The sequence below is a fragment of the Pyrus communis genome, chromosome 13 (genome assembly GCF_041283825.1).
Source record: "Pyrus communis isolate YQ-2024b chromosome 13, ASM4128382v1, whole genome shotgun sequence".
NCBI classification, from domain to species: domain Eukaryota; kingdom Viridiplantae; phylum Streptophyta; class Magnoliopsida; order Rosales; family Rosaceae; genus Pyrus; species Pyrus communis.
In genome coordinates, this window is record NC_142577.1 from 23492870 (window position 1) to 23564596 (window position 71727).

At 37.3% G+C, this 71727-nt stretch overlaps 4 protein-coding genes and 2 pseudogenes across 14 annotated transcripts; 3 read left to right on the plus strand and 3 right to left on the minus strand.

Annotated features, from left to right (window-relative positions):
• Positions 1-10115: 10115 nt before the first annotated feature.
• LOC148691967 (uncharacterized) lies at positions 10116-13275 on the minus strand (annotated as a pseudogene). The gene is made up of 4 exons (XR_015955263.1): positions 13251-13275; positions 11588-11787; positions 11078-11470; positions 10116-10642 (listed from the first exon to the last, which is right to left on the minus strand). The product of XR_015955263.1 is annotated as an uncharacterized LOC148691967 (transcript).
• A 3460-nt stretch (positions 13276-16735) lies between these two features.
• On the minus strand, positions 16736-20249 carry LOC137737890 (uncharacterized). Of its 3 annotated transcripts, none has more exons than XM_088683588.1 (5): positions 20011-20249; positions 19015-19501; positions 17980-18096; positions 17465-17862; positions 16736-17335 (listed from the first exon to the last, which is right to left on the minus strand). In XM_088683588.1, the coding sequence occupies exons 2-5, from the start codon at positions 19402-19404 to the stop codon at positions 16957-16959; spliced, it is 1284 nt and encodes a 427-aa protein (XP_088539714.1). In that variant the 5' UTR covers positions 19405-19501; positions 20011-20249; the 3' UTR covers positions 16736-16956. The 3 variants fall into 3 exon arrangements, with proteins under 3 accessions (XP_088539714.1, XP_068333566.2, XP_068333567.2); XM_068477465.2 differs by having other exon boundaries at positions 19015-19522; XM_068477466.2 differs by having other exon boundaries at positions 19015-19531.
• Positions 20250-26745: 6496 nt separating this feature from the next.
• Positions 26746-30155, plus strand: LOC137736744 (OVARIAN TUMOR DOMAIN-containing deubiquitinating enzyme 1). Of its 2 annotated transcripts, none has more exons than XM_068475994.2 (9): positions 26746-27029; positions 27380-27541; positions 27626-27691; positions 27784-27867; positions 27985-28107; positions 28854-28906; positions 29023-29072; positions 29151-29251; positions 29619-30155. In XM_068475994.2, the coding sequence occupies exons 2-9, from the start codon at positions 27383-27385 to the stop codon at positions 29880-29882; spliced, it is 900 nt and encodes a 299-aa protein (XP_068332095.2). In that variant the 5' UTR covers positions 26746-27029; positions 27380-27382; the 3' UTR covers positions 29883-30155. The 2 variants fall into 2 exon arrangements, with proteins under 2 accessions (XP_068332095.2, XP_088538756.1); XM_088682630.1 differs by having other exon boundaries at positions 26885-27025; positions 27377-27541.
• Positions 30156-30428: 273 nt separating this feature from the next.
• Positions 30429-37137, minus strand: LOC137736743 (protein MEI2-like 4). Of its 4 annotated transcripts, XM_088682629.1 has the most exons (15): positions 36991-37137; positions 36412-36513; positions 36095-36124; positions 34857-35167; positions 34108-34535; positions 33851-34009; positions 33571-33687; positions 33334-33485; positions 33113-33210; positions 32621-33037; positions 31853-32525; positions 31669-31753; positions 31498-31566; positions 31241-31420; positions 30429-31099 (listed from the first exon to the last, which is right to left on the minus strand). In XM_088682629.1, exons 2-15 carry the CDS (start codon positions 36498-36500, stop codon positions 30935-30937), a joined length of 2973 nt encoding a protein of 990 aa, XP_088538755.1. In that variant the 5' UTR covers positions 36501-36513; positions 36991-37137; the 3' UTR covers positions 30429-30934. The 4 variants fall into 4 exon arrangements, with proteins under 4 accessions (XP_088538755.1, XP_088538754.1, XP_068332094.2 ...); XM_088682628.1 differs by lacking the exon at positions 36095-36124 and having other exon boundaries at positions 32624-33025; positions 34857-35171; positions 36441-36513; positions 36991-37058; XM_068475993.2 differs by lacking the exon at positions 36095-36124 and having other exon boundaries at positions 32621-33025; positions 34857-35171; positions 36441-36513; positions 36991-37058.
• An 18276-nt stretch (positions 37138-55413) lies between these two features.
• On the plus strand, positions 55414-57512 carry LOC148691968 (uncharacterized; annotated as a pseudogene).
• A 4155-nt stretch (positions 57513-61667) lies between these two features.
• Positions 61668-67233, plus strand: LOC137738355 (histone-lysine N-methyltransferase, H3 lysine-9 specific SUVH4). 4 transcript variants are annotated; one of them, XM_068477992.2, is made up of 17 exons: positions 61668-61828; positions 61919-62340; positions 62796-62825; positions 63042-63122; positions 63239-63295; positions 63755-63809; positions 63975-64081; positions 64425-64604; positions 64824-64922; positions 65098-65196; positions 65385-65434; positions 65526-65614; positions 65715-65874; positions 66010-66115; positions 66197-66379; positions 66493-66726; positions 66821-67233. In XM_068477992.2, exons 2-17 carry the CDS (start codon positions 61945-61947, stop codon positions 66932-66934), a joined length of 2040 nt encoding a protein of 679 aa, XP_068334093.2. In that variant the 5' UTR covers positions 61668-61828; positions 61919-61944; the 3' UTR covers positions 66935-67233. The 4 variants fall into 4 exon arrangements, with proteins under 4 accessions (XP_068334093.2, XP_088539733.1, XP_088539734.1 ...); XM_088683607.1 differs by having other exon boundaries at positions 61692-61828; positions 63024-63122; positions 63975-64084; XM_088683608.1 differs by having other exon boundaries at positions 61692-61828; positions 63024-63122.
• Positions 67234-71727: the final 4494 nt, after the last annotated feature.

Genomic DNA, 71727 nt, shown 5'->3' on the forward strand with positions numbered 1-71727 from the left:
TTTTTCATACTTGTATGTATGTCCTATTAGTTCTTGCCTATACAAATACTATACTAATTTATTTTAATTTTGAACAACATGTTAAGTAAAATTTATCCTAGTAGTAGTGATAATAAGGAACTCTCATAATAAAAATAAATAATGACTAAAACTTCTTTTTTTTTAACTTATATAGAAGAATAATACAAAACTATATATTTAATATAGAATATATTGTATATATTAATATGGCTATCATATTTTATAATAAATCTTTTAGTAATTAAACTTTAAAATTATCAAAATATTTTTTTTCTTAACGGGTTGAAACGGATTACCCGCGTGTTACGTCGCGTGTATACCCGTTAATGACCAGATTAGTTATCGTGTTGACCAGAAACCCATTATTTTCGTGTCGTGTCAAAAACTACCGGGTCTATTTATAATCTACATATGCTAACATATATAAACTATTACTTACCCATGAAGAAGATTGACACCACTACTATTTACTTGTAACCGAAACATAATAATGAAGAAGAATTAAGTACCTACCACATAGGTTGCACTAGATAAAAATATAAGACGAATGCTTGACATATATATTGTTAGAAGATAAGCCTCATTAACTCGAACCAAGTTACAAAAACAAAAAAGGGGTTTTTTGAAATAGGTCCAAAGTAACTAAAAATTGGACCTATTTCAAAAGTCAAAAGTCACTAAAAATTGGACCTATTTCAAAAGGTAGTCTATAAAATTAGACCTATTTCAAATTTTCCCAACAAAAAAATGTAAATACACATAAACCCATGTCACATTTACAAGAAAAAAAACATGAAGAATAAGAGAAGCAGAACAACAAAGAAAAAGGAAAAAGGAGTGGAAGGGGAGAAGCAGAACGAAGAAGAAGAAAAAGAAAAAAGGAGAGAGCGGGTTGAAGAAAAGGAGGAATAGATTAAAAACATGGAACTATAAATATCGTCTGACTTAAACATATTCATTATCCTGAGCTTATTCTGAAGCTTCTTCACTCCGTAGTTTATGTTTGTGTGCTCTTGGTGAAGACTCTACATTCTTCGACTTTCGTGCTTTTGCTCTCATTTATTTTTATTATGTTTTCTTCTAATTAACCAAAAAAATATGTTTTACAGTAGTATTGTTATGAAACAAAAACCTTATATCAACTAGCCTTCCTTACTTGTTTACCATTTTGCATGACATAATGTTGTTTACATTGAAACCATGCATATATGGAATAGAGGAAGAATTTATCTTGAAAGAAAATTTTCATAACTGCAGTTTAGAGCCATAATTATTAATTTTTTGTTCAACTTCAATGTAAGAACTTATAAAGAAGTTCGATGCTTATGATATAACTATCTCCACGTTAATTTTTTTTTTTTTTTTTTTTGTGACTCCATTACCGTCTTTTGATTAAAAAATTTCGTTCAAATACCCAAAAAAAAAAAAAAAAAGAACAACCTTCAAAATTTCTCCTATTAGTTATATATATATATATATATATATATATATATATATATATATATATTTTTTTTTTTTTTTTGTCAAAATTTTTGCATATGCCTTATAGGCATTTCCTAGCCTTGATTTATGGCTTTGCCACTGATCATTATGGTAAGTTTGCTGACATAGCAAGCTGATCAAATGGTTTAATTGACAATATATAACTTTTGGGTTTTCACTAAAATACACCAACATAATTGGGCGAAATTTCAAATTTTTTCTGATGAATTAATCATCAAACTTACCTACGTGTGTCTGACTGATTGTAGCACAACTTATTATTTTATCGTGTGCATGTTTCTTTGCTTGTGTACATAAATATTCCTTTTTATTTTTAAAAAGAGACAAGCTGGTGGTTTTGCCATTACAGTTCACCTTTTTCAAGACCACAATATTCCACCCTTTTCAAGGCCTAGAAAACTGACAGAGACTTTTAAGCCTCTCCTAATGATTATCGTGTGATGCACTAACATCAGAAATCGAACTCAGAACGTGTCGTAATACTACTGTAGATGAGGCCGCAGGCACACGTACGAGTGTGCCTCAGCCTGCCATGTTATCACTTGTCAAAGCTTAAACGTGACAGCGCTTACACTACATAATTTAGTCAAACAAATTGATTTAGGCCGAAAGTTTTATTAAAATTTATACACAAATACCACACCTGTATTAATTTGTAGAGCAAAGTTGGTAAGCGTGTGACCTTTGAAACCGGCCTCCCGCTGGGACTTATGGGTCCATGTAATCCATCCATTAATATAATACAATATAAAATGGTTTAAGTCGTGAGATGCCTTAAGAGGAAACTCTAAAATAGGAGAAATCTTTAGCTGTGATAGGAATACGGATGGTACATCATGTGTTTTTATGTAAATGATGAAATTTTTTAATTTTTAAGTTATTAATCTTTTAACACACCCACTATTTATATAAGGACACGTGATGTACCACATCGTGTGATGATCATATTGAAAAATCTCTCGTAAAATAGCAACAGCTTACTAGGTTTAAGCATGCAAATTTCAACTACCAACAAAATGTGTGGAAAGAGATGGAGAAATACCAAAAAACAAAAAAAAGGTAAGTTCGGTAAGCTTGCCAGTGCCAGTTGAAGTGTTGAATTATCAACTAGGTCAGTCATGGGCGACTGCAAAAATTAAAAAAAGTGTTTTGGCCAGCAGGACCAGCCAAAACCTAAACCAGCAATAGCCCTATAGCAGGTAACGACGGTTTGGGTGGATCATCATGATTCATGACACTAGAGGCAAGATTGTGTGGGCCAAACTGCATGCGCAATCTAGTTTTGTGAACCAAATGTCTTACTTACATATAACTCCAAGGACGTGAAGAGTTGTTCCACATCTAAAAGTTATATAATGATACATAATTTATAAGTTAATCTACTTTGCAGTTACTAATGAATTGATTTTGGGATTAGAGCTTCAACTTTTTTCGTGGTATTAGAACTTTAATTCCTTCAAAGACCTCGTATTGATGCTACTCATCATTCGTTATAAGCAATTCCATCCAATATGTTTGTAGAAGAAAGAAACCATTTAATCTTAGGTTGGTGCTATCCATAGTCTTTTTTTTTATAACAGTGCACAGAGAATCAAAGAAAACCAGAAAAACTTAGAGATAGAGAGAAAGAGAATTGTAGAGATAGAACAAAGGAAATGAATTTCTATGTATTGCTTCGAATGAATTACTACAAGATTCTAGCTCAATGCTACCTTATCTCTTAAGCTTTTGATGCTAATAGCTCTAACTAACTAACTAACTGCCTTACTTAACTGTTTGCCACATCATCACCATTTTAATCCTTTGGACCATACTACCTTTCTTATGTTAGTCAATATCCCCCCTCAATCTTAACTTGGGTTACCAAGTTTAAGATTGTCACAATGCTTAACAAATGACGGACCATGTAATCCCTTAGTTAAGATATCGGCAGATTGATCTTCAGTAGGAATGTAGGAGACTTCCAAATCACTTTGTTGCACCTTCTCCCGAACGAAGTGGTAATCCGTATCTAGGTGCTTGATTCTGGAATGAAACACTAGATTTGCATTTAATGAAATCACAGACATGTTATCACAGTGTATAACTGGTGGTGTTGGCAAAAACAACTCCAAATCCTTCAAGACTGCCCTTATCTAAGCTAGATTAGCTGCAGTGTGAGCCAAGGCTTTGTATTCCGCTTCAGTAGAGCTTCTGGATACAGAACTTTGCTTCTTTGACTGCCACGAAATTGGATTATTCCATGGAAGACGATAAAGCCAGTCACTGACCTTCAAGTGTTTAAATCAGTAGCCCAATCCGAGTATGAGAAAGCATTGAGACTTGGTTCTGTAGTTGTTAAATACACAATACCATACTGCAATGTACCTTTAAGATACCTCAAAATTATTTTCACAGCTCCAACATGAACATCAGATGGTGATTTCATAAATTGACACACATAGTTAACTGCAAAAGCAATATCTAGCCTATTAAAGGTCAGATATTGTAGAGAACCTACAATACTTCTGTAAAGTGTAGGATCATTCAATGACACTCCTTGTGTGATGAGTAATGAGTTGTGTGGCTTACATGGTGTTGTGGCTAGCTTACAAGAGTCTATTCCAGCTTTATGGATCAAGTCTGTTATATACTTCGATTGGTTTACAAATATATCACCATTTGGTTGATATGAAGTCTGTAGACCCAAGAAATAACTGAGTTTTCCCAAATCTTTTAAGTCAAACACTTCTGATAATTCATGAATAACCTGTTGAACTTGTATAGAACTAGAACCTATCAAAATTATATCATCCACATGGAAAAGGAGTATGATGACATCAACACCATTTTTCTTTACAAACAAACTTGTGTCAAACAATGAAGCATGAAATCTCATAGCACACAGATAGCTGGTAAATTTAGAGTTACATGCCCTTAGTGCTTATTTAAGTTCGTACAATGATTTGACAAGTTTACAGACATGAGTGGGACAAATAGGATCAATAAAACCTTGAGGTTGTTTCATATAAACCTCCTCTTGTAACTCGCCATGCAAAAATGCATTTTTAATGTCTAACTGTTTCAACTCCCATTAATTTATTGCAGCCATAACAAGGATGATCCTTACTGTTGTGTTTCTAACAGGACCAAAAGTATCTGAATAATCAATTCCATGCTCATGTGAAAAACCTTGAGCAACCAATTGAGCTTTGATCTTGATACACTGCCATCAGAATTCTTTTTCACCTTGTAATCACATTTACTACCAACAACAGATCTGTTACAACGAAGTGGAACTAACTGCCAGGTACCTTGGGCCCTAAGGGAATCATATTCTTCTTGCATAGCTTTCTGCCAATATGGAATACTGGCAGCTTTTCGAAAAATGGATGGTTCTGTAGTATTAGTTATCTCAGTCACAAATGAATACCCACCAGAAAACACCTCATCTTCTATAATTTGTAATGACTTTAATTCTGGAAAATATGCTAAGTATGCAGCATAATTCTGTCTTTGTATAGTCTCACTCTTCAATCTTGTAACCATGGGATGATTAGATAATGCATCTGTTGATATTGGATGATGTTTAGAATTTTCACTCAGTTGTGGAGAAATAAGAAGTAATACCTCTAGTTAAGAGCTGTGATGGACATGCATCAAGGGTGATTTATTGATTGCTGAATTGGAGTGATGATGATGGGAAGTTGATGTTGGAGAAAACTGTGACATACTTGAATTATTGACAGACTGACCAGATGCTGAAACACTTTCTATATTAGAACTTGAATGCACATTTGAAGCTCGCTGCTGAAAGACAGTCTCTAAAATGAATCTGCTTGTAATTCATGAATAAACACACCACTTGATACTGGTAATGGACTATTAAATGCAGGAATAGGCATTTGAACCACAATCATATCATCTCTTATCCTTTTGGACTGCTCAAAATGACTATACTCTCGAGACAATTTAGTTTTATATGGAAACACTTCTTCATTATGTATTACATACCTTGACAAGGTCAACTTTCTATTGTTCAAACCATAGAATATTGCTCCTTTGTACCCCAAGGCATAGCAAAAAAAAAAAACACACAGTGAAGATCGAGCTTGAAGCTTGTTGACAGTATATGGTCTCATTTAGGGATAAATGACAGTTCCAATGTAAGATCTCATGTCGACCAACGGAGATGGGGTGATGTGCTTTATATGTGCATGCTCCCCTTCTTATAACACAAGGCATTTTGGGAACTCACTGGCTCCGGATCCCATAAGAACTCCAAAGTTAAGCGAGTTTGGGCGAGAGCAGTCCTAGGATGAGTGACTTCCTTAGGAAGTTCTCGTGCTGAAACCCAAAAACAAAACCATGAGGGAATGGTAAGCCCAAAGCGGACAATATTGTGTTATGGCGGAGTTGAGCTGGGATGTGGCAATTTGGTATCAAAGCCACTCTGCCATTCGGTGCGGATGTGCCGGCGAGGACGCCAAGTTCCCCTTAAGTGGGGTGGATTATAAGATCCCACATCAACCAACAGAGAGGGGGTGATGTGCCTTATATGTACATGTTCCCCTCCCTATAGCTCGCAGCCTTTTGGGAACTCACTGGCTCCGGATCCTATAAGAACTTCGAAGTTAAGCGAGTTTGAGTGAGAGCAGTCCTAGAATGGGTAACCCCCTGGGAAGTTCTCGTGTCGAAACCCAAAAACAAAATCGTGAGGTAATGGTAAGCACAAAGCGGACAATATCGTTCTATGGTGGAGTCGAGTCTGAGATGTGACAATTTGGTATCAGAGCCACTCTGTCGTTCGGTGCGAATGTGCCAGCGAAGACACCGGGTTCCCCTTAAGTGGGGTGGATTGTAAGATGCCACATCAACCAACAGAGAGGGGGTGATGTGCCTTATATGTACATGTTCCCCTCCCTATAGCACGAGGCCTTTTGGGAACTCACTGGCTTTGAATCCCATAAGAACTATGAAGTTAAGTGAGTTTGGGCGAGAGCAGTCTTAGGATGGGTGACCCTCATGGGAATTTCTCGTGCCGAAACCCAAAAGCAAAATCGTGAGGGAATGGTAAGCCCAGAGCGGACAATATCGTTCTACGGCGGAGTCGAGCTGGGATGTGAAATCCAAATACCTTAAAATTATGGATCTCTGGAACTTTCCCAAACAGAAGATGATGTGGAGACTTAAACTCTAAGTTCTTAGATGGCATTCTGTTAATTAATAAGATTGCATGAGAACAAGTATAATACCAAAATATTTGTGGTAAATTTGCTTCTGTCATTAAAGTGATGGCAGTTTCCACTACATGATGATGTCTCATTTTAGCAATATCATTCTGCTGATGGGTGTATGGACAAGAAATCATGTGTGAAATACCCTTGTTTGCTAAAAACTCTTTAAACCCTTTACTCATATATTCAACTCTTCCATCAAATTGAAAACATTTAATTGAGGCATTAAACTGATTAAACACAAAAGCAGTGAACTTCACAGAAATTGAACAAGCTTCTGATTTATTGATCATAGGAAATATCCACATGAATCTGGAAAATTCATCTACAAAGATTATGTAATACTTATACCCTTCTACTGATTGTATTGGAGATGGTCCCCATACATCTAAATGAACTTTCTCAAACATACACTTAACTCTATCTTGTCTAATTGAAAATACTTGTCTACACATTTTTCTTTTTACACAAGAAGAACACATAGTTGGACAAGAATCTTTACTAGTAGTAATATCAGCAGCCTTCAACATTGTAGCCAAAACCTCCTCAAATGGATGTCCTAGCCTTTGATGCCAAATTGGAGTCCTTACTTTCTGTCCCAAGAATGCAGCACATCTACTTAACCTTGTAGCAAATGAATTATCAAACACATTCACTGGAATCTCGAAGAGTTCCTCACCATCACTTATTCATTGGTACAAAATCACCTTTGAGGCCTTGTCCTATATAAAGAAATTCACATCATCACAAATAAACCAACATTCATTATCTTTGCATAATTTCTAAACAAAAAGAAGATTGACAGTTATTTGAGGCACATGCAAAATTAAAGCATTAGTAGGAGTCATAATTGTTAAAGAACCAATATTCTTGACTGCCAAACCTTCACCATTTCCAATTGTTATTTTCTTTTCTCTAGTGTAAAGATTGACTTGAGAGAGAGCATTGACATTATGAATCATATGGTGTGTAGCACCAGTGTCTAAGATCCAAGTATCTCCATTTGAAAACCCATGTCCATTGTTCTGTGGTGCATTATGTCCAATATTAGCTTGTGCAGTCATTGTAGTTAGTGAGGGAGGTAATGGATTACCCTGATAAGAAAAATTATTTCGATGATAACACTCCAGTGCAATGTGTCATCTTTTCCCGCAAATCTGGCAAGCAATGAAACCTGTATTACCAGTGTCAATTATGTGATAGCAATTAGCTGTTGTGTGTCCTCTCCTAGAACATATTTGATACTCAGGTGAAATACCAAATCTGTAAGTTGTATTGCCATTCCAAGTATTGTTCTTCTGAAAACCACTACCAGAAAAACTGTTTCCATTCTGTGATTGAAAATTTCTGCCATTGCCAGAAAAACTGCCATTGTTACTTCTGTGACCAAATTGATTTCCATTACCAGAAAAATTTCTAGAACTATTGTTATAGGTGCCATTATATTTTATATTTCCCCCCCAGAAAAGTTGCTCTTCTGCACAGACTTGTTGCCATTCCCCACAAAACCAGAACCTCCATGAAAACCAGACTGAAAAGCATTAGACTGTTCTCCATCATATCCCCCTTGATACCTCTGAGAATTTGAACTTTCACCAACTTCAAAACTGTTATGACCACTCTAGAACTCATTGGAACCAGATCCTTCACCTTGAACATACATTGCTGCCATGGATGTACCCAAAGACTTTATTCTTGATTCAATGCTAGCCTCTGCACCAAGAAGTTGAGCCCTCAGATCTTTATAGGATATAGGAGAATCCCGAGCCAATATCACAATCTTTATCATTTCAAACTCAAGTGGTAATCTAGATAACATAGCTATAAGGAAATCATTCTTAGTTATCCTTTCTCCAGCAGACATTAGTTGATCTTTAATTGCTTTAACTCATAAAAGGAACCTATCCAAGGATTCCCCACCTTTTTGAATAGTGTAAAATTTACTTTTCAGTTGATTAATTATGACCATGGAGACAGATGCAAATCGTTCTTGTAGACAAGTCTAGGCCTCACATGCAATCTTACAACCAATAATGTGCTCTATAACATCATCAAACAATGTAGCAATGAGAAGACTAAGTAATGCTAGATCTCTCTTCACCAAATCTTTATACACCACAATGACTTCTTTAGTAACTCCTGCCTCTGTATCAATAACAAATCTCGGAGGACATAGAGCTTTACTCGTGAAATGATCGAATAGATCATATCCCCTAAGAATAGACTGAAATTGAAAACTCCATTTGACAAAATTATCATCCTAAAGCTTCACCGTGAGCATACCAAGTAACGCTTCAATCTTGATAGTAGATTCTTCCATTTGAACCTAAAAACAGACAAACAAGATTTGTTCTTGAACACCAAATATACTACCCTTGATTCGTTCCTTTTGGCTATCGGCCTTTTTCCAATGAATCAGCTTACTAAGAATCAACAAATCTTGATCAAACAATGGCTATCGACCTCTTATGTGCTCAACAATGGCTATTGGCCTTCAAACTTTTAGAAAAATAACAGACATTCTTTGACTAGAACATAACGCAAGCAGATGGTGTGCACTGTGAAATCAGAAAGAAACCTCATCCACCATCAATCTTCAACCGATCGCAAGGAGTCGCACAGCGGAATTGAGACTGAGAGTCGACTGGCGATTGATACCATGATAACAGTGCACAGAAAATAAAAGAAAACCAGAAAAACTTAGAGATAGAGAGAAAGAGAATTGTAGATAGAGAACAAAGGAAATGAATTTCTGTGTATTGCTTCGAATGAATTGCTACAAGATTCTCACACACTTATATAGCTCAATACTACCTTATCTCCTAAGCTTTTGATGCTAACAGCTCTAACTAACTAACTAACTAACTAACTGCCTTACTTAACCGTTTGCCACATCAGCACCATTTTAATCCTTTGGACCATACTACCCTTCTTATGTTAGTCAATACTTTTTACCTTTCATACACTTCTTTAATTTTTCATCAATTGATCTTTTTCAATTCATTTGTTCGGATGGTCAAAAATTAAGAAGGGTATGTAAAAAGTAAAAAGATGGATTTCTGAACATAACACTAACTGTTCCTTTACACTCGATTCTCAAATTAAGAGAGACAGAGGTGAATAGTTCTACACAAGTAAAGTTGAAGGCCCGTCTCAAAACGGTTCACATCTTATACAAAGTTTGCCTCAATGCAAGAGTCTGCATAGAAACTAGAAATCGTATAAGGACATGAGCTTATCAAGGGAAGACGTAATTCCACACCGCCATGGCAGGTGCTAACAAAGGCAGACTGATCTAATTTATTTCGTTGCTTTGCGCGCTAGATTATGCCTCAGATTTCGAAAAATGATCTACACTTTGAGATGGATGGCACAGATGAAAAACGGAATAGACAGTTTACCAGCGAGACTCGGGAGATGATTGTATAAAGTTCCGACCAGTATTTGACAATGAAACAACACATTACCAGCATGTCTTGAATGAATCTACACATCCAAGTTTCGTTCATCGGTAATGGGGAGCGCTACTGTACGAATAATGTGTAGAGATTGGAACATCAGCCTCAGCTGAGTAAGAGGTCCCATGCAATGGTCTTTGAAGAGGATCAGCATACACCAAGCTCTGACCCTGACGGGTTGTCACTGGATAGTACCGTTGGTACGTTAATATTCGTTCATAAGACGGTGCTAAAGAATGCGAGTGCAGCATAACATGTGAGGCTGCAGCGGCGGGCAACTCTCGACTATAAGATTCGACCACATAATTGGAACGCAGAGCAATATATCTCTCTCTCTCTCTCTCTCTCTCTCTCCCCTTCGACAACTGGGGCATGTCATACTCGCTTCCATACAAAACAACTTGATCCCTGGGAACCATCTCCTCTGCAAGTGTCACCCTATGCCTGTGAAAATGCATAAGAATGTTATCTATCATATGAGAATTATGCCCAAATCAATAAAAGTAATCCTCTCACGTGCTCAGGATGTGTGAGGATTAACTCTCATTGATGAAAATATAAAGATTGAAAATACGATATTGAGATAATGTAACTGCGGTGGTTTAGCGAGTGCGGTACTGTAAATAGGATAATAATGTAGATTAAGAGAGTTACATAGTTGTTTTATTATTTTTCAAGCTTGTATCAAATGACAAAACTATCCTAGTACATAAAGCTTCAAAAGTTATGAGAGGGATATTTCGGGGAGAAAACGTGAATAGAAAGGAATCTTCTTTGTATAATGAAATTGATGACATATAATGGAGACCGCTAAATGTGAAAAACACTACATAATAACAGCTGAAATAATTGGACAAAGAATGGACCAAATGAATATACCTTCTATACGCATCATGATGGGAAAGGTTTTCGGGCAAGTGTCGCTCATGTGCCGCCGCTAAATAATACGAATCGGCATGATGTGGAAGAGAAGCATGCTGAACATGTTGAGGCAATAAGTCACGCCGTCAATCTTCCACATGTGTTTTGACCTCATATTTGATCATACAGTGGAAAAGGGATCGCCTGCCTGGATTGCAAATCAAGCGGCAATGCATGAGTGCGTTGCACACTATATGAATAGGCTTGATGGGACAGCCTTGCTGTTGGACGAAATCCTTCTTCTGCAATAGGAGATGGAAATGAGCCTGGTCTTGCCACATCTCGGAGAGGGGGAGCAGAAGTAGGCACTGACTCGGTAAGAGGCCAGAACAATGAGATTAAAGCATGCACCTTCATCAAACCAAAATGCGTAAGAATTTTTCCTTTAAAAATAATTTTAAGTGACAGGAAACTAGTTTCGAATAAATTTTAAATAAGGAGCTAAAAGATGTAAATGATGTTACTTACCTGTTTGCTATTGAGCTCTTGTTTGAATTTAGAACCTCCCTGGTAGTTGTCTCTGATAGCTGCTTTAAAAGCATTTTCGGGAAGAGGTAAACAATCCTTGAAAATCTTAAATCTGACCTCAATACAAGAACAAATTGCCAAAAAATGAAAGAAAAAAAAATCATAAATTAAGCAAACTGCAGAAGGCCAGAAGTTCTGTTCTCAGTAAATTTACAACTTATTATTCTGCTCAGTACTACATATACAACAAACTAAACAACACGCACGGGTGAAACAAATCTTCTTAAAATTTTTAATTAAGTATCACAAAGCTTGATGTAATATCTGAAGAATACAGTAAGAACAAACAAGAAGTTTCGAACAGAAAAACAAGGAAAGGGCAATATATTGTCAAGTTCCAAATTTTGTGCTATCAAGCTGGATCCACCTCTTAAAACTTCTCAATCGAAGGCACCTTCTACCACACTACCACTTTTTACACACAACTTCTGTTGTCATGCCATAACTGCCATTAGCCCTTGTTCCCAATAACACTTACATACAGCTACAACCCTAGAAACCTTAAAAAAGAAACTACAACCTCATGAGAAACCTCCTATGTCCTATTACTAAGATTTGTGCACCATCATCATAGCCACCACTACCACAAAGACACAATTGTCAAAAACCACCACCACCACCATCGTTAATAATGTGCATTCACTTTTTAAGCTGTAACCAGCTGCATCTCCGCTTGAACAATAATCATGTTCACTATACCATTCCAACCTCCACCATCCACTTGTCACAACGTCTTCTCCATAACCACAACTTTAATTATAATTTTAGGGCTCATCTGGTTTGTTTCCAGAAAGTTTTTATATAAAAGGGAAGAGAAAAAAAAAAAACATCGCTAGTCTTTTGTGACGAAATAGTTCTAGAAATACTAAAATTACATTCCCAGCAAGTTGACAACACATTAAGGGGACTAAACAACAACTTTTACCATTCAACAGTGTCGCATCTTGTTTTCATTATTATAAAACCACCACCAAAAATTGCCAATCCTTCAATTGTGGTTATATCACAGCTAGAAGGATTGAACCCTCAAAATTACAATTCAAGCTTGAGTTTGATATAACTTTGCCTACTTCCCGTTCACAATTTTTTTGTTTTGTTTTCCTGGCCATTGGAGGTTCATGAAACATAATCGGAGGCACTAGGCAGCCATCTTACATCCCATAATCCCTCTTCCTTTTAAAGGCTCAATGACATCTGCCAAAAACACTCATGTATTTATACATCACGAGCATCCAACCAAACCATTCGATAGTAATGATCGACACCCTGTTTGGAAAATATGTATATTCATGTATAAACACACAAAAAATCTTGATCAAATAAGTAACTACGTTAAGTAGATAATTTTAGTAAAGATCGACACCTGTTTGTAAAATATGTATATATACACAGATATATATATTCTCTCTCCAAAGTCCCTAACCTAACACAGTACCCCCAAATAACTTAAAAATAAAAAAGAATAAAGAGAACACCCCCCACCCAAATAAAATAAGCCATAAAAAGACAATGAGCATGCATGCCTGATGCCAACATGTTCTAGACTTTGAGGTCGATGTCATTCTTGCCACGAGTCGATTAGGAACCCTGTTCTTAAACTTACTGTGTCCACTTGATAATGATCTCATTTTAGGTTTTGCTATACTCGGTCTCAATGATCGTGATGTTTTTTGACCGTTGAACAAATTGTGAATTATATATCATATATAAATTAAGGGGTTTTTTTATTTAGATTCAACGATCGTGGTGATGATTCTTGACCGTTGAACAAATTATGAATTAAATATATATAAATCAAAGGATCCTTTGATTTTGATCCAATCTGAGTTATGAAAAAAACTCACATATTTTATTTTGTCCATTAACTTTGTTATTTTTTACCCTAATCATTTATCTCATAATTTTATTCCCATTTTGCCATTAAATTAAATGAAGAAAATAAATTTGAACTCCCGAATTTGTATTTATATGCATCTTTAACTTCTTATTTTGATATATGAATTTTGGATATTGTGTTGCTAAATGCCATGATGCACCTACAATCAGACCAAGCTTGAAATTGTGACACTAGACCTCCCTATGATTTTACAGAAAATTGAACCTCCTAATGAAAAGGTAGAAACCTTCAACAGAGGTAGTCATGAAATCCCAAATTGAAACTCATGTCAAATGTTCTGTAAACTCAAGAATAATTGTAACCAATAAACGAGGTAGATCTCACTCAAGTTACAACCATAACATTTTTTTTCTTACCCAAAACAAAAAGGTAAAATACAAAAAAAAAAAAAAAAAAAAAAAAAAAAAAACAACAACAACAATAGCAATTACTACTATTTATAATCTACCTATGCTAACATATATAAACTATTACTTACCCACAAAGAAGATTGACACCGCTACTATTTACCTGTAACAGAAACACAATTATGAAGAAGAAGAAGAATTAAGTACCTACCACATAGGTTGCACTAGATAAAAATATAAGACGAATGCTTGACGTGTCTATTGTTAGAAGATAAGCCTCATTAACTCGAACCAAGATACAAAAAAAAAAAAAAAAAAAAAAAAACGTAAATACACATAAGCCCATGTCACATTTACAAGAAAAAAAAACATGAAGAATAAGAGAAGCAGAACCACGAAGAAAAAGGAAAAAGGAGAGGAAGGGGAGAAGCGTAACGAAGAAGGAAAAAAAAGGAAAGGGGGAGAGAGCGGGTTGAAGAAAAGGAGGAATAGATAAAAAACATGGAACTATAAATATCGTCTGACTTAAACATATTCATTAACCGGGGCCTATTCTGAAGTTTCTTCATTTTGTAGTCTATGTTTGTGTGCTGTTGGTGAATACTCTACATTCTTCGACTTACGTACTTTTTCTCCCATTTATCTCTATTATGTTTCTTCTAATTGGCAAAAAAAAAATGTGTTTTACAGTAATGTTATTATGAAACGAAAACCTTCTATCAACTAGCCTTCCTTACTTATTCACCATTTTGCATGACACAATGTTGTCTACGTTGAAACCATGTATATATGGAATAGAGGAAGAATTCATCTTTGAAAGAAAATTTTCATAACTGCAGTTTAGAGCCATAATTATTAATTTTTTGTTCAACTTCAATGTAGGAACTTATAAAGAAGTTCGATGCTTATGATATAACTATCTCAACGTTAATTTTTTTTTCGTGACTCCATTACTGTCTTTTGATTAAAAAAACTTCATTCAAATACCCAAAAAACCTTTAATTTTTCTCCCATTAATTTTATATATATATATATATTTTTTTTTTTTTTTTTTTTTTTTGTCAAAATTTTTGCATATGGCTTATAGGGCTTTCCTAGTCTCGATTTATGGCTTTGCCACTGATCATTATGGTAAGTTTGCTGACATAGAAAGTTGATCAAATGGTTTAATTTGAAAATATATAACTTTTGGGTTTTCACTAAAATACACCAACATAATTGGGCGAAATTTCAATTTTTCTGATGAATTAATAATCAAACTTACCCACGCGTGTCTAACTGACTATGGCACAACTCGTTTTATCGTGTGCATGTTTCTTTGCTTGCATACGTACATATTCCTTTTTTTTTTTTTTAAAAGGAGATCAGTTGGTGGCTTTGTCATGGCAATCCACCATTTTTAGGTCCACAACAATCCACCCTTTTCAGGGCATGGAAGACTCACAGAGATATTTCAGCCCCCCAATCACCATATTATGATTCACCAACACCAATAATCGAACTCAGGACGTATCGTAAGACTATTGTAGATGAGACATGGGGCCACATGCATATGTACAAGTGTGCCTCAACCTGCCATGTTATCACTTATCAAAGCTTAAACGTGACGAGAGAGGATCCTTGCTGGATCCTCTTTGTGAGAATTCCAGAAATTCTTCAATCATATTCATTCATCGTATATCGTGCGGTTAGTTTTTGTCAGGTACGGTTTATATTCAATTTTAAATAAAAAAAATTACAATGATTTCTGACCGTACGATGTACGATGAATAAATGTAATTAGAGGATCTCCAGAATCCTCACAAAGAGGATCTCCAGAATCCTCACAAAGAGGATCTGCTCCTGGAAACGTGACAGCCCTTACACAATATAATTTAGTCAAACAAATTGATTTAGGCAGAAAGTTTGGTTATAATTTATACATAAATATCACAACATCTGTACTAAATTGTAAAGCAAAGTTGGTAACAGTGTGACCTTTGAAACCGGCCTCCCGCTGGGACTTATTGGTCCATGTAATCCATCCTTTAATATAATACAATATAAAATGGTTCAAGTCGTGAGATGCCTTAAGAGGAAGCTGTAAAATAGCAACAGCTTACTAGGTTTAGGCATGCAAATTTCAACCACCAACAAAATGAGTGGAAAGAGATGGAGAAATACCCAAAAAAAAAATAAAGGGTAAGTTCGGTAAAGCGCCAGTTGAAGTGTTGAACCATCAACTAGGTCGGTCAAGGGCGACTGCAAAAATTCAAAAAAAGTGTTTTGGCCGGCGGGACCATCCTAAACCTAAACCAGCATATAGCCCTATAGGAGGCAGCGATGGTTTGGATCATCATGATTCATGACGCTAGAGGCAAGATTGTGTGGGCCAAACTGCATGCGCAATCTAGTAAAATTTAGGTGGTGGTGGTGGTGGGGGGTGGGGTGGTTTTCCCTGTTGAGTAATACATCATAGTATCATACATGTCATAATCATTTTTAGTGAAACGAGTGTCTTACTTGCATATGACTTTAAGGATGTGAAGGGTTGTTCCACATAAAAAACTTATGCAATAATACATAATTTTATAAGAAGTTAATGTACCCTGCAGTTACTAATGGATTGATTTTGGGGTTAGAATTTCATTTTTTTTGGTGGTAGAACTCGACTTCATACCGGATATTGATGCTACACACCATTATAAGCGAATCCACTATGTTTGTCGAAGAGAGAAACCCATTTGACAGTTTTAACCTTAGGGTTACACATCTTTTTTTACCTCTCACACAACCCTATTAATTTCTTACATTTGATCTTCTTCAATTCATTAGATCCAATGGCCGAAAATTGAGAATATCGTGTGGGAGGTAAAGAGGTGGGTTTCTGGACATGACACTAATTGTTCCTTTACACTCGATTATCAGATTAACAAAGACAGAGGTGAATAGTTGCACACAAGTTATGAAGTTGAAGACCCGTCTCAGAACCGGTTCACATCTTACACAAAGTTTCGACCAGTATTTGACAACGAAGCAACACAGTACCCGCATGTCATGAATGAATCTACACATCCAAGTTTCGTTCATCGGTAACGGGGAGCTCTAGCGTACGAATAATGTGTAGAGATTGGACCATCTGCCTCAGCTGAGTAAGAGGTACCATGCAATGGTCTTCGAAGAGGATCAGCATACACCAAGCTCTGATCCTGATGGGTTGTTACTGGATAGTACCGTTGGTCCGTTAATGTTCGTTCATAAGATGGTGCTAAAGAATGTGGCTGCAGCATAACATGTGCGGCTGCAGCGGTGGGCAACTGTCGACGATAAGATTCAGCCACATAATTGGAACGCAGAGCAATATCTCTTTCTCTCTCCTTGAACAACTGGGGCATGTCATACTCGCTTCCATACAAAACAACTTGATCCCTGGGAACCATCTCCTCTGCAAGTGTCACCCTATGCCTGTGAAAATGCATGAGAATGTTATCTACCATATGAGAATTATGCCCTAATCAGTAAAAGCTAAATGTGAAAAACACCACATAATAACAGCTGAAATAATTGGACAAAGAATGCAACAAATGAATGTACCTTCTATATCCGTCATGATGGGAAAGGTTTTCAGGCAAGTACGGCTCATGTGCTGCTGCTAAATAATATGAATCGGCATGATGTGGAAGAGAAGCATGCTGAACATGTTGAGGCTCCATGTGACGCCGCAAACATTCCACATGTGTTTTGACCTCATATTGATCATACAGTGGATACGGGATTGCCTGCCTGGATTGCGTATCAAGCGGCAATGCATGAGAACGTTGCACACCATATGAATAGGAGCCCTCTTGATGGGACAGCCTTGCTGTTGGATGAAATCCTTTTTCTGTAATAGGAGATGGAAATGAGCCTGGTCTTGCCACATCTCGGAGAGGGGGAGCAGTAGTAGGCACTAACTCGGTGAGAGGGCAGAACAATGAGATTAAAGCATGCACCTTCATCAAACCAAAATGCGTAAGAATTTTTCCTTCAAAAATAATTTCAAATGATAGGCAACTAGTTTCGAATAAATTTTAAAAAAGGCACTAAAAGATGTAAATGATGTTACTTACCTGTTTGCTATTAAGCTCTTGTTTAAACTTAGAACCTCCCTGGTAGTTGTCTCTGATAGCTGCTTTAAAAGCATTTTCAGGAAGAGGTAAACAATCCTTGAAAATCTTAAATCTGACCTGAATACAAGAACATATTGCCAAAAAATGAAAGAAAAAAAATACATAAATTAAGCAAACTGCAGAAGGCTACAAATTCTGCTCTCAGTAAATTTACAACATATTATTCTGCTATCAGTACTATACAAAACGCATGGGCGAAACAAATCTTCTTAATTTTTTAATTATCACAAAGCTTGATTTAACATCTGAAGATTCCAGTAAGAACAAACAAGAACTTCCGAACGGTAAAACAAGGAAAGGACAATATATTGTCAGTGGAAGGCACCTTCTACCACACTACCACTTTTTACACCACTCATGCCATAACTGTCATTAGCCCTTGCTCCCAATGACACTTACATATAGCTACAACCCCAGAAACCTTAAAAAAGAAACTACAACCTGAGAAACCTCCTATGTCCCATTACTAAGAATTGTGCACCATCATTGTAGCCACCACTACCACAAAGACACAATTGTCAAAAACCACCACTACCATCGTTAATAATGTGCATTCACTTTTTAAGCTGTAACCAGCTGCATCTCCGCTTGAACAATACTCATGTTCAATATACCATTCCAACCTCCACCATCCACTTGTCACAACGTCTTCTCCATAACTACAACTTTAATTATAATTTTAGGGCTCATTTGGTTTGTTTCCAGGAAGTTGTTATATAAAAGGAACAGAGAAAATAAAACAAAATAAAGCATTGCTAGTCTTTTGTAACAAAACCATTTGATAGTAATGATCGACATCTGTTTAGAAAATATGTATTCTCATATATAAACACACCCAAAATACTGATCAAATAAGTAACTAAGTTAGGTAGCTAGTTTAACAATAGCAATAAGCATTTAAATAAGACATGGACAAAGTCAGGGGTTTACATTTTCTGGTCTTATTTTCTAGGAAATCATATAGAGCATTGTTACCTGTGCAGGGAATTTCCCCTTAAACGCAATTGGTTCCAAATCCAATCCTCCATTTGAAGTTGCCTTATACGTGCCATAAAGGAGCTTCAAGTCAAAATCGTATAGAAATAGCTTCGCACCCGGTCTAATTTTCTTCACAACATCTATCTTTGCTAACGGCAGCCCAAAAACACGATAGCGATAACACTCGGGTTTTGTTTTCCCACTACACATAAATATAAAACCAGAATGAGAGTGCCCACTATCCTTCTCATTCTTTGTTGGCCGAACCTTTTTTCTACCAGTAGGATTAGCATGGCTAGACGAAGTTGCATGAGCAATATTGGAAGTGGAAGGGCCGCTGTCAGGCACAGGAGCCGGCGTATGCACTGAAGATGCACTTATCTGCATAGATTTCTTCTTGTTCTTCGTAAATTTCTTTTCTATCTTCTTCTTCCTATCATTGTGATTTACAGCTACATCTTTTCTTTTTAACGCCGCCTTCCCTCTTTTCTTTGCCATGAATACACTGTTAAAGCTAAAAAGTTGCGTAATTCTTGCAATGTAATTAATAGTTATGGAAAGATTACATAAAATGTAGTTGATTCTTGAACACGACAATGCGATTCCTAAACATTGATCATCACATTCATCTTAAACACATCAGTGTACCCTTGTAATCTTTGTTGATTCTTCTACTTCCTAACATGTTAAAATATTTTCGAATTTCGAATTTCAATAAATACAACTCAAGAAACCCAATTTTTACAAGAAAGATTCCAACTTGTCCAAAGCCTCCCATGGCATCAATTAATTATCACTCCATCTCCCTAATTACCTTTAAATTTCCATCATCCACCATTTAAATTACACTTTTTCTTCACCTCAAATGGCGATTCCATATTACCCGAAATGCTTGAAATCTTCTCTAAATTAATAACATTACGACAAACAAACGAATAAATCACCAAAATCGGAGAGAAGAGAGAGCAGAGGAGTGATTGGGTCGAAGAATACCTGTAAAATTGTCACGCTGCTGCTGTTGTTGTTGCTGGAGATTGAAGAGAAGACAGTGAAATTGGGGAGGAGACTGGGTGAATGGATGGGATTAACGGCTACAACGACGCCGTGTAGTTACTGATGTGGTGCATGAATTACGCGCGTATGCCTCAGTCCAATTGGTGGTGGTTGCGGTGGGCGGGGGAGCTTGGAGACTTGGAGTTGGCGGTTCCATAACTGTTATTTTATAAATTAAGGTCATTAATACTACAATGTTATATATAACTAAAAGTTAGAGAGATAACTTTTACTAGTGATAGGATCGAAGTAAGTGTAAAATATCATACTGTAACTATAACACAAGGGATGACCAATAAAAAAGGGAGGGATAGATAATGTTATTGATCTTTCTTGTTTTATATGTATTTTGATAGTACATAGAGCGCTCTATTTATATAACAACTCCAACACACAACTTTTGAAAAATACGATCTCCTTCATTTTCAAAGTCCACATTACTATGTGGGTATTGATATTTTGATAGTACATAGAGCGCTCTATTTATATAACAACTCCAACACACAACTTTTGAAAAATACGATCTCCTTCATTTTCAAAGTCCACATTACTATGTGGGTATTGAAAAATCTACCAATGTTTTCAATATCACTGTGGGCATTTATTAACCCACCAGTATTTTCAACCCTCCCCCTTGGATGCCCACATATCAACATTAGTTGCCTCGTTAAAACCTTGCTCAGAAAAACCCAGTGGAAAAAAACCATAGCAAAGGAAAAAGAGTACAACTTTATCTAGATTGTTGATATAGTGTTAAGTATACTTATATTGCCTCGTTAAAACCTTGATAGAAAAAACACAATGGGAAAAATCCTAATCGAAGGAAAAAGAGTACAACATGCATGTATCATGGATGCTCCCCCTGATATGTATCTCTTTCTTATTCCGCATTTTTCAAATTTATCTGATTAGTAAATCGACGTAATTCGATATTTTACACTAACTTCTGAAACGTGCACTTTGGTAGAGATTTGGTGAACAAGTCTGTTGGATTTTTATTGGAACGTATTTGTCTAACTTCAATAACTTTAGCATTCTGAAGCTTATGTGCACTGAAAAACTTTGGAGATATGTGTTTAGTCTTATCGCCCTTGATGAATCATTCTTTCATTTGAGCAACACAGGCTGCATTGTCTTCATGGATGACAGTTGGAGTGTCTATCTTTGAAGGTAGACCACATGAATTCCGAATATGATGGATCATTGATCTTAACCAAGAACATTCACGACTTGCTTCATATAAAGTAAGTATTTCTGAATGATTTGAAGATGTAGCAACTAATGTTTGCTTTGTTTAGAGCCATGAAATTGATGTATCTTCATTCTTGAACACATATCCAATTTGTGAGCGGGTTTTATAAGGATCAGAGAGAAAACCAGCATCTACATATCCAACAATGACTTGGTCATTTGTGGATTTCTCTGAGTAAAAGAAACCCATATCTGTTGTCCCATGAAGGTCTCGTAATACATCTTTAACTATCTTTCAATGACGAATTGTTGGAGCAGAGTTATACCTTGCTAACAAGTTGACTGAAAATGATATATCTGGTCTAGTACATTGTGCTAAATACAGTAAAGCACCTATTGCACTCAAATATGGTACTTCTGGACCAATGACCAGTTCATCATCTTCTTTTGGACGGAATGAATCTTTCTTAACGTCCAAAGAACGAACGACCATTGACGTGCTTAATTGATAAGCCTTGTCCATACCAAATCGCTTCAGGATTTTTTCAATGTAAGCTGATTAGTAGACCAAAATTCCACTAGTACAATGCTCGATCTGCAGATTGAGACAAAATTTTGTTTTTCCAAGGTCTTTCATTTCAAATTCGCTTTTCAGATATTCAGCAGTTTTATTGAGCTCTTCAGGGGTTCCAACTAGGTTCATATTATCGACATATACTGCCACTATAACAAATCCAGAGTTGGATTTCTTAATGAACACACAAAGGCAAATGACATTGTCGATATACCCTTCTTTGATCAAATACTTACTAAGACGATTATACTACATTCGTCCAAATTGTTTTAGCCCATATAATGATCGCTTTAATTTGATTGAGAGCATACCTCATGGTTTGTTAGTTGTTTCAGGCAACTTAAGTCCTTCTGGGACTTTCATATATATGTCAGTATCTAATTCTCCATATAGAAACGCGGTGATGACATCCATAAGTCACATGTCAAGTTTTTCTGAAACCATACTTATTAAGTAATGGAACGTAATTATGTCCATTACATAAGAGTATGTCTCCTCATAATCAATTCCAAGTTTTTGCAAAAAAACCTTGTGCAACGAGTCGTGCTTTATATCTTGCAATCTCATTTTTCTAATTGCGTTTTCTTGTGAATACTCATTTGTAACCCACGGGGTTTACACCAGGTGAGGTTTGGACTACTGGTCCAAAACATTTCGCCTTTCCAAGGAATTTAATTATGCATGGATTACATCTTTCTACTTAGGCCAATCTTGTCTCTGTTTGCATTCAACAACAGAGCGGGGTTTAAGATCATCACTTAATATGATTTGATTGGCTACTACGAATGCGAACATGTCGTCGATGATTATTTCATTTTGATCTCACAATTCATTAGTACAAGTATAATTTAGAAGATTTATTTGCTTTCATATACCTCTTTGTCTTTGGGTACATGTGTTTCATCAAGGACATTTTCTTTTTTTGAAAGTACAGAATAATGAATTGTGGATTTGTCATTTATTTTCTCTTCTTAAATTTTTTCATTTGGATTTAGTTGTGCCCTCGTCTTTCTCTTTCGAGGGGTTGAATATTTTGAACCTGGAGGTCTACCACGCTTCAAGCGTGCACCAGATGAATCATTCGCTGCCACTTTATTTTGTCCAATAAAGACATCAATTCTTGCAGGTGCATTTGCAGCTGGTATAGTTGTCACTTTCATAGCATCATTAAATGCATCTAGCATTTGATTGGCAATACTTTGAAGATGAACGATCATTTTTACTTCATTTTCACATTGAATGCTTCGAGGATAAAAATGAGATAAGGTGGAAACAACTCATGTCAGCTCTTGCCGTTCTTCTGAAACAGCCTTTTCTCCTCCTAACGACGGGAAGACTGTCTCATCAAAGTGACAATCAGCAAAACGAGCTGTAAACATATCACATGTCAAGGGTTTCAAATATCTAATGATAGATGGTGAATCAAAACCCACATAAATTCTCAGTCAGCACTTAGGTCTCATTTTAATGCGTTGTGGTGGTGCAATAGATACATAAACAACACAACCATAAACTCGTAAATGTGAAAGGTTTGGCTGATGTCCAAACACGAGTTGTATTGAGGAATATTGGTGGTTGGCTATAAGTCTTACTAGAACCGATGATGCAGCATGTAAGATAGCATGTCTCATTGCAGAGACTAGCAATTTTGTTTTCATGAGTAGAGTGTGGGCTATTAACTAAAGCCGTTTGATCAATGCTTCTGCTAAACCATTTTGAGTATGGACATGAGGAAAATGTTGTTAAACATCAATGGCCAATGTCATGCAGTAATCATCAAATGTTTGAGACGTAAATTTAGCAACGTTATCAAGTCGAATTGACTTAATGGGGTAATCTAGGAATTGTGCTCGCAACTTAATTATCTGAGTAAGAAGTCTCGCAAAAGTTACATTCCGAGTAGACAAGAGAGAAACATGTGATTATCGGGTAGATGCATCAACTAAAACCATTAAATATCGGAATAGTCCACATGATGGTTAAATAGGACCACAAATATCCCCTTAAATTCTTTGTAGAAATGATGGGGATTCAACATCAACATTTAGTTGTGACGGTCTAATTACCAACTTCCCTTGAGAACAAGCCTTGTAAGGGTTATCATTTAAGATAACAATGTGTCTCCTCAATAATGGATGTTTATTAGAGTTGGTAATGGTCCTACGCATTATGGTAGATCCTGGGTGACCCAGACGGTCATACCAAAACATGTAAACTTTTCAATCAATGAACTTATGGTTCATGACAGTATGTGATTCAACTGTCTTTATGTATGTATAATACAATCTACTCGTCAAATCATGCATCTTCTCCAATATACACTTTTGAGTATCATTGGAGGTAATGCATATATACTCCACATTTTCTGCACTTTTCATTTCAATGTGGTATCCATTTAAATGTATGTCTTTAAAACTCAACAAATTTTGAGTAGATCGAGTAGCGTACAACGAATTATGTATGGACAATATTGTTCCATTTGGTAACATAATCTGGGTTTTTCCTGAGCCTTCAATTACATCTGAATGGCCTGATATTATTGTTACCCTTACTTTTGTAAGCATTAATCTTGAGAAATACTTTCGATCTCAAAGTATTATATGCGTGGCTATGCAGTCTGCTAGACAAATATCTCCGTCATTTCTCATGTTTTGAGAATGACCATGGTTTTTATCCATACTCTCTGAGTAAGGGAATCACAGTTAAAATCAAGTTATAACAGGAAATTTAAACGCCACTTTTATTGAATTTGAAATGCTAGTTTTGAACTACAAGTTCAGTACATCAAATGTAAACGATTTAGTCGGACCGGTATACTTCATTCCCCATTTCCACAATAAAATATGAGACATCTAAGTGGGTTGTGTTCAACTTCTCTGATAAGTCACACATTGGATCATGTATATCTATTGGTTTAGCCTGGTCGAGAAAATTGGTCTTGACACCCTTTTCCTTGAAGGAGGCTTGATATAAATCCATCAGATGTTTTGGGGTACGACAAGTTTGCGCCCAGTGCCCATTGCCACCATACCTATGACAGACTCCTTTAAAGTTTTTGGGAGCATTGTTCATAAGAGCTTTGCCTTTGTGGCGATTCACATTTTTAAAGCTCAGGCCTGAATTATGCCTTGGAACCTGGTTGTGAAACTAGACACCATAATTTTTGCCTTTCCTGTTCCACCGTCCTCGCCTATGGCCATGTCCTCGTTTATGATTACTACCACCAGAGAATGTGGCGTTCACTTCAAAGGAAGCAACATTCATTTCTAGGAATGGTGCAGATCCAGTAAGTCGGGACTGATGATTTTTCATTAGGAGCTTATTGTTTTGTTCGGCTACCAGGAACACAGATATCAGCTGGTTGTATTCAATGAAACCTCATTCTCTATACTAATGCTACAGGAGCACGTTTGAGTCATGAAATGTGTTGAAAGTCTTTTCCAGCATATCATCCTCATTGATGGTACTGCACCATCTTAGATTGTAGTAAGATTAAATTTATAGTTCAGCATGGACGATTGTACAACACAATCTTGGATTGCAATAAAATTAACATAAATAAACACTAGGTTAGTAATCAAAATCTACACCAAACAAGAAATCAAATATATATGTAACTGTTAGGTTGAGAACTAAAAACATGCATGGTGCAAACAGTTCTTTGCAAGAGTATTTTCTATTTCGTTCGGCGAAGAGAAATGAGAAAATGGTTAGATTTTAGAGAGTCGTGCTGATAACGTGTTATAAATAGGTAAAAGTTAGATAAATAACATTTACTAGTGAAAGGAGCGAAGCAGGTGTAAAATATCACATTGTAACTATAACACAAGGGGAGATGACCAATAAAAAAGGGAGGGATAGATAATGTTATTGATATTTCTTGTTCTATCTGTATTTTGATATTACACGGAGCGCTCTATTTATAGAGCAATTCTAACACACAACTTTTGAAAAATACGATCTCCTTCATTTCCAAAGTTGACATTACTATGTCAGTATTGAAAAATCTACCAATGTTTTCAATATCACTGTGAGCATTCATTAACCCACCAATATTTTCAACACACAAATGATTGTATTTTTTATTTGTAAATAAAATGTTTTATGTTCAAAGACATATTTAATATAATATTTGGACACCTAATTGGTTGGCTCATCGAAAATATTTTTTAAAATATGTACGGAATTGTATTAACTGATTATGTCGTTGTACTTAATAAAGGCTTGAAAAACAAGAAAAATGAGGTTCGAAAGTTACTTTTACAAAAATTTTGCACTTGCACATTTGAGCAAAACTAGTACAAATCAAACCGTGTAAATAAATTTAACAAAATTTAAACTACAGTACCTGAAGGTTGAAGTGACAATGATTGTAAATCCTACCAATTGTGACCTTTTGGGCAAAGATATTTTTTGGCGCTTTAGTATAAAAGTACGATTTTGTTGTAAAAATGAATGGTCTCGTGTCTTCTATCTATTATTTAGTTTGAAAGGATGACCTATATTTTTATAAAATTGTCAAATAAAATGGTTTGGTAGGTTTGTTAAGTTGAAAGACATTTTACTTATAAAACAATCATCCAGGCAAAAGAGGAGATATACACTGCAAGAGAAGAGGAAAGAAAGAAGGGAATTGCGAAGAAAAATATAAGTTAGCTATACCAAGGCTAGAGAGAATGAGAGAAAATAATGAAAGTTATTTTGTATTCCTATTATTTCAGATAATAAAAAAAAAAAAACTATTGCAGTCCCCAGGACATAGGCACACTTATCGAATCTCGTTTAAATTCAAAATTTTCAAGCATTTTTCATTGATTTTTCTTGTATTTAACTACACATCTGTCCTCGATTTCACAACAAATTTTACTTTATAACGATATTTGTTTGTTTCTTACGTCAATTGGCTGAGTAGGAAATGAAATTGAAGCATATGCATGTAAATTTGATGTGGTGAAGTGAATGAGTGAAAAAATGGGAAAAACAGGTCGCAAGTACAAAACTGACATCCAAACAGAAAGAAACTGTCAATCAACATAACACGCTTGCTGGACTCCACCGCGAAGGGTTTTTCCAATTCCCTTTTGCTTCATCAATCTTCAACGTAAACCAGAGAAGAAGCAGACGGCTGCCACTCCACTCCCATTTTCCAATTCGATCCCACGCCCAGGCTTCACGACGCCGTTTCACCCCCTAGGTATGCCCCTACACTCTGATATGTCAGTTTCTTTGTATTAACCTCAATTTTACTTCTTTACTGCGAATTTCAATTGCTGTCCGCCAGTAGATTCTTGGGTTTTATTGGGTTTTAGCCACAAATCATGAGAACCCGGTTTCTTTCTTTAATTCTTGTTTTTGATCAATTGATTTGGACTAACAAATTTTCAGTATTCTGAAAAAAAAATTGGAACTTTTAGTTGGTATTGGAATCTTGATAGTATTGGGTGTTCAATTATGTTGAATTTTGGATAAAGGAAGTGGAGGAATTAGGGTACGGATTTGTTTGAATGTGAGTGTTGTTTGTTGCTTGTTTTTGTGTGTGAATAGAGAATGCAGAATCCTGATGGGGTCCAAGTGGATGGGGAAGTGGAGTCTGCAGCATCGGTTGCAACACCCGAGTTTGATGAGTGGGGGGACCAAGATATCATGCAGCAGCACTCGGCGATTCGAGCAGAGGAGGCTGAGAAAATTCCCTTTCTTGGGGACAAGGCAATACTCAAAAGTCTAGACTTTGTTAACATTCGATGTTATGCAACCGGGTTTTGAACCTTTTGTTGTGTGTTAAATGTGCAGGAACCACTCTCATCGCTGGCATCTGAATATCGATCAGGCAGCGCTATCTTGTTGGAGAAAATAAAGGTTTCCTAATTGTCGTCTGCTCTCTAGTTTGCCCTTCCATTCTTTATGATATTAGGTTCTTATGGAACAAATTGTAACTACCCTTTATGCAGGTTCTCGGTGAACAATATGCTGCTATTCGGCGAACAAGAGGAGATGGGAACTGCTTCTTCCGAAGCTTTATGTTTTCATACCTTGTATGTCCCTTGGAACTGCATTCGTTTTTTTATATGTGGGGTGTCTACCTGTAATTGTGACAAAAGTATGTATTCTGGTCTCTTGGCTGTTAATAAATTTTTGAGCTGTCCAAATAGGAGCATATTTTGGAATCACAAGATCAAAGTGAAGTTGACCGTATCAAGGCCAATGTTGAACAGTGCAGAAAAACACTTCAAAGCTTGGGTTACGCAGACTTTACTTTTGAGGATTTTTTTGCGGTAACTTCCTACTTTCACTTTTACACTGTATTGTTGGTTTATTCATTTCTCTTCTTCTATTCCGAATGCATATGTGATATTCAGTAAAGCCACTGGTTTTATGTTTACGCCTTTTGGATTTGAACACGGCTTGACGCTTTGCAGATGAATAAGTTTTTTGTATGATCAACTATTGGAAGTCACATGATAGCTGATATATATGCACCATATATTTCATGCATTTAGAGAATATCAGCAGGGAATCACATATTTTACTACCTGATTTTCCAGAGCAGTTTTAGCCCAAATATAATAGAATTTCAAAGGCCTCGGCATTCACATAAATCTGATCGCATAGAATCAAGTTGGACAACCATGCATAGCTAACTCATAGGCCCATGGTTCTATGGTTTGATGCTCACTTTCATATACAAAAGCTACCAAAGAATTTCATCCATTGAGGGGTGATAAGACCATCTAGAATCTGGTGTCGTCCTGTCATGTGTAAGTTGGTCAGGCAAGATTCAAGAATGATGATACATCTATGCTTTTAAAGAAAATGAGATATTCACTTTCTTACATATAGTTATTTGGTCGACGAGGAGGTCTTCATGTCAATTTCAGGAAATAAGGATTTGTTTAAAGTTTCCAGTTAGTTTCCTTCCGATCTTTTTCCTGTTCATAAACTTGGCCTGAATTTATAATATCATGAATATCCACTCGTAAAAAAAAAAAACTATGATCTCAAATTCCTGGAAACTTTTCAGTTATTCCTTGAGCAGCTGGACAGTGTTCTTCAAGGAAATGAAGATTCCATAAGGTGTGGATAGTTCCTTTACGTGGCTTTTTGTTGACTATTAAATATTGAAAGTAGTTTGATGCTAGTTTTGAGTTGTGTGCCTAACTGTAATCAGCATGATTTGTTATTTCTTACAGTCATGATGAGCTCATACGTAGGAGCCGAGATCAGTCAGTATCTGACTATGGTGAGTGGCTATAAATGAAACAGTTCTTAGTGTGCTGTTTTATCCCGCTACAATTACCTGACACATTTGGTTGGTTAGTTGTGATGTTTTTCAGATTTGTTACCTCTGGCGAAATACGGAAACGCTCAGAGTTTTTTGAACCTTTTATATTCGGATTGACCAATGCATCTGTAGAGCAGGTTTGTTCAATGAAAACTTTTCAACCAATGATTTTATTTGTTCTATAGTGGTTGACCAAATTACTCAATTCAAGGTACTGCGCAAAGTTTCTTGAGAAAGAATATGAAAATGATTAAATCATATATAATGTAAGATATGGTGATGTGTTTCAACTTTCAATCTATCTTGTCTATAAAATGGTGGTCTCTTCGCTTCTTATCTACCTAATTCATGTTGGACTGTGCTGCTAATTTTGTTCACTGCATTAAGTTACAAATTCCTGTGTGGTTGGAAGTCAATCTTGCCGAAAGAGTTTAATTCAGAGAGCAATTTGAGATTTCCATAAATGTCAATATCGGATTTCTCATATGTGGTTTTTCTTAATAGTTTTGCAAGTCATCCGTGGAACCAATGGGTGAAGAAAGTGACCATGTGCACATCACTGCCCTGTCAGATGCACTTGGCGTGCCAATCCGTGTGGTGTACCTAGACCGTAGCTCATGTGATAATGGTGGTGTTAGCGTGAATCATCATGATTTCGTTCCTGCTGGAAGCGATGCTCCAAAAGCTAGTGAGGGCTCTGAGAAAGTGACTCCCTCTATTACCTTGCTATATCGCCCGGGCCACTACGATCTTCTCTACCCGAAGTGATGCTCTCACCTGTTCCTGTAAGTACATCTTGCATATATGTTCAAGGGCTCTCATGTAGTTGGAGAATGTAACTTTGCTCTGAACTGTTGAAAGTGAGTGAGACCAGAAACACAACATTGCCTGAAAAAAAAGGGGGAAATCGGTTTAGGACTGTGCCATCTGTAAGAGAGCAGGACGTAATTTCATCGACGATAAGAAATTGCAATTTAAAAAGTGGCTGTTGCTTCTGTAATGGATGTTTGCAATTTGAAAAGGAACTGTTGCTTTGATTTCTGTAATGGTTGTTACTTCATTCATGCGCATGCTTAGGGTTCATTAAGTCGATTTCTTGCGACGAAAACATTTTGAACATAAATAAGTGAAAGTAGACGATTAACTGTACCGGAGAGATTTACAAGCCGAAGTACTCAACCCCATGCAAGCTGAGTACTTCGACTCGTTAACGTAGAAAGTTCATATCGAGCCACAACCCGTTACCATGATGTACGAGCGGGTGGCTGTCGATGAGTGATCGGCAGTTTCCGATCAATTATATGAAGCTATGCATCCCACGGAATCCAGCCACACATTATTTGAACACAGAATCTATACAAGAACAATGAGTTTAATTATTCAAAAAAAAAAAAAAAAATTAACGCTCTTACAAATGTGTTCCCCCAAAGAACTAAATAAAGCATAAACGACAAGAAAAAAAATTACAATCTCTTCTTCCTGCTCAGAAACTGCTATACATAAATTATATTTTTGTTTCTCTTTAAGTAATTACTCTTAAGATCATCCAAAATTTCGAAGCTCCAGCCGATGCTCCTTTTCGTCCTTTGTACTAACTGTTTCGGAATTTAAAGAAAAATGGTGAAAGAAAACCTGGAAAATCGCTTAGCATTGGCTAAGCATTCGTCCTCTAAGGTTTAAACGGGCTTGTAAGAAACACCGCAAGATCTTTCCTTGGCCCTCTCTTAAGCCACCCTAAATATGCATCACCGAAGATTCGGGTGGAAGGAAATTAGAATCTTCTGTACTGTAAGGTTAGTGCCCGGGAAAATATGTGGTGCTTAGTCCGACCCCTTAGCAGAACGGGAACCTGCAGATGTCTCTCCGGTGTAAGAATGCTCTTCGTCTCCAAAACTTGGTGGACTCCCTACATAGCTCTCCTCATGGGTGACTGTTCGAGTTTTCCCAGGTCTTGTGCGAACATTAACCCCCATTGGGAAGGGCACCTGTTGGTCAAGAACTGTCAGTATGTAATCTCTCCATCTTGCATTAATAGGTATCATCCTCTTATTGTTATTTGGATATCTTTTAAAATTTTGCATTTCCATTTTGAATTTAGTATGCACGCTCCGTCACCATCCGCGTACCTGATCACCGGCATTTGGGCCATCAGTGTTGAAGAGAATGGGACGGCATCGCTTATCCTCATTCATCAAGCTTGAATTCTGGAAGTGTGCAATCAGAGCAGCTTTTCCTTGAATTCGAGCATATGCGAGTGATGCCACCTTCTCACTGTTGAATTTCTCCCATTTCTTCCCGTTGAATGACTGCAAAAATTGGACATTCTTTTTAGCTTCAATTTGCATATGCGTTTTATCATTTTAAAGCTTTACAGAAAACAAACCTGATAAAATGGAACGATCATTCGAGGATCAGTCATATTGATGAACGCATAGCCCACATTGCATTTGTTCTGCAACAGATATGAAGACCATGTTCATCATACAGCTACAAGTGTGAGATTATATATCTGCCACAATATCACAGGAAATAATACACACAGAACGTCACTTGCCTTAAAATCAATTGGTAGATAAATGAAATCGAAAGTTCCTCGATGGCGTTCATCAATTGCAGCCAATAGCATCTTTGAAGTATACCTATCATCATTCAAACACATTGATCCGAGAATTATTTAAGAGCCAAGAAAGTAATAAAAGGAGCCATTAACAATGAACTTTCTTTCTATTCAGAATTACTTGTTGGGAATGTTCTTTATCATAAGTGTTGTTCGGTTGTCTTCTCCTCGCATAATGCAGTCAACATCCAGTTCATACTGTTTCTTATTGTCTCCCTGATTAACCATGCCTTCATTTCTACGACTTCTTGTACGCTCAGCAGGCAGATCAAATGCATTCATGATGGGAATCATCTGGCCTCTTCCAGGAAACATCATGCACCTCTGATGATGGGCTTGCTGCAGTCCTGCATTTTTGTGAGCAATTGGCAGGACCATGCTGTTTCCACCAACATGAGGAAACATGTTATGAGAAACAAATTCCATTGAATGTGGTGAGTTATTTGAGATTCTCATATTCCCAAGAGAGCCTGGATGAAACCCAGATGCCTCGGGGGATTCCCCTCCATATGATTGTCGTCTGTCCCACAGAGAAGGATTAACCACTGGTGCTGACCCCACATGATGGTTATGCATGGGCAAACCTGGGTTTAACATATGAGATGGTGCTCTAGGAAGTCCATGAACCCGTGTTGGGGGATGGACTGCAGAAATGGGATGAGCTGAAGAAAGTCCATTGACAAATGATGGTAAATTTGGCCATATCATTCCGGGAGGCTGAGGGTGATAGGAGTTGTTCCATGCATAATGATGTCCAGGAATAGGGCAGTTAACATTGTCGGCAGAGCCAAAAACTGAGGAAGAGAGCAAAAACAGAGGATTGAGATAAGAAAAGATATCAAACTGGAGAATATTAAAGAAGTGCGTAGTTTGTTAATCATTCACTTACCACCTTCATTTAGTTCAAATGAGTGCCCGTGGGAGCTTACTCTGGGGAAGTGCCTGTTATCAATTCTTTCTGTTGGTCTGGCATTGACAGATACATTGCCCGGTGAACTGCAGTTGACTGAATTAGTTAAACCACCATGATACTCTGGAAGTGAATGAGGATGGGAAGCTGGAGAGCCATGAATGTCAAATTTCAGCGAGCCTGGTGAATGGACAGACTCAACAAAGCCAGACTGATTCCCAACTGATTCAGCTCTCAGAACAGAAGGTAAGCTGTTAGGAACACTAGAAGAGACCCCAAAGTGGAATGCATATTCAAGGGACGCAGCTTGTGCTGCAGCGTGTACAGCCATGATACTTCCATTATCTGTGCAACTGGATGTAACTGATCCATGTGCAACTGGTCCTGTTAACAACTCTTTATGAGACCAAATAAAGAGAATCTGTGCTTCTAAACTAGAATCGACGAGGGTTTTTTAGACAAATACTTTACCAGAAAATCCAGCGACAGAGTCAGAAGGGCTAGTCTGCTGCAGATATAGGCCACATTCATCTTGCTCTAACAAATCTGGAGATAACTGTAGCCCCAAGCTGCAGTGAAAAAAATAATTACCAGATTATAAGAGATTAGTAATTTTCAAACACGGCTTGAGTAAAAAAACACGGAAAATAAATACAAGCAAGGAAGACAAAGTAATTGTTCTAGGACAATACCTCCGTCTTGCACCTCCAGGACAGCTTGGCCCAAGCTTAATTTGCTTCCCGGCAATATCACTCTTGTTTAAGGCATTAAGAGCAGCGTCTGCAGCTCTAATGTCATAAAATTCAATAAATTTGTTATGACTTCTGTTTGGGGTTTCACAGATCTGCAATCCAGATTCAAGAATGACAACGCATTAGAGCTTATGCTTTTGCCATGCACAACTACAAGAAACAGCAGGAAATACTCACCTCTTTGATTTCTCCATAGACACCAAAAACCTGGCGTAATTCATCATTTGAAACAGAAGAATCCAGGTTGAATACAACAAGAGTTCCCTGATTAACATCTTTCTCAGAAGGGTTGTCCTGACAAGAGATAACCCAATTAAAGCAATGTATAGACTACCAATGTAAATCCAACTGTATAACAATAATCATGAAAAATACTGACCCTCTCAAAGCAACCACATGCCTGGTAAAATAACAAAGTTATATCGATATCTAGAGGGATAACATCTTGGGTACTCACCTTTGGAATTGAGTAATGTATGTCAAGCTTGCGACGCCTCAATGGTTTATTCTGCAGTGATTTCATCGCATTACTAGCTGCTCTAATGTCATAATAGGATATCATAACAAAACCGCGATGCTTGCAGGCTGTATAAAGAGTGCGAATATCTCCATATTGCTGCACGTTCGAGTTATCAAAATTTCAGTACTCAATGGCCAAAGAACATGTAATGCTGAAAATGAATACGAATCCCACAACTAAGACGTCTAGCATACCTCAAACAGGGTTCTCAACTCAGAATCTTCAATGTTACTGTTTATATTTCTCACAAACAACGTCCGGGAAGGGTGTTCACCATAAGGGTGTTCCCCCACTACTGAACCATTGCACAACAGACCATTAGAAACTTCTCCAGCATACTCAGAGTCCTTTAATCCAGTTGCCAAACCGTCATCTCCCAAATCCATCCCTCCAACACTGCTAAAAAGGTCCAACTCCTCCATATTATCCCTAGCACTCAGTTGGACCGAATAGTCAAGCCCATCGGTAACTCCAGAAAGCAACTCGTCATCGTTTGGGAGAAGATTTCCGATGGTTTGGGCCTCAATTTCTTCAAGGGATTCAAAAGCTTCCTCTTCATCATAGTGGGAGGCAACAGTATCAACAGAATGGCCATATAGTGTATTGTTCGACGATAATCTTACTGCATCAGAAGACTTTCATTTTCAACAAAAATCACATAGAAAATAAGCAACAAAACTGAATCAATCAAAGAAACTACAGCCTAGAACAGAGTGGATATCAGCAGAATGGCCATATTGTTTGACAATAATCTCACTGCATGAGAAATTCAACAAAAATCATGCAGCAAATATGCAATGAAACTGAAGCTACCAAAACAACTACAGCATAGAACACATTAGTCACTAAGAAATTTGAATAAGGCTTCATTTAAGGTTCAAGCACATTAGCTGGCATTGGAAACAGAACTGCACGCAAGGAATACTGAAGTCAGAAGGCTTACACTTCCTACCAAATAGCTCCGACAATGAACTTGAAAAAAGGCTACTCTCATACTGAGCTCCCATCATATTGACTTTACCACCTTCTCCAAAATAAGATGCTGTCTCAACATTTGCATTAGATCTTGCTCCTGAATCATGGTTCATGGTTCTCGACAAATTCAAGGAATGACTTAAGGCTCTCTCTGCTCCCACTGCCTGTCTATTGAAGCCGGGATGCACTTTCTGGTCTTCCATTATGAAAAATTTGGGATGGTTCACAGAATTCACTGTCTGACACTTCTCCAGAGATGATGAAGCGAGTGACTTCTTGCTGGCTGTTCACAAGATTAGAAGCAATACTCAATTGTCAGAATGAAAAGGCATAACAAATACGCTTCTTTTTTCCAGGTACAAAAGGGGGCTGACAGCTCTAATTCATACATTTGTTATTAATTCAGGAATTATACTCAATTGTCAGAATGAAAAGGCATAACAAATACACTTCTTTTTTCCAGGTACAAAAGGGGGCTGACAGCTCTACTTCATACATTTGTCATTAATTCAGGAATTACTATATAGTTACTCATGAATTATCCCAATAGAACTTGAGTTATTAGTTGTGACTTAACTTAGCATTGAGGGCGCACTCTGTAACACCCTATTTAATTATAGGCTATTAGGCATGAACATGAAAATTTTTAAATGCGTTAGCAAGAGTGAAAACATGGACACGCTTCTAATCCATAATATTAGATTCATGGGAGAAAGATGTTTCCAAAGAGGCAAAGGGTTATGAAATTAATATTATCCACACCCAGAATCTCAGATGGAATTCACTCAACATTGTAGATCTTCAACTAACTAGCTCAATATCAAATTGTTACTCCAACCATCCTCTCATTTATTCCTCCACTCCTTATCTTTATCACTGTAATCGTACATTTCATCATGTGGATCGACACCATCAGGTTGTGCTCATCACCACTCCTATCGCCTACTCAAAATTCGGAACTATTTCACTTAACAATAAAACATATCCTCACATTAAAATCCCTCCCAACACCACATATCCATATCATCCATCTCTTTTCAGGGAAGGTAAGAATAACTTCTGGAAAACTCAAGGTAGATCCAGTTAATGGATAGGTACCTAAGATGATTACTAGAGCTGATGGCACAAAATTACTTTCGGTATGAACACAAGTGGAAAATTCTGTACTGAAATGGTAATATAAGGCAGTAACGGAAACTTCTTGACAGGTTATAACTGTCAGGTAATTTGTCACAGCTGTGGATTAATTGCGATGGCATCTTAGACTCTTAGTTCAACAATATATGGTAGTTAGTGGTTACCAAAAGCAAAATATTCTCCCTATTAATCATTAACAGCCTCTAACCGAAGGGTTTCTAATGAATGGTTTAGCAACAAGTTTGATAAGAATTAAAGGGTGCCTCTGCCAAAGTTTTCAATACATAGAATAAATAAGACTAGAACTAAACAGAAAAAAAGAATTAATAAAACCTCGTTAATATGATAAAACTGCGAATTCACTCAATTTTACTGCAGATAGGAACAGAAGGATGCACAATTGTTGATTCCTTACTTCATCGGAGAAGAACGACGAGGAGGACAAACCCTTGAGGTCCATTATCTCAGATGGCATGACGAAAATTATACTGCACAAACCAAAACTATTTCAAAAAAATAAAAACAAAAATAAAAAGATCTCCAGCGGCCACGTCTAGATACCTATTCAGAATTCTCCTTCCAGCATTTAAAAAAAAATTATGGCACGCCAAAAATCACAACAAACTTTGACAATTTCGATAGTACGAGTTTGGGTGAATTTATGAGATGGAATTCAAAGGGAAAACAATCTACAAGTGGAATGAGCTCAAGATCTCGAACAAATGCAGCTCAATTATGACGAATTCAGAGAAATTCAAACCGCATTTAATAAAAAGAAAGATAGAAATGCAATTCTATCGTAAATACCGAATCCAAAAGAATCACACAATTCATTTAGTACCAAATCCGCAAGCAATTCACACGAAGATCAGCGAGATCACGAACAACAATAATTAAACAACAAAAAAAAAAAAAAAGGAAAATTAAATCACTCAGGCGAAAATTGAAGGAGGAATTCAGCTCACCTGTGAAGTTGCAGATTGCAAAATCAAAGTCCGAGCTGCTCAGCTGCCCAGAACACCAATCAAACGACGAACAGCCGAACTGGGACGTTGAAATCGCAATTGGAGTCCGGACCAGACAGAGGACCAAAGAGAGAGAAAGCCAGAGATAGAAGGAGGAGAGAACGAGAGGGGAATTTAAAACGAGGATGCTGAGGAGGAGGAGGGAGAGACGAGGAGGATATAAAAAAAGGAATAAATTACGGCATAAGGCAAGGGGATTGGAGAAGGGATCATCTAGGCATCTGTGCCGTGTAAGATCCTCTTAAGCTTCTCTGATGCTCTTTTTCCCTGCATTGCACGTTAACCATTTTTTTTTCTCTTCTTGTCTTTATGCCTTGTTCATTCTCTTTGCTGCACGTTTTCTCCTCCCCCTCCTGCTCTTTCAGCTCCGCCGGTCATCGGAATCTATGGAATTCTCCGGCGAGATGCGGAGCCCTCTCGCCAGAGAGAGAAAGCGAAAGAGAGGGATTTTGGGTTTTTCTTTTTTTTCTTTTTTTTGGTTTGGTTCAGTGGATTCTTCTGTTTTCTTCAGGGCAAACGGAAGAGAAATAGAAAACCGGATAGACTTGGACCAGGCTCCTAAAAACACGAGAGAGAAACGAGGGGGAGGTGGCCGTTAAAACTGTTTAACGGCGTTATACCCCTATCCGTTGTGTGGTGTCAGTAAGGGAGGGCCTAGCTGGGTTTTGTAACTCTCTCTCTGTCGATGCCACGCTGGCAAAGTGGGGAGAGAGATTGATGTCTTCCAGTTTGTGTTGAGCCGGTATTTTGTTAGAATATCTGAAAAAGAGTTGTCAAAACTGCTGTATAGATTTATAACAATAAAAAAATGATAGTAAAATTTGTAACGATGAATCAATTGAAGATAAAGTTCTTTGGCGTCATTTTTGACACTACTGTCAAAATGATTTAATGATTTTTTTTAATAGGTTTGATTCAATTCATAATAAACATTGTTGTGTATATGAAGTATTTGATTAATTGTTTTAATAATTAGACCTCGTAAAGGGACGAAAAAAAATTACAAAATGACATTATTATTTAGCATATTTTGTGGGAGCAAAAAAAGTGTACACACTATCAAATTGGCTATAAATTATTAAATATCATTTTGATGTTTTATATTTGATTTCTCTTTTAAAGATGTCTAAAATGATGAAATGCTAATCCGTTTTGAGATTGACTTTGTTGAAACGGCTATTACTTTTCAGGTAATTTGTTGATGGGGACAAAATGGCTAAGGGGTTTTGTGTCTAAGTTCTGCAAGGACATGTGATCCGGCCAGACTCCAAACTTTTTATTCGGGGTGAGCAATTTAGAAGGGGAATTAACTATGACATTGATTATGTGTCATAGCATTGTATTATTAGTTAGAAACGCTACAATGATAATATAAATGTTACATTCCAATCTTTTTCTAAACCATGACACATCGAAATACTATGACACATCAAAATACTTAATGAATATAACATTTGGTGTATACTAAATAAATTGTATTAAGAAACTTTCGTTGAGCATCTGGTGGGCACATTGACACACCCCGACCGAGATCGGAGCGTGCTGGCCGTCACACGAAGGTGACGTAGCCATGTGCACGTACGGAAGCTAATAAGATAGTAATATAAAAGTACGAACGATTAAAAACTAGCGTACAAGGTACCAATACAAGTGCTAGTAAGTGAGATACAAATTCAGAGCAGGTCTATAGCAGCCCAAAAAACAAAAAACGATAACAGTAGTACGCCCGAAGGCGACCCTACAATGTGGAGTGTCTGTCAGAACGCCGAAAAGCTCTCAAGGGAAACCACCGCCACGGCTAAGCAACTAGAACCTGGAGGGGCGCAAAACAAAAGCGTGAGTGGGCAAAAACAAATCTCTTTGAAAACCATTTAGCAAAATACAATCTAACCCCTCGCCGTAAAACCTGTATACTTCCCAGAAAATAAACATATATACGTATGTATAAATATGCCAAACATGCTCAAGGGTGTGCCAATCATGCTCAAGATATGCCATGCCAAAGCCTCATAATGAATGTAAGTGCCCAGGTATAAATCATATCAACATCATAACATCTGGCAGCCGGAGTCACCTAACGTGACCTGTACGGCTGCATCTAGAGCTCAAATCTCAACTCAATAACTGAACCTGCCCACGAGTCGGAACCACTCAAAGTGGTCTGTACGACAGGCCTGGGTGCAACATATATATATACGCTCTAGTGCTACGATCACGTGAAGGCTGTGCGAATAATCGCGGGTCACCTACGAGTCGGAACCACCTAATGTGGTCTGTACGACAGGCCTATGCACCTAACTTGGATCCAAGCTGAGCGTGTGGTGCGGGAGGTGAACATCACGTGAAGGACTGTGCCCTACTCTGGGCGGGAGCACTAACACCGGAGGTGCAGGTTATGAGCTCTCTAATCATCTCTAACCACTATTTAATGCAATCGTTAAATAACGTTTACCTGGCACTTACCTATGCCTCCACAGCACCAACATATAAATATATATAACATATGCAATGTTTGAATATGTAATTAAACGTATATGCCACCACTCATGCCTAACCACCAATTATATAAAAGAAAAGGCATATAACGAAGCATTTATACTAATTTCTGGGAATTAATATGTATATAGGTATATACGGAAAACAAAAGCCCACTCACTGGTATGTAGAAGGGTCGTAGCCCCCCTGCCTCGCGTGTGCACGCTCGTCCTCGGGGTACGTGTCACCTAAATGCGAAACAACTATAAAAACGTTAACTTTAAAGCACATAACCCGTTTCTCGTAATAACTTCTCATACATTGCTCAAAATGGACAAATGAATATACCCACGTGCTCTACACAACCTCAGGATCACAACCATATTTTTAAAATAATTTTTGGACCCCACACGCGCCCCCACGCGCCAGCACAGGCACGGACCTACGCGCCCCCCACGCGCGGCCACGTGCCAGGCACACTGACGGTGTCAACAGACGCCGTCAGGAATATTCCGTCAAACTAACGGAATATTCCGTTAAATCTAACCGGATCCGTTAACGGCGTTAGGAATATTCCGTCAGAATTGACGGAATATTCCGTCGCCTTCTTCATTCGAACGCCGGCGACGTCGCCGGCGCCGGAAACTGGGAAAACCTGCAACTAGGGTTTTCTCGCTCGTTTCTCGACCGTTTTTCGTGATTCTTGGACCAAATGAAAGCCCTAGACTAGTAGAACATGTCCCAACAAGTTTTAAGGGCTAAAACTAAGAGATTATACCTGTGCAATTTCTCCAAAACCGGCCAACTTAGAACAGGACGATCCCGACGTCCAATTTTGTCCAACGAAGCACTCCGAGGCTCCTTGGGACCTCACCAACACAACTACAAGCTTCAAAAGTCCAAAAACTCAATGTATAAATTTTGCATGAACAGTACACAATTCGGACCACTTCGAAACGACGTGAAAATGGTAGTTTTCTTACCTGAAAATGGTACCACTAGACTCCTCTCAGCTTCACGAGCTCGATGGTGTACCTGGCTCCCTCGATCTACTAAGATTTGAGGGGTTTTGGGGTTGTCCGTACCGTTTCTAAGGAAGAAGGGAGGGAGAGAGCACGGGAGAGACAGAGAGAAGACAGAAGGAGAGAGAGAGACAGTGTCTGTGTGTGTGGGAGTGTGTGTGTGGTCCAACACATGCCACACCACACAAAGCAACCCACAACGTGACAAAAACGAACTAGGGGCAATAAGGTAATTTCACACGTGCGTTTTAATAATCCCGGGACGGGATGTCACACACATGCCAATAGATGTCGACTATTACTGTGATTTTTATAGGCTTATTGAGGACGATTGCAGGAAGATGTCAAGTATTATTGAACATTACCGAAGCTTTCAACAAAGGCCCATCAAGCCCTTAGTCGCACAATAAAGTCACATACAATAGAGAAAGCGAAGACAAATGAATGATAGAAGAAAATAGACGAGTAAGGCGGAGGAAGATGTTCTAATTCAGTTTATTTTTACCCTATTGAGTTTGCCTTAATTGTTTATAAGGATAAACACAAATACACAAACAAATATACATAGGGTTGTGAAGTTGTTAGGGTCATGGGAAACCAACGATCACATTATGGCCCTGCTGTGACATCCCACATCGCCCAGGGGAGTGATCCTTAAATGTATATTCTCATCCCTACCTAGCACGAGGCCTTTTGGGAGCTCACTGGCTTCGGGTTCCGTAGGAACTTCGAAGTTAAGCGAGAAGGGGGCTAGAGCAATCCCATGATGGGTGACCCACTGGGAAGTTGCTCGTGAGTTCCCAAAAACAAAAACCGTGAGGGAATGGTAAGCCCAAAGCGGACAATATCGTGCTACGGTAGTGGAGCGGGCCCGGGAAATGGTCCGCCCCGGGCCAGGATGTGACACCTGCTACTATTATAACATTTTAATATTTTTCAACTAATTGAGTGGTGTCTGAGAGTAAGGCGATTGGTTAAGACTAGGATAGGTTAAGGTTTGAATCTCCCAATAAATAGTACGAGTTATCGTTTTTTGTGTTAATGATGTGAGTAAATTTCAGAATTAGTTCATGAATTTTCATCGTAAATTTGATTTGGTCAATGGACTTAAGATTCGTAAACTTGATTACATGAAATAACATGACCTATAATGAAATTCACAATTACTAAATTTTGCTTTGGTGATTGAACACATATTTAAAACTGGATATGAAAAACTCACATGTGATATATATCATACTAACATAATCTTTGTCAGAAATTAACATTAACCTAAAACAATAATGCCCGTTATGTAAGTTTAAAGAACCATTCAAAATTTATCTCTATTAATTTTATATTATCATAAGTATTGATCTTTGATCAACTCACGAATCGAAAGAAAACCGTCACAAATATAAATAGGTGTATCCGTATGTGGTCCATTGCATCTACTTCTGGTTGCGTTTGGTAGCAAATGGAAACGGGAAACGCTCCTTCCCTCGCCTGGAGATGCGTGCGCGGTTTAAACTGTGACCGTCATGGGGAAAAACTGAACTCCTACAACAAGAAACACGCTGTTACTGGGAAAACTGATCTCCTACAACATGAAACACGCTGTTATTTCCGGTTTTGTGGACGAGAAATGTACTTTACGATTTAATAGACACGCGTCCAGCTACTACTGGCTGTACTTTTTTTTAGTACATCAATACTTTTACACTAAGAAAATAAGGAGTTCAACTAAGTCATGAGCAGCATAATTTGATATCGAATTTGCTATCCACGAAATTCAAATATAATATCTCTCACTTTCAAATAAAAGAGAATATCGTAAAACCGTAATGCTATACTTATTTTCTTTGCGCAAAATGCAATCAGAAATCGCTTTACCTGGTAAAATGGCGGTAGGCATGATGGCATTGGCAGTTTAGCGGCCATTATAGGACAAACAGAAAACGTGACCCCTCTGCATATGCGTTTGCCTATCATTTCGTTCATGGGAAATGACTAAAGAGCCCCTGCAGAAAGTATGATTAGCATGCGATGTAGTAAGGACTTTCACCGTGGGGTGAAGCATTCCAGAGAGACAAAATCTTCAGTTGCAGAAGCACTCTCATGATCAAGCAGGGCCTTCTATGTGGGATAAGCTGTAAAACTTAGAGACAAAGGTAGTTTCACTTCAATTATATACACGGTCAATCGTGGGAAGCATATATTTATAATCTCTTTCAAATTACAAACAGGGTTTGAAAACCCTACTTACAAGGAAGGTTAAAATTCAAAAAATGCAAAACTGAAATCTACAAAGATTACACACAGCTTTAGTTACAAGAATAATTCAAAATGAAGTCTTACAAACAAGAAGATAAGACTTCTAAGCACAACACAACTCCTCAAGAAACGTTGGTGGTAATCAACTGTTGACTTCGTCTAACAGCTCCCCACAAGCTAATAGGCTTTGGAACAACTGGAAGCTTGGATACTAACAACTTGAAATGGAACGAAGACAACCCTTTTGTAAACAAATCAGCGAGCTAATCTTGAAAGCAAGTCTAGTTGACTAATAATTCAGCATGAACAACCTTTTTCCCGTACGTAATGATAATCAACTTCTAAATGCTTTGTGCGGGAATGGAAGACTGGATTGGAGACAAGTGCAATGGAAGAAATATTATCATACCAAATCATTGGTTGACTAAGATGCAATTGCAGATCCTAAAAAAAGAGATATGAGCCACGATAACTCGGCTGCAGTATAGGCTAACTGCCTGTACTCAGCCTCCGCACTAGACCTCGAAATCGTCTTCTATTTTTTTGAACTCCATGAAACAAGATTGGAACCTAAGTAAATGCAGTAACCACCCGTGGAACGTTTGATATCTGAATTACCAGCATAGTACACATCTGAGAAAGCAGTCAACTGAGCACAGCACAACTCCTCAAGAAATGTTGGTGGTAACCAACTGTTGACTTCGCCTAACATTAGCAGGCCATGTAGTTATCGTGACTTCTTCAATTAGTTATATATTAATGGGTACTTTGATTGAATTAATGATATATAAATTCATACTAATATATATACAGCACTTACAGCATAGATTGATTAGTTTAACACAGTTAAACTTGTGATGGAGGTTGAAGAAAAAAATTAAAATACGAATTAGGAGCAGTAAAAAGAATGAACAATATTTAACTCTAAAATTGGTACCAAAATATATTTTCTTTAATTATTAATTAATACCAAAGTAAAGTGGAATGTCCCGTTTAACAAAAGGCATCAAATTATAAACTCTATTTAAAAATAATAAACAAAAACCAAGAACCTTTCATGCTTGTCGGAAAAGCGCAAGAAAAAAAAATTTAGATGAATACATATTTGTGAGTTGGTGAATTCTTTTGATTGTATAAAGTACATAGAGAGTCAGTTGTTCTAAGTTGGGTCAGTGGACCAAAGAAGTATAGTTTACTCCTCACGTTGTCGTTTAAATTCTCATTTTGGTAAATTACGATAATATCTCAAATCGTAATAACAAAACATGTCAACAACAACAAAAAGACATAAAAATCTTGATCAAGAATAAGGATTTATTGGATGATTGTTGTTCATAACCCAATCTGACGATTAAAATTTTTATTAATTTTATATCGTTGTTGGTATAATAACAAATTTCTTAAATGGCTGTTTGAAAGCCAATATAATATACAGTTCATCACGTTTGAATGATTGAAAGATATATGCATTTTTTTCTCACATTAATTCTCGGATGTAGAGTTTATCATGGGAGTTTCACATAATTATCCAATTTTTTACGACATAATTAACCAATTAAAATAATATTTAATCTTGACCCCTTTAGATCGATGGTTTTAATTTATACGTTAATCAAGTCGCATGAATAGTCTTTAATTAATTTGTATTTTAAAATGGCAATCCTTGGTTCTCCTGCACAGTTGCACCTAGGGGTGGAAAAAATTCCCAAAAATCCCGAACCGAACCGAAAAAATCCTGATCCCAAACCAAAAATTTCCCAAACCAAAATTCCCGAACCGATCCCAAAATTTCGGTATGGGATTCGGGATTGGCTTCTCAATATTTCGGGAATCCCATACCGAACCGAAAATATATAATGTTAATTATTATATATATATTTATACATATATATATATTATTCTTTTATAATTGATGCTAGTAGTTTCTAATTCATGCTCTGCAACCTGGAATGCCCTACACCTTGCATATTTTTCATGTTCTGTTTGATATTCATGTGGATTTTATTATTGCTGCTACCATGGCTGATGATTTCAGAAGACCTTATTCTTTTGTCTCTCAACAGATTGCAAAAAGGGTTTAATTAATTTGAATTTTGACTATGATAAAAACAGTCAGGCATGCCAGTGTTCAATTAAATGGTAGTGTGAATGAAATGAAATTCCTAGTTCATGAATGTGTTCTTGAATTATATATTTGAAGAACAATTCATAATTTCATATTTCAATTTGGGATTCCCGATTTGTCCCAAAATCCCGAAAATATTTCGGGATTCCCGAAATTTGTGATTCCCGAAAATTTGGTTTGGGATTGGTCTTCAAATTCCCGTCCCAAAAAATTTTGGTTTGGGATTCGGGATACTAGTTTTGGTATGGTATCCCATACCGAACCACCCCTAGTTGCACCGCATCATCATTTTTAAATCGAGGTGTATATTTTATTTTTCAATTGGTGATATTACGTGATAATTATCTAATAAATAGTGTATTTGAATGATTGAATACATAACAATTATCTATATGTTATTATAGTGTCAGAACCATCGTGTCACCAAGACAATTATTGATTCCAAGAGAGTTTCACTCTTCATAAATGATAAGTATAGTGTCGGCACCACTGTGTCAACAAGACAATATATTAATTCCAAAAGAGTTTCGCTCTTCAAAAAGGACCAGTGAAGACTAAAAATAAATGATATAATTTATATATAACACAAATGGCACAGTTAATAGGTACCTCGTGGACCATGCATGGTGTATCATACTATCAACATCAAATGGTACCTCCTAGACCATGCATGGTTTATCATAATTTGGAGGCTATTAATGCATGCATCTCTGTGTTGAGTTGATTTGTAATTTCCAGGGGATGCATGGAAGTTTAAAGGGGAACAGCCGAACAGGATGTGTATTAAAACCAAAATTAGTTCGGGAAATATTAGCTAAATATGTGAGGCATCTAACTTCCATGCATCCCCTTTAATATTGGAAATTACAGTCGAACATCTTTGCAAAATATTAACTAAATAAAAAATATGTGAGACATTTAATTGAGTTCAAAAAAATTGATGAATAATATATTATAAGAAACATGTGCAAATGGCTTCAAAATGAATTGAATTTTTGTAAAAATAATTTATGAATCGAGACTTACAAAATAAACAATTCAGATAATTGAAGTTTAGTGTATATGGAGTGGATCCCATACCTAATTTCCATTTTTTTGAAAGGTGGACCTTCCCCAATAGGCATATATATATAGATAGGTGGACCTACCCCCATAAAGGGCATATATATATATATATAGATATGCATTATGCGTCCTCACGATAACGTGTATAGTGATGTTGTCTTGTAAATGGATATGTACAGTTTTAGGTACATAACTGACAACCACAACTTTGCTACACAAGATCAGCATGAGTACTTCCTCATTTGTATGTATGTGGTCCTCTGGACCCAGTCATAGACTTGATCAGCCGTTACAGCTGCTCACTACTGGTCAGACGCACGTATGCCTACAGTAGTACGCACGCTTCCCCACGGTTCTGGTTTTTTTATGGTTTGCAATTGCATGGTGCAAGGTGGTGCACCTATTTATACTTGTTGCTCCCCGTAGCTGTGAGCACAAATAATGAAACTCCACTTATATATATATATATATATATATATATGTATATATATCTATCACACCTTGACTCTGAAATACATCAAAGAGCAACAAGTGACAGAAAAGTATAGCTGTATATATTGAGTCAAATAGAACTCACTACACACATTTAACTCTAATTTACAAGAGAACTAGGCTTCAAACCCTACTCTCTTAGCACATGCCGCTACACAACTTGAAATTCATCGCCTCTAACTGCTATATAATGTAACTATCCAAAAGCAACCCTACACCATGAAATGGTGTTTTTCTCCAAAGTAAATTAAAAGGTACCAAGTCAATACCTGATAAACACGACAGCAGTTCTCAGATGAGCTAGGTCGTGGTATATAAGTTTTGAGATCTTAGTTTGCTGTCCATTACACATATATAATATATTGACAGCTTAACTGCAATATATTCATGCAAGTTGTAACTCGATCTTTCTTTTTCTTGGCTTTTTGGGGTAGCAGGTGGCTGCTGGGGGGTTAACGTGCGTACGCATGCAGCTGCACACAAGTCATGACTTTCAATCAGGAAAGGACAAGGGCAACCACGTCTGATGAAGGACACTGAATTGCTCAACAGTTCCGGTCACTCCTTGGCTTTCCATGTGCATAAATTTGTCATCGTCCTTACAATTAACCAAAAGCACTCACGTACTAGTGCTACAAGCGAATTAGGCATAAAATTAAACTAAAACATTCTGAAGGGTACAAACCCTAATCTTTGAGCACACTGCACCCAATACCGCTACACAACTAATTCATCGCCTCTAACTGCTATATGTAACTAGCAAAAGCAACCCTACACCATGAAATGGTGTATCGGCTTCGGGTCTCTCTCTCTCCAAAGTCAAAAAAGGTACCAAGTCAGTACCAAATAAACACGACAGCAGTTCCTTTCTTGCTGGTGCAGTGGCCAGCATCTACAAAGCTAGCTATCTCAGATGAGCTTAGTTTGCTGTCCGCTACACATATAATTTATTGACAGCTTAATTGCAATATATTCATGCATGTGAGTTTGTAACTCGATCTTTCTTTCTTGATTTCTTGGGTAGCAGGTGGCTGCTGGGGGTTGCAGCTGCACACAAGTCATGACTTTTAATTAAGCAGGAAAGGATAAGGACACTTCTCAACAGTTCCGGTCAGTCCTTGCCTTTCCATGTGAATAAAATTGTCATCATCCTTATAATTACCCAAATGCACTCACGTACTAGTGCTACACAAAGGCTGCATTCAAATATGTTGTTTTTTCATTCCACTCTTAAGAGTACTATGAAGCAAAACCTAGTTAGGTTTTAGAGGATATATCGAACGTACTATTTTGGGATATATGTGTCATTTGTCATCTTAATTGGATGTTAGAGTATAATTAATTAAATCGGAATTCTCTCGTATTTATAGAAATGTACTATTCTATTTGTATTTAATTTAGAATTCCTTCCACATATTGATTTTGTCAGAGCCTATATATATTGTAGCCAGTGTACATTATTAATTTAATAAGTCATATTTCTACATTAGATTATTGTGATGACAATTCCAAAACACTTTACAAAAACTTAGATATGGCCAGTCAACTATGTCATTCATAAAACACTTCTCACGAAAGTATGAGAATTCTTATAATTTTGTCCAATCAAACTCTATACTAGTCCCACACGATATGAGAGTCATTATGATATGATAGCCTTATTGAACTTTTTTTCAAACTCATATATGTGAGTTACATTTTTCGGTGTCATGAGAAGGGTAGGTTGACTGTACAAGGTGGGAAGTTAAAGCTTAAAAATGGGTTGGAGATGGAGATTTGAATTTTGTATTTTTTTTATTTTTTTATTTTTTTGTGTAGTGGCCAATACATTTTTTTTTTTTTCGGTCGAAGATCAAATATTATTAAAGATGAATTGAAATGTTTACGTCAAATGCTAGAGTATTAAACAACCATTCTGGTTCAAACCGATCCCATAAATGAAAATCCCCCACACATGTGACACAAGAAGCCACTTGATGCGCAGCCCCATTACAGGCACGAGGAGTAAATAGAAACTCTACTGAACTCAATTGCTGTCGAATAAGGTTCATATCCCATAAAATACCTTCCAAAGCAGCCTCCGGAGCCAAAACACCATTAATCATATCCACCAAGACCTTCAAATCCGTCTCAAATTGAAGAACCCCGAACCCTAGTTCCACACAAGCCATCAATGCCAATCGCAATGTTTCCACTTCCGCCATCAAACTCGATCCACATCTTATATTTCCCATACAACCAACAGCTTTAAAGATCCCAACAAAGTCCATCACTACCCACCCACAACCCTCTACACTCGTTTGCTTACACCAAGCACCATCACAGTTCACCTTAATAGTACAAAAAGGAGGCTTCACCCACCGCACCTGCACTTCCCCCTCAATGCTTTGCCTATTACCATTTTGATGCACAATCTGCCCTCTACTATCCACAATCTCCCTCACATGTTGGCTCAAAAGCTCCAGCACACCCATCGATGTGGGAATAACTTTCTCAAATACTGCACTATTTAGGCACTTCCAAATCCGCCACAACCCACATACTACCCACCGGATAAATTGTTCCATGTCCTTGACCTCATCATATTTTCTGCATAGCCACTTCCAGCACTCCAAAAATCTTCACCCTCCACCTTAAGTACATCTAATTGGAGCGGGGAACCAAACCAAAATACACGAGCAAACGGACAACGGAAAAACAAATGTACCTATGTTTCCACATCTTCATCACATAACGGGCAACTAGTATCTAGTCGAATACCCCTTCGTATCAAATTATTCCGTACTGCAAGAATATTTCGACAACCCCTCTAAATAAAATGGCATAGCTTGGGAGGAACCCCCAAATGCCATATTGCCCACCACATCGGATCCTTATTATCTACTATACTCGATTGCCTATCACCTTTCCGCCCTAACTCCCTATTTCTGTTCATCTCTTGAGCAACAAGATAGCCAGATTTAACCGAATATAGCCCATTATGAGTATAGTGCCACATAAGACGATCAGGACAACCATATTTGCTAAGCGGCATACATAGAATAATACCAGCTTCCTCTGTATTAAAGCACATTTCTATTTTCTCCCTGTCTTATTGCCCATTAGATGCTACAATGTCAGACACGCTACTAGGCATATCAATATGTCTCGACAAAGGCTTAAAAGTTTTTGGTGTTGGCAATCATGGGTCAGATAAAATATGAATATGTCTTGTAATATACCTTTCTATCCCCCACGAAGTTCCTCTACCCACCGGAGCATCAAGAAAAGATATCGAGGGATAGTATTTTGCTTGAAGCACTTTAGCCAGCATTGACTCTGGATTACCAATCACACGCCACCCTACTTTAGCAAGCATTGCTAAATTAAAGGCAATAATTTCCTTAAATCTAAGGCTTCCGACTGATTTTTTTCTTCGCCACCTTACTCTAAGCCACCCAATGTACACCCTTATTAGTCTTCTGATGTAGCCACCAAAATTGAGCAATAACCTGCTCAATTTCTTTTGCCAACTTAATTGGAAGTTGGAAGCACGACATTGTATAATTCGGTAAAGCAGACGCCACACTTTTAATAAGTACCTCACTCCCAGCAACTGACAAAAACTGCTATGCCCACCCATTAATCCTCTCATCCAATCTATTCTGTACATCTTCAAACACTTTCTTTTTCGATGCCCCAAAGTCCACTTGAATGCCCAAATATTTCCCAAAGCCCTTATGATGTCGAATGCCTAATACATTTGATAATTGATCCTTTAAAGTATGAGAGCATCCCCCACTAAAATGCAATGAACTCTTCTCCAAATTAACAAATTGCCTAGACCCAATACATTTGATATTGCTTCAACATCCTCGAAACATTCCGAGCCTCTGTCTCTGTAGCTCGAAAAAAAAAGAACCGAGTCATCCGCAAAGAATACATGGGAAATGGGCTCAGCTAGGGCACTCACGGTGATACCCCTTCTACGGTCAACCCTTTCCTCATTATGGATTAAACATGAAAAACCCTTGGCACAAAGAAGGAATAAGAACGGGGACAATGGATCCCCTTGTCGGAGACCTCTACTCGGTTTAATGTTGCCCTTGGCCTCCCCATTAATTACCACATTATACAACACTGTTAGCACACACTCCATCACCCATTGACAAAAGACATCATCAAACCCCAACTTACGCATCACCGCATTCAAAAAAGACCATTCAACTCTATCATAGGCTTTAGCCATGTCCTATTTAAGTGCCATAAAATTAATACCTTCATCAGTCCCTTGTCTCATTGAATGTAAAAGCTCATGAACCACCAAAATATTATCAAAGATTTGGCTTCCTGCTACAAACACCGATTGATTCGGACTTATCACCTTAGGCAAAACCCTTTTTAACTGATTTGTTAGCACCTTTGAAATAATCGATCTAAATTGAGACATTTTCCTTGGATTATCCACCTTAGGAATAAGCACTATATTGGTATGATTCAACTCATTTAGCATTCGTCACATTTGAAAGAAGGATTTGACCATCCCCATAACCACACCTCCCACCGTTTCCCAATGATGATGAAAAAATCATCATTTATAAAAGTAATTCAAATGAAATGTCATAACAAACTTGCAATCATATTCGGGGCTTCAAAACAATCCCTAACTTCTAAAAATTAGTTACACATAATCCTTAAATAAAACCAAAAGAAAGACATAAGTTTCAGAAGATAAAACCGAAAAAAAGAGAATGCCAAGATTTCATCCTTCCTCCTTTCCTTCCCTAATGCCGATGCCTTGTCTTTTTTCCTTCTTTTCCGTTGCAACTTGCAACCTTCTTTTTTTTTTTTTTTTTTTTTTTCTTCTTAAAATTATTTCTATCAAAACTCCCTTTATTTCCTCCCCCAACGCTCCTTTAAAGCAATTCTTGCTGCATCCTTTTGATAACTCCCCCCACTAATAGCAATTTAGTGATGACAATAAGTGAGATAAAATGGTAAAACAATTGTAACTCTTTAGGCAACCTTTATGCCAATTACTCCCACTTAATCCTCATCTTTAATTCCATTTCCTCTCATATTCGAATATGTGTCAGCTGGTTTGTTCTTGGCTGCATCAGTTTTGGCTGCTAGATTTATTGGGTTTATTGCTTTTATTGCAGTTACAAACTGCTCAGCCTCTTGTGAACCTTTCAGTGTTAGAACGGCCATAACTTCTTCTAGAAAAATGATATTAACAATCCACGAAATGTTCCAGAAAATAGATATATGTAGTTTTCCAAGAATATAAGGCTCATTCTCTAATTCATTTTGAGCTTTCCGCAACTTGCTTCCAAAGTCAGCTGATCTGCACAGGCAGTTTTGACGAATTTGTTACTTAAAATTCCACTTGTGCTATTTTTCTTTTCTTTGCTTGACAAATCCTACAAAACATAAAAACAAACTACATAGCTCAAAAATATAAGAAACTAACTAAGAAAAGACAAATGAATTTGATGTAAAAAAAATATAATATATATATATATATATATATATATATATATATATATATATATATGAGCTGATCACGGCCCGCTTTTTTCTTCCGCATCACTAAACCGTGTCTAACACGTTTTAAATTAGCCACCACTTTACGGTCTGGAGCTCCGCCAAATACACTACCCCAACAAGATCGCATCACCTCTGCACACTGATCCTCCGGATTCCATCGAGGATCATACATAAATCTCTTCTTTCGCCTAGGTTGATCCACCTCCGTTGAAAGCACGAACATAGCATGATCAGACCCCTTAATCACCAAATGCTTAACTACCGCTTGTTGATAACTTTGGACCCATTCATTAGCAGCAAGTGCACGATCAATTCTTTCTAAATAAAACCTTCTTCCCGCCTATTCCTCCATGTATACGGATAAATTCGTGGACTGTAACCTTTTTCATAAAAATATATGGATTACCTTCCTTTCTTTCATCATTACTTTTCCTTTTTGCATAAATTCGTAGTTTACTTTCATTTTCAACATAAAGCCGTAAATTACTTTCATTTTCTTTCTTTATTACTTTCTTTTTCTCAATAAATTCATAGATTACTTTCTTTTTCCTTCTTTCTTTATTTTGTTAATATTACGAAGACAAGTGTTATTAACTTTCCATATAATCAAAAGTGTATATCACATCGTCACTTAGTGCTAGGATTTAATGGTATTCTTCTTCACTTATAAAGAGGTATTAGGTTTGATCCTCACTAAAGACGAATTTTAATCACATTATTAGAAGCCCATTATGAGGCTTAGTCTACCCCTTTAGTGTAGAATATCGTTTGTTCAAAAAAAAAAAATGTATATCACACTAGCCACGTGTTGAGTACAAGATGGTCGTAAAAAATTACATTTCTACAATTTTGCATTGATTTACAACTGACAAATGTCTAGATTAATAACGGAAAATTCTTACTTATTCTTGAATTAAATAAGTCCAACAGTTGTGGTACATGTGAATTGAGCTCAAGACGCCAATGATCACCGATCACATTAGTAAGAGTTGGTAAGATAGATGTTGACCGTTAATTCGAAACTACAAATAAAACGAAATTAGTCATCATATCGCATTTATTTGGGCACATGAGCTTATGATTACGTTTTCTATTTATATTATTAAGAAAATGTGTCAATGAGTAGTTCGACTGTTAAAACAGGTAAACAGTAATCACATATTTTTTTCTAAAGCGAGCCGACGGCGCCTTATGGCGCGAAAGTATGATTTGCAGTTTTTTTATAAGCGCCACCACCGCCTATAGAGCCAACCAAGCGGTTTATTAACAACAAATATATCAAAATTATACAAATAAAATAGTTTATAATAAAATATATCACGCTTCAAATTAAACTAGGAGTAGCTTTCTACTACCCGTATACCCAAACAAACCAAAAGGAAAAACGCTTGTAAATTTCTTCCTCATCCTTATCTCTCCATTTTTGGTTGGTGAAATAAAGATTCGGAGCGTGGCATTTCCATATGAGCTTAAACCATCTATGGAGTACCAAATGAAAAAGTGGGGAAAATTCAAAGAATTAAAAAAAATCATACCAAATTCTTTCCATATCAAAGCCATGTCATTGGGTATAAAAGCCCACTCTCGCTATCACATTCCTCACACCGGTCAAAACTCAAAAGCTATCACTGTCAAAGAAATGTGAGGGAGGTATATGCCTCTCGCTTTTGCAGCACTTCTCCCTAGTCAAAATAGTCTCCACTCCTTCTCTTGCACCTCAAATGGCAGACGTCGTGCACGCTCCCTTGCTGCGGCGAAGGATTTTGTGTTGTCGATATTTAGTATGTATTGATAAATTATCGGTTCGATGTTTGAGAATTGCACATCATGCAATGAAATCTAGAACCATTTTTTTGCTTCATCTTGCCTTTCTAAGCCCTCTAAATGTAGCATTTTTTTTCTCGTTGAAAACTAAAACCTACGGAAAGGCATATTAAAATCTAACTTATTTGTAATTGTCTATAAATACGCACATTATTAGGGTCTTTTTAATACATGAAGTGAAAGTCTCTAGAACGTTATTTTTTTTAAATAATCAGTGGACCAAAACCGTCGTTCTAGAACCATCCACTTCATATAGTCCCTAAGATTGAGATTATTTGTGCACAATTACACACAAGTTAGATTTTGATCTACTTTGCCGTAGGTTTTCGTTTTCCTTGATAAATAATGCTTGTTTTAGGGGTTTTGAAGGACAAGATGATTTTAGGGGTCTTTGAAGGACAAAATGATGTGAAAAAATAGTTCTTGCTTTTCATTGTTTGGCTTGTAATTTTCAAACACCGAATAGATGATTTACCAAGTTACATATCAAATAACGACAATGATATTGTCACTCTTTTATGTTATTTTTTTTTTATCTTAAGTATTAATGTTTTAATCATGTGCAATGTAATGCTTAGTATTTTATTTCTTACAACTGTTTTCAACAAATATTTTTGTACAGCACGTGTTTCTCATATGAGAGAAATGAAGGAAAAATATATGAGTTAAAAAACTTGTTTGGTTTGTTTCAAGAAAAAAAAAAAACTTGTTTGATATGTTTATTTTGTTTTTTGTTTCACATTTTGTATTAGAATTACAGGGGAAATCTAAGAGAGAAATAGATTTAGAAGAGTATATCAATGATTGTGGGGAGATGTAGACGAAATATGCAAGGAAAAACACACACAATGAAAACTCATAAAGTTTGTATTACATTGTAACTGATTTTTTTTTTTTTCAAATAAACATGTCAATGAGTAGTGTGATCGATAAAAAAGCTCAACAACAATGATGAACTTTTTCCTTAAGCAAATGAATGGCGGGGTTGTGGAGTATCATTTACAGTTTATTCAGAAGGTTCACCATCACCTTTGAAAGAAAATTCCTAAATCCATCATTGCATGTACTAGTACTATTTTTGGGATATACGTGTCACTTCTCATTTTAATTGGATTATTGAATAATGATTCTAACACTTCGAATTAAAGCTTTACATATGGAGAGATATCTGAACACGGCTTTTGAAAATATCATATGTATGCAAGTGACTTACAATTCAGTTAGCTAAGAGCATTTGCAGTTACACCTAAAGTTTCGTACTCAAATTCTCCTCCCGTAATTTAAATGCATTCAGTGTAAATTATCCTATTGATTTGTAAAAAAAAAACCCATGTACATATTTAATCACAGTACAAATTATTTCTTTATTATTCACTTGAAAACTATATATAGATAATAAAGGGATAAAGTATATGTTGAACGTCGTCTATCGGCGTACAGGGCGGGCATGTTATCTCTATTCCTAAGATGATCGGTCTACTTGCAATTGCATCACTACTTAAACCGGGACAGCAAGAATGCGAGATGCTTTGTCTGGAGATTAGACTACAATTAGGGAACATAAACTGTCTATTAAGCAATTAAAATGCATGAAATAAACATGTTGGAATAATGGTAGGCTAGTCAATTTTCTTGTTCAAAGTTAGGCAAGTTACCATAGTCAAGCAAGTTAGGTAAGTTAGGCAAAATTAGGTTTATGTTCTTTTTCTTCCCTATATATATGTTTCATCTTGTAATTGTTTCATTAAGCAAATATACAAAACCATCTTCAACACTTCTCTCTCATGGCTTAAACCCTAGAACCCACGAAACCCTAGCGGGTTCATATTTTATCATGGTATCAGAGCACCGTTTCTGGTGACTCTGAATACCCCACCTATCTTCAACGCTTCCGCACCACAACCAACAACATCGTCATCATGAGTGATTCAGGAACCAACACAAAACCATTAGAAATGGCTACTGATCTCTCGAACCCGTTTTTATTACACCCCTCTGATCAACCTGGGAACATCTTGGTCTCCAAAACCCTTCAAGGAGACAACTACAACACATGGAGCCGTGCTATGCGCATCAGTCTAAGTGCTAAGAACAAGCTAGGTTTGGTCGATGGAACCATTGACGCACCTGCTGAAACAGATAAACAATTTGCATTGTGGCAACGATGCAATGACATGGTTCTCGCATGGATCCTGAATTCTGTACATGAAGACATTGCAAGCAGCGTTTCCTACTACACTTCAGCAGCAGATGTGTGGGCTGACTTGCGTGATCGTTTCTCTCAAGGGAACGATTCACGTGTTTACCAAATTAAGAGAGAAATTGTTGAGCACAGACAGGAGCAACAATCGATCTCAGTCTACTACACCAAACTAAAGGCATTGTGGGATGAATTGACGTCCTATCATGAGCCCTCAACATGCACTTGTGGGGGTTTGAAGAAGATCAATGAACGTGATGAAAAGGAAAGAGTGATGCAGTTTCTCATGGGATTAAACGAATCCTATGCCGCAGTACGTGGGCAAATCTTGTTGATGCAGCCACTTCCCGACACTCGGAAGGCATACTCTCTTGTTTTACAACAAGAGAAACAAGTGGAGGTATCTCTCACTCGTCATAACAACAGTTTGCATGCGATGCATTTGACAAGCCATAGGGAATCTGCTGCACAACGAGGTAACTCCTCTATTAAATGCTCATATTGTGATCAAAATATCATACCGTAGATCGGTGTTTCTATCTCAATGGCTTTCCACCGGGGCACAAATACCATGGCAAAAAGATGATTCCTCCTAACAAGAAGAAACCTGCGGCTAATCAAATAAAGACTGGCAGTGAAGTCGCCACAGTCATGGATCAGCACCATCATAAAACCAACGGTGACAGCCCCAAGTTCACTCCTGAAGAGTACAACCAAATCATGGCCATGCTCAAGAAAAACAACTTGGATGGTAATCCTCACCATTTTGCAAACGCCACAGGTACTCTTACACCTTTGTCTAAAATGTCAGGAGCCTTACCACAGAAAAACCTATATTGGATCATTGATAGTGGGGCAACGGATCATATATCTCCTTCATCTCACTTGCTTCACAAGAAATCTATGTGTGATTATGTACAAATGCCGAATGGGGGAAAAGCCATTATAGAATCTGTTGGTTCCGTCCAAGCAACTCCTCTTCTTAAACTTGATGATGTGTTACATGTTCCAAATTTTCAAGTTTATTTGTTATCCGTTAGCAAACTCACTGAGTCTCTACAATGCATAGTGATTTTCTTTCCTACCTTTTGTGTGATACAGGACATGGCTACGAGGAGGACGATTGGCCTGGGCAAGCGATATAATGGGCTCTATTACTTGTCGTCAACACAAAATCCTCATTTAGCTCACAATGTCAACCATCATTCAAACCTTTGGCACCGACGGTTAGGACATCCCTCCACCGGTCCCTTACAACTTTTGACCAAGCAAGTTCCAACTATTATGTTTGATTCTAGCCATTTGTGTGACATTTGTCCCCTTGCTAAACAAACTCGTTTGTCTTTTCCGTCAAGCTTTATTTCATCTCAAGCACCTTTTGATTTAATACATTGTGATATTTGGGGACCTCATCGAGTCAATTCTCATTCAGGGGCTAGATATTTTTTGACTATTGTTGATGATTATTCACGATTTACTTGGATCCATCTTATGCGTTTAAAATCTGAAACACAAGGGTTGTTACGTTCTTTTATTGCTTGGGTTCAAACACAATTCAATCGCATGATCAAGACGATTAGGGCAGATAATGGGGCTGAATTCATTTCTTTACGTCCCTTTTTTGATAGCAAGGGTATTGTGTTTCACACTTCTTGTCCTTCTACTCCCCAACAAAATGGGGTCGTTGAAAGAAAACATCGCCATCTTTTAAATGTTGGGCGAGCACTTCGTTTTCAAGCCAATTTACCTTTAATTTTTTGGGGGGAAAGTGTTCAAACGGCATGTTATTTAATCAATCGCTTACCAACACCACTCCTCCATCACAAAACCCCATTTGAGCTTTTACATTGTACACCTCCAGATTTTCATCACTTGCGTGTGTTTGGTTGCTTATGCTATGCCACAAATCTCACTCCCACACACAAGTTTGATCAACGTGCTCGGAAATGCATATTTGTTGGATATCCTCTTGGTCAAAAGGGGTACCGTGTTTATGATCTCACTACCCACAAATTCTCCACCTCCCGTGATGTGATCTTTCATGAGGACACCTTTCCCTTTCTTTCTCAACCCCCAGATCACCAACTTGACAGTGTTGTTCTCCCTCTTCCCCTTGATACTACCATCGACTCACCTGCCCCTACCACCACTCCCATCCCCCTTCCATCCCACGACACACCACACGACCCACCGCACGACCCACCACAAGTCACACCCCCTATCCATGCCACCAACCCTTCCTCGGACCCTCTCATCACCGAGCCTGCTCCCTCCCCTCTTCCCCTTGCCATTCGCCACTCCAACCGTCCTCCACAACCCTCCGTACGACTTCAGGGCTATCATTTATATCATGTACACTCTCTTGCTCCCAGTGCCACCTCCTCTTCCATGTCAGGTACACGTTACCCTTTATCTCACTATGTTTCTTATGCTCATCTTTCTTCTTCACACCGTTCTTTTGCTTGTGCTATTTCCAACATTGTTGAACCCACTACCTTTGAGCAAGCTAATAGTGATCCTGCATGGCAAGCCGCCATGCAAGCTGAACTCCTAGCCTTGGAACAAAATCAGACTTGGACTCTCACTCGTCTCCCTCCCGGGCATCGAGCTATTGGTTGTAAATGGGTTTACAAAGTCAAGTATCATTCAGATGGGTCTGTCGAGCGTTATAAAGCTCGCCTTGTTGCCAAGGGTTTTACACAACGTGAAGGTATCGATTACAAAGAGACTTTCGCCCCAGTTGCCAAACTTATTACCGTCCGATGTCTTTTGGCCGTCGCTTCTGTTCGTCATTGGTCTCTTCACCAAATGGATGTTCAAAATGCCTTCCTCCATGGAGATCTTGAGGAAGAAGTCTATATGCAACTGCCTCCTGGTCTTCGTCGTCAGGGGGAGCACAATGTATGCCGACTCAACAAGTCACTTTATGGGCTTAAACAAGCCTCTCGAAGCTGGTTTCACAAATTTTCCACTGCTATACACCAAGCTGGGTATCAACAATCCAAGGCCGACTATTCCTTGTTCACCAAGGTACGTGATCACTCATTCACAGCTATACTAATCTACGTTGATGACATGATCATCACAGGCAATGATGAAGAGGCCATTCGTGATCTCAAACAGTTTCTTCACACTCAGTTTCGAATCAAGGATCTGGGACCATTAAAATACTTTCTCGGCGTAGAGGTGGCTAGGTCCTCTCAAGGTATTTCTATCTCACAACGGAAATACACGCTTGACATTCTTGATGAAGCCGGCTTACTGGGTGTCAAACCTGCAAAATTTCCCATGGAAGAAAATTTGAAGTTATCTCCAACGGAAGGGCAAGTTCTTCATGATGCCTCGAAGTATAGGAGACTTGTTGGTAAACTTATTTACCTTACTATCACTAGACCGGAAATTTCATATGCAGTTCATGTACTCAGCCAATACATGCAACAACCAAGAAAACCACATTTAGATGCAGTCCATCGTCTCTTGCGATACTTGAAAGGGGCACCTGGACAAGGACTTCTATTTCCTTCAAAGGGGGACCTAATCTTGGCTGGATATTGTGATGCCGATTGGGCTCGATGTTCAATTACAAGGAGATCTGTCACGGGTTATTGCATATTCCTTGGAGGAGCATTGGTATCTTGGAAGACTAAGAAACAAACCACCGTTTCTCGATCTTCAGCAGAAGCAGAGTATCGTGCCATGGCCTCTGCGACGTGTGAGCTCACATGGATGAAATACTTGTTAGCTGACTTACGAGTTGATCATCATGTGCCAGCAAAACTGCATTGTGACAATCAAGCGGCTCTTCATATAGCAGCCAATCCTGTGTTCCACGAGCGTACCAAACACATAGAAATCGATTGTCATGTTGTTCGTGAACGTATTCAATCAGGGGTTATCACGACAGCCTACGTTCGTACTGGAGCACAGTTGGCTGATATATTTACCAAGCCACTTGGACAAGGGATGTTTCACTCATTACTTGGCAAGATGGGTGTGATTGACATTCACATTCCACCTTGAGGGGGAGTATTAAGCAATTAAAATGCATGAAATAAACATGTTGGAATAATGGTAGGCTAGTCAATTTTCTTGTTCAAAGTTAAGCAAGTTACCATAGTCAAGCAAGTTAGGTAAGTTAGGCAAAATTAGGTTTATGTTCTTTTTCTTCCCTATATATATGTTTCATCTTGTAATTGTTTCATTAAGCAAATATACAAAACCATCTTCAACACTTCTCTCTCATGGCTTAAACCCTAGAACCCACGAAACCCTAGCGGGTTCATATTTTATCACTGTCCGCCGGAAGCAAGGGATTAAACAATTAATTAAGCGATTAAATAAATCTTAAGATTAAGAAAAAGATAGCATAAACTAGAAAGAATGATTAATGAAAGACATGTGGATGCGGGTGCAATCATAGATTTTGATTGCTCAGAGAGTCTTGTGGAACAGAGGAACACACTAATCTGCAATCTGCAAATCTGTATGCATAGCTTAATTAAGCACACACTAATCTATTGGGGACAGAAGCAGTATTAAAGAGTGGATTATTGTAATTAAGATTGGTTTGCACATTTTGTTATTCTATCTAAGTAATCTTCGTTTTATAGTCCGCGACTATTGAGTAGTTCAAAATATAAACAGTGAAGATTAACTTTAAGAAATTAAACGCTGAAGATTTGAAAAAAAAAATCGGACTACTTGGTGACTTTGACTATCAAAGATAAATCCCTATCAAAGTTGATGCTAGCTGGTTTAGTAGTGAATACGGAAAACCATTAATTAAGGATGCTAATTTTGGTGGCAACGGAAATAAATAGGTTTATTGTGTCGATATGTTGAACGTAATAAATAACTTGTTTGTGATGTAGCTCAAATCTGCACTGCTAACTGAATGCGTGTACACGAAATGCTTCGTCGATACGAAAGATAATTATTTGTAAGCTTCAATTCAAATTTTCCTCCACAAAAGTACAATTAAATGCCTACAATTCATAATTAAATGGTCATTAGCACAAACTTCTGAAGTTTAAATGATAAACATTGAATTGTAAAAACAATTAATTTAATAGAATATGCTTATGGGGGTTATTTTCTTTTGGGGTTAAATTTAGCAAACATGGACCCATGACACCTATTTAATTTGGACACCACCACTAATAAGGTGGTGATAGTGGATATTGAAAAGGTACACTTAGTGTTAGAATGCAATTAGTTGGAAATTATTTTTTTGAAGCTTTCAATTAATTGTATTATAACATTTGATGCTCGACATACAAAAAAATTTCTCGTGGGTACTCGGCAGTTGTGATTGTGGCATTTGCAATAGTGGTACTGGTATTGATAGTGTTGATAGTGGCTTAATAAATTTCATTAGTGTCAGTTTCAAAAATAATATTTCATTAGTGTTGATTAGAATATTTATTATCAATCCACTGCATGTCAACTTTTTAAACTCTCTCCCAACCGTTTGAAGCAGATACAAAAAAATCAAATGCTATCAAACGAGCCCGTAATCATCACCAAACAAACATAAACTGTAGCAATCTTGGTAAAGCATACAAGTAAGACGACAGGTCGTTTCCTACTAATTGCAGAACTACATCTCTAATGACTGTTAACCTTTCAGTTTCCCGCCTGTATCGTTTTTTAAACTTCCCACTATCGGTCTGTGCACTCCCACAACGTCTTTCTTTTCAAAACCCTAGCGACGTCTCGAGCCCCGAGTATTCTCCTTCCCTCTGTCTTCCCCGAGTTTATCGCTCCGCTCCAAATCCCTCCGTCGTCCGATCGGTGCGATTCTCGCCGTCGAGCTCACTCTCCTTTCGTCCCGAAATCTTGATTCCTAATTTTTAATCACTATTTTCTGTATTTTTGCTGCAGGTTTAGGGGGTGGAAATAGCAAATCGATGGGTGAACTGAACGATTCTGCCGCTCATCGCAGGGTTAGCCCCCGGCTGCAGAATGTTCCGGCGGAGAAACGGCCTTTCTACGGGAGTACGAAGCGGATGGCTGATGAGACCAAGGACGACGTCGTCAGGACCAAGAAGACCAAGGTTGCCAAACCCCCTAAACCGCCGGTGCAGAGTTCTAAGCCTGAAGTTGAACCGAGCAAGGGAGAAGTGACAATGGAGAGCAGCGAGAGCAAACTGACACTGGAGAGCGGCGAGAGCAAGGATTGTGTGGATTGGAGTTGGTATACAGCTGCTGATTTGCCTTTGACTGATGCGAACGGTGTGAGCTACACTGCTCGCGTGAGGGAGACACTCCGAGCTTTCAATTTGCATTACCTTCACCACGTTCAGGTATGAACTTCATAATATGTGTTCAATGTCATTTGATTATTGAGCCTTATTTAGTTTTTTAACGATGATATTCTGAACTAGTCGATTCACTGGAATGGGATTCGAACTTGGGTACAAGGGGGCCGGCACACGGCCTTAATTGGCCTAATCCGCATTTCCTATTTACTGTTAAACAACTTTTTCGAAGTTTGATACTATATGGATTAAGTTCAAGAAGATATCTTTTGAGCTCTGTTTTAGGGGGGTGCCCTGTTTAAAGGGCCTCTAAAATGTTGATGTTGTATTGTAATGGATTTTGACTTGATGATTATATGCAATTTAAAAGGTGGACTCATTGAAAATCTACTTTTTATGAGTGATTTGGGTTATTTTTCGAAAATTGACAAATGCAAGTTCGCTTCAAGTACTTCCACAAGTAAGATTCTTAACTTACAAAGTTTGTTGCTTTTCTGCAGGAAGAGGAGAAAAGATGTTGTAAGCCTGAGGTTAGTTTTTTTTTTTTTTTTTTTTTTTTCCATATTACATTGCAGAGTGAAGGAACAACTTATGCATGTCTATTGGATGCTTCAATGTTTCTTATCTGCAGGAAGAATGTTCCTTTCAAATTTTCATTATCATTTTGTAAAAAGGCAATAAAAGGTATAGTTAGAGATCTTGGCATTTGTGATTATCATTTACTTTAGTTTGACAATCATTTGCAGAATGGGAGTCCTATCAAGAGTCCTTCCAAAAGACCTCCCAAAGGGCCTTCGATGAGTCCTTCCAAGAAAACTGATAAGAAGGTACCTTATGAGTTAATTTAGGTCCTATATGTGGATTCGGCACATGATTATCTAGTAAGTATAGTACCTGAGTTAGACACCACTGATCACACTATCATATTTAAAAATCTGTTCAGAATGATGATGAACCTAAGAAGCAGTCCAAGAGACCTGATCTGAAGGCACTTTCTGAGGTAAGTTCTGTGCTCCATGTAGATCTGATACACGTAATATTTTCAAGGAAGTTTAACAATTGGAAGGAAACCTTTTTTCTGTCATTAGCGATAAAGCATAGGTAATTCATTATTGTAGAGAGTAATAAGAATTCCTTTTCATATTTAGTTTTACAATTGGAAGGAAACTTTTTTCTTCTGGCATTCATGCGAACAGCTACATCCGTTTTTCTTCGTTCCGTAAATCCTCATAAGCATCAGAATTATCATAATGTCTGGTTTTCTGCATTTTGATTTTGTGGGCTAGTAAACTTAGTGATATAGTTGAACTAGTATATTTTTTTGTAGTAACCAGGCGTTATATCCTTTCAGAAACGTATACTAACCTCGTCTTTTAAGTTTTTAACTCTTCTGTTTTTATGCTAACTGTGACGTTTTTTTGTGCTTTTTTTTGTGTTTGTCATTTTTTATTCATTACAGATGCTGAAGGAGAATCAAATTTTATTCCCTGTAAAGCAAATTGGTCATCTTCCGGGTTAGTTGTTATTGCTTTGCTAGCTGAATCACATGTTAACCTTTTTAGTGTTATCTGGTTTTAGCTGGGTACACTGAAAGAACGTTGGCTTGTATCTTATGCTTGATCATTAGGAGGACCATTTTTCAAAAGATACTTTGCTCAGTGTAAATATAAATGATGCAGGTATTGCTGTTGGGCATCAATTTTACTCCCGGGCTGAAATGGTGGCTTTAGGGTTCCATTCACACTGGTTAAATGGAATTGATTTTGTGGGAGAATCTAAAGGCAAGGTAGTAAGTCTACTTTCATTGAAAGATTGAATCAATTATACACAGTTAACAGAGGAAACTAATGGATAAATTCGGTTCCCTAAATAAAAGCGTTCACAAGCAAACAACTCCCATAGGGTGCGACGGTGTGGAGTACTCTTTAAGTTCTGATTATTGTTTCTTTCTCTTAAATTGTTGTTCTTGTTAGTTTTTAATACTTGAGTTTGAGCTCTAGTTAACTATGTGAAGACAGTTGTTTTGAATCAAATGCTATTCCTTACCGTTCGCCAGAGAAATTCACACATTAGCCACTGGGGTATTTGAACCAAAGGTTGTGATCTTATTAGCCTTTTGGATATTGCAGGAGAAATTCAGAGGCTATAAGCTTCCATTTGCCTTAACAATTGTGGTTTCTGGCCAATATGAAGATGATGTTGATAACGCAGAAGAGATTGTTTATACTGGTCAAGGTGGAAATGATTTGCTTGGTAATAAACAACAAATCGCAGATCAAGTTATGAAACGGGGTAATTTGGCTCTTAAGGTGCGTCATCTTGAAACTGATATTTGTGCTGCATCTGTTGATAATTTGGCTCTTAAGGTTCATGCAATACGCACAGTTTTTGTTGAAGTTTACAAAATTGTCTGACGGCATATGATGCCATGGATCCAAGGAATGATTTATTTCACATACCGACTCCTTGAATGTGTGACATTCTCCTACATGTTGTTTACTTATTGTTTGTGTTTTATTTTCTTGCAGAATAATATGGACCAGGGCATTCCTGTTAGAGTTGTCCGTGGACATGACTGCGTCAATAGTTATACTAGTAAAGTTTATACGTATGATGGCCTATACAAGGTTGGCCATTTTCATGTGTATTTTTCTTTTGCTTATGGTTAATAGTATATATGTGCATAAAATAACACATAGTTAAAAGTGGAAATAGAAACACATCTAGTTGAAGTTAAAAGTGGAAATAGAAACACATCTAGTTGAACCAAAATATATTTTCCTTATTCTCTTTCTCTGGCAGGTTAACAATCATTGGGCAGAAAAGGGTGTTGCTGGATTTACCGTGTTTAAGTATCGTTTAAAGCGACTTCCCGGGCAAGATAGTTTGCGTAGTAAACAGGTTTTCATTTCTTTTCAATATCTAAATACAATTTAGTGACGAGGGAACAAACTGTGGGAAAATTTTGTTGAGTTTTTCATATATAATTCTCTCAAGGCTTGGGGCCATACTATTGGCTTTTCATAAGTTTGATTACAAGTTAAATCATCTGAAGGTGTTTAGAGATGCTTAAGTGACTAGTTTTTCAGGTAAATTTTGTTCGTGCGCGAGGGTCTAAAGTTCACGCTGAATTACCTGGGTATGAAATCAGTAAGCTGTTTCCTCAATGTTCTGTTTTAACCCAGTTGTGTTCCTTTGATTGTAAACCCAAGGAACCGTGTTACTTTTAGGTTGGTGTGCAAGGACATTTGTTACGGTCAAGAAAATATTTGCATTCCAGCTACCAACGTCATTGATAAACCTCCTGTAGAGCCTGAAGGTCAGCTACACTTCTCAACTTTTAGCAGATCTTTTGTACTGTTCAGTAGGGCATTATCCGTGCCACTACTTATGACACGGTAAAATGATCAATCTTGCAGGCCTTAAATATATTAACTCTATTATAGTTGAAAAAGATGTGAACATTCCACCGAACGCTCCTGGGTGCAGTTGCAAAGGAAACTGTACTAATCCACTGACTTGCTCTTGCGCTCAACTGAATGGCGGTGATTTTCCTTACGTTAGTAAAGATGGTGGAAGGTAAGGTTTGTAATATGGCATTAGTGCTGTTGTAAGACTATCTTGGTTGAGATCCACCAGTCTTTTTTTTTTTTTTTTTTTTTTTTTGTATAAAGGTTGTGTTGGCGAAACTCTCTGTTTCTCTCTATCTGTTAGATTAATTGAGGCAAAGGCTGTTGTGTTTGAGTGTGGTCCAAATTGCGGCTGTGGACCTGGTTGTGTTAACCGTACATCTCAGCGGGGAATGAAGCATCGACTTGAGGTCTGAATGCTACAACTGCCAATGCTTCTTTTATAATACGCAGTACTTTACAAAATTTAATTCTGTAATTTTATTGGACAGGTATTTCGTACGGATTACAAAGGCTGGGGTGTTAGGTCGTGGGACTTTATTCCTTCTGGTGCACCAGTATGTGAATACATTGGAGTTCTTAGGAAGACTGATGAAGTTGACAGTCTCTTGGGGAACGAATATATATTTGAAATTGATTGCTGGCATACAATGCATGGGATTGGGTCAAGAGAGGTACAATTCCAGCTGTTTGATATGGAAGAATTGAACTCGCAATGCTCTTACAATTTTTGGATTTTTGATGTGTTGATCTATACATTCCTCTAAAGTATCTATACACATTGCAGAAGCGAATGTGCGATGTGACTATTCCAAATAGTGATGCAGGGTCAGGATTCAGCAAGCTTTCAGAAAGTGAGCCTGAGTTTTGCATAGATGCCGCTTCTCATGGTAACGTTACTAGATATATCAATCATAGTTGTGAGCCTAACCTCTTCGTACAATGTGTTTTGAGCTCTCATCATGATGTTAGACTCGCTAGAATTGTGTTATTCGCTGCGGATAATATACCTCCATTGCAGGTAAAAATTCTTCTTCCCCTTTAACTCAGGTATCCAACATTGCTTGGCTCTTGAATAGTTGAATAACAAGTTGATTCAATGTTTGCGTGTGCAGGAACTTTCATATGACTATGGTTATGAACTTGATAGCGTGGTCGGTCTTGATGGAAAAATTAAGCAGTTAGACTGCCATTGCGGTGCAGTTGGCTGTCGGAAGCGTTTGTACTAGGAGAAGGACTTACATGCACACCCGGAAGGCCACCTGAAACAAATGTAAATGTTCTTTGACCTTCTGTAGGGTTCCCCATCCCCACCTTAAGGAAGCAAAAGTAAAGGGTCAAATGATGGTTTGGCAATGTCTGCATTTTTGTTGTATTTCCAACTTTTTGTTATATAGGGGGGTATATATTACGTCCCTGGGGAGTGCTGAACAGAAATGTTTATGGTAAGGATTAACTGAAAGCGAAAGGATTATCATATGATTAATATTTTGTTAATGAAGGGATTATTGTCTGATTAGTAATTTAATTAAGTATGGTCTGATCTCTGTTGTGCGGGATAAGGTCAAGAACCTGACCTATCAATGACCTTGTCCAATTTTAAGGATCGATGCCCTTTGATCAAGATTGCAATAGCTAAGGTGTCCTTTTCTTACGCAAATTGTTATTAGAGACTACAAATGAGTGATATTTACATGAAATGGCTTGACTGTCATGTATAGTCTCAGCTCAATAATACATTGATGTGTAAGTTTGTTTTCACATGACAACGCATTAGGGGAATCAATAACAGTATATTCCAAATCAAATATGCAACTCAACTTTGCCAGTTTATTGATAACTATGTTATGATGTTCCTTTTTCCTTATATGCAAGTAATATGATATGTTACTATTTCACAATAGAATAGTATTATTATTATTTTATTTTTTTGTAGTTTATACAAGATATATTGAGGACGAGAAATCGAATGTAGATAAACGCTTTTAATAACTTGAGTTACAAGTTTCTTGTATATTACCATTATGTTTCAAATAGAAATGTAAAGGTATTAGTGGTTCCTTATATTAATGGATGCAGTAATGGAGTCAGTGTAAAATGAAATGATTAAGCCCTTTTCAAGTGTTGATAAAAGAAAGAACTTTTGCTATTACGACTGTAGTGATTTATTTTTTGATTCATCCCTGGAGTTGAATACCTCATTCAAGAATTGTTTTTTTATCCAATCCAATAAAAAAGGCAAATCCTTATGATACACCAGATCCAACTTGATTATTTGTAGAGCGAATAGATCAGCCATTTCTTGAAATCTCTCTTCCGATTCAAAGACATTTATCCAATAAAATGATGGCTACAGGGACAAAGTTTTTGAGGCAAGCGCACATTATTTTGCAGCCTTTCTTTCAAAACCTATTTTGGATTTTCGAATTGAGAAAGATCCATAATTCTCACTATTTCTTAGATTCATGGATCAAATTCAATTTAGTGGGTTCTTTTATTCACATTTTTTTTTCTATTAGGAGTCATACGCAAACACAACCCATTTTGACCTGCGACTCTAACCTGGGGCTGGGGGACTCCACAAAATCCCCAACAAAATCAAATGACCAATATTGCTACTTTAATCAATGTTATTATTGTTAATGCTCAAAATTTGCAAGTCAAACCCAAACAAATCTGGGTGGACACTCACAAATTATAAGCTTAACAAACGAAGATCTTAAACCCTTGGTGGGCTTGGGATACATATTGAAATGAAATGGACACAAAGAGATAAGTGGTTCACCCCTCAAAATTGGGTTACGTCCACTGTGTTGCACAAATTATATTCATTGCAAGACTAAAATAGTGCTCGGCTAATGCATATAATATCTCTCTGTCTTTTGTTCTCCAACCCCGGTATTGAGGGTTTCACCCATTTATATAGGCCCTCAGGGAAACATCATGCCTTGGGTCTTTTCCACTGGGCATTTATTGCACCACCTATGTATACTAGCTTACTACTGGCATCTTTTCACTTGCCAGCCTGACATTTGGCGATGAAGTGAGTGGTGTCCAGTCAAGGTTACACACATTCCCAAAGTAAAGTTTACCATTCTTCTCGGTCGGTCTAGGTTATCCAATCTTCAACCTTAAGAAAGAAGGAATGTTGGTCCATTTTTTAGACATCAATCTAATTTACCCAATCTTCAACCTCAAGAAAGAAGGAATGTTGGTCCATTTTTACGATATAATATCCGCATTTTAATTAATTGCTTCGAGTAGCGATTTAGTACTATGGTCTAGTGACATTCCTCTTCACTTGTAAGTGAGAGATAGGGATGGCAATTGTAAACGTTAAACCTGTTAACCGTGGATAATCACCCGAATGGATTGGATTTGGATATGAAAATTCGGGTATGGTTTGGATATGGGGAAAAACCGTTAACTTTATTCGGTTATGGTTTTGGATATGGTTATAGGGGTACCTAATCCATATCCGTACTCGAATCCGATCTGAATATTATATATATATATATATATATTTGATATATATTATATTTTATTCAATTATGCATTTTGAAGTCTAGGAATCATGCCCACAACGTATTCAATTATTCCTATCCCTATAGTATTAATTCATTATGCATGCATCAAACCCTATACTATCTTTATTATGCACCAAACATCATACATGGGGCATACCAACAAACTCATCAATTCAATACTCTTATTGTTGTACTCAACCAAATTAATTCATTGAATCATTTTATATATCAATTATCAAATGTTCCAAGTTTATCAGATTCATCTCTCTTCAAGAGTCTCAATATCATGAAATTGGTGTATGTTGTAAGCTCAATAGGTAATCTTTCATTCTTTTTCATGTTATTTGATTCATGCAAATTATCAATTAGTGTCAGTTTTTCAGTTTATTACATATATTATGAGCCCATAGAATTATGCAAAATTAAATCAATAATTGTCTTCTTGTTTGTTGTCATATATTTAGTTTACATGTTTTATCTTCCTTTCGTATTTGTTTTTGTCCTCTTTTTCTTTTTTATTGGACCAATTTATCATATTGGCTTATCATGAACAACTTCAAATATATATTATTATGTTTTTTGTAATTGGATGTGGCTATTTAATGGCAAAATTAGTATCTACTAAAATTTATAGTGCGTCAATTAGATGAATATAAATTTTTTTTTTTTTGATGAAGATGGATATAACTGATAACCGATTGAAAATCCGTTACCCGGTGGATATGGTTATGGATAATCCCTGATGGTTATTTTGTGGTTATGGGTATGGTTAATTTTCATGGTTATGGGGATGGATATAGCATTTCTGTCCTCAAACTGAACCGTTGTCATCCCTAGTGAGAGATCTTAATTTTAATTCTTGCCAAAGGCGAATTTGAACCATATTATTGCTAGTCCATTGTGAGGCTTAACCCACTCTTCCACCTCCTTAGACCATCTCAACCCTTGGGAGAAAGCCTAAAATTTTTGATTTAGAAACAGTTTTTTTGCTCCATCCTTTTTGAGTTAAATTTTTAGCTTGAGATTATTAAAAAATGTATTTAGGATAATTTTTTTCTTAAAGTGACTTTAAAAAAAAATTATGTAGGCTGTCCTAATTTTATGAACATTTAAACCAAAAAATATTTAGATTTTGATAAATATTGAAAAATCACTAACCGACATCATGAATGACACACCCCGACCCGGAATGTCTACATGGACTCCGAATCGAGTTGTGTTGGTCGACATCAGAAGGGTAACGAAGTCATAAAGTGTAGTGATGTGGAAAATGTGAATAAATTTAAACCTAAAAGTGTCTAAATATAAAAGTGCACTTGTGAGCGGGAATAAACTCACTTCACACGTGATAATAGAGCATAAGTAAAGTACAGTAAGGTAGGATAAGAATTATACCATCAAAGGTAGCCACCTGGAGGGGCGAAAAATAAGGGTGTGTGGGCCTAAAAACAAAGCTTTGTAAAAACCTTTTCGAAAACATAGTAACCCTTCACCGTAAAACAATATAGTTTCCAAAATATACATACTATGTAAAATAAGAAAATACCTACCGTAGCCTGCAAAATCTCAAGTATTCAATACGGCACAATATTTCGTAAATAAGTACATGACGTCCGTAATCACATAATCTCGCATAAGCAAACATATCATATCGAGTGCTCATCAACACATGCTGACACACAAGTTCATGCAGAGGCATTATGACATGAACATGACTGGGGTGTAACAATGATATACACTCTCATGCTACAATCACGTAAAGACTGGTGTTATGTGCAACACATACAAGTCCTAATTACCTATAGCAATCTAGGACAAAACTGGCACCTACAATGGATCCAAAGTGAGCGTACGGTGCGATGTGCACATACACGTGAAAGATTGGCCCTGGCCTAGGCGAGTACTAACACCGGTGCAACAACGATGATCAGATAACATAAATAAAATCATACAGTGGTAAATTGATAATCTTACGTCGATATAATACTATTCATGGCCATCAATATAATTAAGGCATCAATAATACGCATACATGTGCATCCTGTAGGACATAGCATAACCTCATGATTTTTATCAATGCGCTAAATCTTATAAACGTCCCGCTAGTCTAGTCGTATTGTAGAAAGCTCTTTATGCAATTTATAAATGCAAACTAACAATTATATATATATATACACACACACACTATATAAAGGAAAAGATCCACTCACAGATACTTGTGAGGTCGCAGTTGTTCGAACTAAGATAGACGGAGTTTCTGATAGTAATTGTACCTAACCATTATATTGGGAATCATTAGTAAAACTCCACCAAGACAATTAAATTTGGAATCAGTGTGTCAAATTATGCTAACAGAGGTCCAGGACAAATTTTATAAAAAGTTAACGAAAAAGTCAACGATCAACCCCAAAAGTCAACCGAGATGCCCCGGTGGTCAACCTTGTTAAAACTTTGGAATTTCACTAAATGGATGTCAAAAAGGGACTCGAGACGTC

Excerpts from the sequence above, each read along its gene's own strand:
- LOC137737890 (XM_068477465.2), bottom strand. The coding sequence starts at position 19,515 with ATGGCAAAGAAAAGAGGGAAGGCGGCGTTAAAAAGAAAAGATGTAGCT. Across the intron at positions 18,097-19,014 it reads AGGGGAAATTCCCTGCACAG|GTCAGATTTAAGATTTTCAA; the intron begins GTAACAATGCTC and ends TCTTGTATTCAG. Across the intron at positions 17,863-17,979 it reads AAGAGCTTAATAGCAAACAG|GTGCATGCTTTAATCTCATT; the intron begins GTAAGTAACATC and ends GGTTTGATGAAG.
- LOC137736743 (XM_088682629.1), bottom strand. The coding sequence starts at position 36,500 with ATGCCATCTGAGATAATGGACCTCAAGGGTTTGTCCTCCTCGTCGTTC. Across the intron at positions 33,211-33,333 it reads CCTGGAGGTGCAAGACGGAG|CTTGGGGCTACAGTTATCTC; the intron begins GTATTGTCCTAG and ends TTTTCACTGCAG. Across the intron at positions 31,421-31,497 it reads TGATCGTTCCATTTTATCAG|TCATTCAACGGGAAGAAATG; the intron begins GTTTGTTTTCTG and ends CAATTTTTGCAG.
- LOC137736744 (XM_068475994.2), top strand. The coding sequence starts at position 27,383 with ATGCAGAATCCTGATGGGGTCCAAGTGGATGGGGAAGTGGAGTCTGCA. Across the intron at positions 27,542-27,625 it reads TTCCCTTTCTTGGGGACAAG|GAACCACTCTCATCGCTGGC; the intron begins GCAATACTCAAA and ends TTAAATGTGCAG. Across the intron at positions 29,252-29,618 it reads CCAATGCATCTGTAGAGCAG|TTTTGCAAGTCATCCGTGGA; the intron begins GTTTGTTCAATG and ends TTTTCTTAATAG.
- LOC137738355 (XM_088683607.1), top strand. The coding sequence starts at position 61,945 with ATGGGTGAACTGAACGATTCTGCCGCTCATCGCAGGGTTAGCCCCCGG. Across the intron at positions 65,435-65,525 it reads GTTCACGCTGAATTACCTGG|GTTGGTGTGCAAGGACATTT; the intron begins GTATGAAATCAG and ends TGTTACTTTTAG. Across the intron at positions 66,727-66,820 it reads ATAATATACCTCCATTGCAG|GAACTTTCATATGACTATGG; the intron begins GTAAAAATTCTT and ends TTGCGTGTGCAG.